This window comes from Rhinolophus ferrumequinum, chromosome 21 (genome assembly GCF_004115265.2).
Source record: "Rhinolophus ferrumequinum isolate MPI-CBG mRhiFer1 chromosome 21, mRhiFer1_v1.p, whole genome shotgun sequence".
Taxonomy (NCBI): Eukaryota; Metazoa; Chordata; class Mammalia; order Chiroptera; family Rhinolophidae; genus Rhinolophus; species Rhinolophus ferrumequinum.
Genome location: NC_046304.1, coordinates 46,413,905 through 46,485,993, shown reverse-complemented (window position 1 = coordinate 46,485,993; position 72,089 = coordinate 46,413,905). Strand labels below are relative to the sequence as shown.

General features: G+C 40.5%; 1 protein-coding gene across 9 annotated transcripts; it reads right to left on the bottom strand.

The window, feature by feature from the left end:
- Positions 1-25,721: 25,721 nt before the first annotated feature.
- Positions 25,722-67,656, bottom strand: KCNJ16 (potassium inwardly rectifying channel subfamily J member 16). Of its 9 annotated transcripts, none has more exons than XM_033091805.1 (4): positions 67,416-67,655; positions 28,834-28,907; positions 28,172-28,290; positions 25,722-27,650 (listed from the first exon to the last, which is right to left on the bottom strand). In XM_033091805.1, the coding sequence occupies exon 4, from the start codon at positions 27,564-27,566 to the stop codon at positions 26,307-26,309; it is 1,260 nt and encodes a 419-aa protein (XP_032947696.1). In that variant the 5' UTR covers positions 27,567-27,650; positions 28,172-28,290; positions 28,834-28,907; positions 67,416-67,655; the 3' UTR covers positions 25,722-26,306. The 9 variants fall into 9 exon arrangements, with proteins under 9 accessions (XP_032947696.1, XP_032947694.1, XP_032947698.1 ...); XM_033091803.1 differs by lacking the exon at positions 67,416-67,655 and adding an exon at positions 48,619-48,878; XM_033091807.1 differs by lacking the exon at positions 28,172-28,290.
- Between the last annotated feature and the right edge of the window lie 4,433 nt (positions 67,657-72,089).

Sequence of the window (72,089 nt, the reverse complement as noted above, 5' to 3'; positions counted from 1 at the left end):
GATTGAAATGGCTTTAACACTCTAGTCTAAATAAACTGAATACACCACAGGCCAAGATAGTTTCAAATGATAGGAAAATCTTAAAAGAAATGAACACCAAGTCATAAGGTTATGGTTGGTTGTATAAATTTAGTTATGGGAGGGGGCAAATAAATATATGTATATATTTATGTCTGTCTCAACAACATCATTCTCACCCCCCACCCAGACAGATATGCCCCAAGGCTTATTTCTTGAAGTAGAAAGCTAGAGAAAAGTTGATTATTTTAATAAGCAGCTTCCCAATCTGATTTAGAATTTTTACGTTACTTAGCTAAATAATGAAACACGAAAGATTACATTTTATAAGTAACTGAAACTTGGTAAATGCATGATAACATCAATTAACTCCATTGCTTCATGTTATAAAGGAAAATATATAAATGTGTATTTTAATAAGTGATTTTTCCCAATGTCCCTATCAGGAAAATTCTAGTGTTCCAATACAGTCAGTGCTTGGGTAAATATACGCTTTGGACGATGTGTGATATAGATTTAGATATAGAGTATACCTTTTTTGGCTGAATCATTCCTTATTTAGCAAAAATCCCCATTAGTTTTGAACACCAATGCCGTTGGGTGTTGCGATCCATCTGTGGATTAAATTTTTCCAAGGAAATGACAATTATGCTCTTACTGATTCCTTCCACGGTCACCACCTATAATATGAGAGCCAAATATTAGTCACGTCTAGATCTGCAGTCAGATTATGAATGGTTGTTCGACACAGAAGGTGATTGTTCCACTAAGGACACCAATCTTTCTTTTGTACTTATATAAAGATCTCTAGCAATTAGATATATTTTCAGACTTCTATTAACCATTGATGCTGTCCAATTTTCACAATGATAAGAGATGAAAACCTGCTGGCATTTGCATCTACTAGGTATTAAGAACCACTTACTAATCTTCACAGTAATAATTAACAGTAATCAATAATAAATAAATAAATGCCAGATTGACTTGAAATGTAGACAGGATGTTTGCAATCTGTTGCTACCATATGAGGACAAGCCATCTATGATGGTATTTTAAGGCACTGAATATATCCTTATCTATTAGAAAACAACTTTGGTAATTTCATTTACTGCATTGGTAAGATTTAATCTTCAAATTAAATTCAATAATTGTGTTTGTTGCAGAGCTATTTTGCACTTTAGCTTATATGCTAGGTTATGACAAGGGAGACATAGAGCCTTGGGAGGAACAGTTCTTATCTTATGATAATTCACAGTCTCTAATTGAGAAGGCAAACAACACACAAGTGAGATCAAATGACCAAATGACAAGATAAGGCAGCCTTTAATTAAGTGCTAAAATGGATCATGCAAAAAACAAAAAAAATTCTGGAGTGTTTCTGAGAAGTGGAATGAAATGGAGTAGAATTTATGGGGAAGTCTTAGAATGAAAGACTTGATATGTATGATATACTATCAAGTGTAGTTGTGTTAAGGGTTCTGAGAGCAGACTACTTACTAGAGGACAATCCTGTTTTTGTCCTAAAAATGCCTGTTATGCCTCCAGATTTGTCTATCTATATGCATGTGATCGTGTGTATACATTATAAGCTGCTTCTAAGAATGGCATGTTATTGTTGCATGCCACTGTCTACACAAACATGATTTCCTCTAAAGCAGTGGGATTTATTCCGTAAGCCTTATTTCCCATCTGTCACCGCTGTAACACACACTGGTTATGCCTTATTTATCTGGCGTGCCTGGAACTGTCCATATCACATAACAGCTTTTCTAAATCATTGAACTTTCTTTGGGTGGGAATTGTTTTCTCTGATCTATTATATGCATCCTCCGTCTCTCCCATTGATTGCCCTTCTTGCACTCTGTATGTGTTTCCAGTATACCATATTTCGTTCCTCTCATGCTATTATAAATATTTTTTGTCTCTATTTGTTTCCACCTACCAATAGTGAGCTTTTCAAAAGCCACTACGGTGTCTTTTTTTTTTTTTTATCTTCATATCCTCATTGCCTTGCACACGGCTGAGTAAAAAAAAGAAGTCCGTCTCAATAAATGTCAGTTGAATGACTAAATAAATGAAAGTAACAATCTTTTTAGTATAAAAATAACTTTAGAATAATGACTCAGAATCATTTTAATAAACATAAGCTGTTGCATTATTACGTGCAGTAGAGCAAGGTACTGCAGTAGAGCAAGGTATCAGGGTACAGTCGGAGCGGTGTCTCCTACATTCATTCAGCCTAGACTTAGCTTATTTAAATTAAGCCTTCTGTTTTTCCCTTCTTCTCTGTCAGTGGCCGCCTTCACTTCTCATTTTTGCTTCTGCCAATGTACCTTAACATTTATCAGGCTGTCACCATGCTGTCTAATTTGTTGATTCTAATGTGCACTGGGCTGAGAAATTATGTAACCAAAGTTGTTAAAAAATAATGTATATCAAGTAAAAGCTAATAGGCTCTAAGGGGCGTAAGGTGGATGTAGATTTTTGAAATCGAATGAGCAGATGCTAACTTTGGGAGTTACCTTGGTTTGTTCAGTTCTCTTTTGGGTTAAAAAGCTTCATGATATGGATTTATGTCATCTATTTTAGCTTCTCAGAATACTGAAATGCTTTAGTCCTCCTATTTGCTGTGTTATGAATAGTTGAGGAAGACCTCTGGGGAAGTGAGGTCCCTGTGTGTTTGCAGATACGCACATGTTTACGTGTATATGTGCAACTACATCAGAGTCATTTATCGAGACGCAATCGAGGGCTTGCTGTGCCCGTTATTATATTCGTCTTCCATCAAATGTGTTCAAACCAACAACAATAAGTGGATTGTTCTTTAAGGATCTCATACGCCCAGAGCAGCCAAGTTAGGATTTAATGAATTACTTTTTCATGCGCTGGAAGACTTCATTCATCTCATGTGGGTGAGACAGTTACACTCGGAAAACAAAGAGGTAATTAGAGGATTTTGGGGACATGTGATAGCTGTATCTGGATGTATAGGTTGGTGTTAGACAAAAGGAGGAAAGTAAAATGTTTTTTCCAGTCGATGATCAGTATTTGAATACATTGATGAAAGAAGGGATATTAGAATTGAACATGAAATGTGGGCCAGATTTTTGACCCCTAAGACAAGCGTGAGGAGTTGACACTGTTTTAGACAGGGAAGGGTCTCCAGAAGAGAGAGTAGAAGGGTAAGAGGTCTGAGTAGGACATTAATCTGACTTCATTTCTTCATTTGTTGCCTCTGGCTGCAGCCCTCACATGTGCTCTTTTCTTCGTTTTTTTTTTTTTTTCTTCCTATGATTTCCTAAATCCCAATTTTCATTTATAAGAAAACAGAGATATAGAAATTATGTTCCATGACAGCTCCTCAGGTGAGTGGAACCTGTAGATATGAATTCTAAGCCTGCTGATTTCAAAGCCAGTGTTTCTTCCTTCGCTTTCTGCAGGATATAACGTTTCATAGCTTCTGCTGCTTAGCCAAATCTAGAAATCATACAATGGAACCTATATTTTTCACAGCACTTACTAATTCCCCCCAAATTATTTCTACCCTGACTACAATACACAAAGCTTGGCTTTTTACTCTTTACACAGAACTTAATTCCAAATGTTTGGCTCAGTTTTCATGCTTCTCTGTGGAAGAGTTTCTTCCATTTTAAAAATAAACTTGATCGGGACCTCAGGATTTGATTGAACCTTTTCCTCCCTCACTGACCAGTTTGTGTTCTGCAGGCATATATCCTCAATGGATATTTAATTCTAGGCTTTTGATAAATTTATGCGTTAATATTCAAAGCCTTTGTATATCAGTTACAAAGAAATAAAATTTGTGTTACAGCTATGCAAATAAAACTCTGTTCTTACCGTCACTAATAACGTTAATGACTAATGATAACAGAACAAATAACATTCATAGCATTATATGATTATTAAAAGTAAACACAAGTTATATCATTACTCATTTCATAGGTGCTGAATTAGATATTTCATTGTACTCATTAGGATCAAATCCAGATATCTTTCCTCCTGCATTTGGATTTGAGCTGTCAGTCTATTTCAAATGTTAAAGAAATTCAAATGAATTAGCACTGTAAACAAGTGTTTTAGAAAGTTATTTCTATGGTTAGCAATAGAGAAACTCTGAATTTATAACAGACAAATTGTCACTCGTGTTTCAGCTTTTGATGACCTTATCAGCAAAGAAAATCTCATTTCAAAACTTACATTTATACCGAAATCTATTCTTTTATATGGTTTGCATAACTGAGCCACCAAGTTGTAGCAAGGCAGGAACTGACACTATAAATAATGCTTTTTGGTAACCTAATTGTCTTCTGCCTGTATGCAAACTGAAATACTGCACCTGTTAAGTCAACTTGGGGGGAAACAAATCAAATGGGAGCACTAGGTTCCTGTTTACTGAGATTAAACCTCTTATCCATGTTAATACATGGAATAGTGCTTTCCAAACAAAATTCTTGAAAAATATTGGTATATTTCTCACCTGGACAAGAGTTAAACGCCAGAGCTATTGCTTTGAATGTCTATTATTTTTATGTAAAAATGTAGTGCTTCCTTAGTACAGGATTAAGTAAAGGAAGCATTGTACTTAATAAATTAGTTAGCAGAAAGCAAATCAAAGTAGACACATGCATATACAAAGAGTTATATCTGTTGACTCAATGGTGACACACGTCTAAAAATCTCGTAAGAGGATAAAAAGGGCTAAATTTTGATTTATACTTACTTATTTGAGACAGAAGATCTGTCCTCAGCATTGAGATTCCCTTTCTCACTAACTTGCTTTCCTGACTCTGATTTTATGATGTTTAGAGTTCAGTTATATTTTACAGTTTGCAATTAAAAAAAAATCATCTACTCACCCATTGCACACACATCTCTTATGCATTAGAATATGCAACACTCAAAGTAGATAATAGCAACTCAGTATTTTCCAAAAGTAGAATAATCCATTAAGCTCTGAGGCTAAACGGCTTCAGTGTTTTGGTATAACACTAGCAACATACACATAACGTAAGCAGTTTCCTCAGAGTAGAAGGCAATGAGACCGTTATTTGTATTTCCTTGCCGAAGTGATCAGAACGTCTACTGAGCAAAACATCATTTAGAGCAGAAGACTTAGTCGCAATGCCAGTCCAGGCAGTATCATGGAAATGTATGCAAGTCTCCTTACTCCTGGACCCCCAATGAATCAGTGCTCTTTCCTAAGCGAGTAAAGCACAGACTTAGGTTACTCCTCCCTATGTTCTATCTTCTTTCCTCATGCATTGCTTGCCTTGGTTCACGTGTCCTGTCCATGGCCCATACATTATTTCAGATCCGACAAAAAAGGGATTAGGACCCAAGCACAGCCAATGATCCAGGCAGCAGGCTCAGAATTATATTAGTACCGTAATTTGGCATTTGGTTCATCTCCAGAAACAGCTCAGGAGCTGCCTGATTCCAGCTCCACAGGCTCTATTAAAAAGCATAGCCTAACAAAACAGCATGCCAGAAAAGCACCAAGCACATTTGATAGTATAAAACCAATCCGTACCCTGCAGGTGAGACTGCCCAGTCGGAGGAGGGAGGGGAAACTGAAATCATTTTTGAATGATTGTTCCATAAGGGAAAGTAATTACGAACTGACTTACAGGCCATGACATAAAACCCAAAACAGAAAGAAAGAGAAGGAAAAAAGACAGAGTCCTGGGCACTGACAGATGTTCTGTTCTTTCTCCTATCTCCTGAACCCTCTTTGGAGTCTCCATCTGAAGGCAGCCTGAATTGCAGACCATTTCAAGCAACATAGGAACAGGAGATCTTCCTATAAAAGGTTTCACCCCTATCTCCACGGCAAACCCCCTCAGACCAAGAAAACTTTTTTCTCACAGGAGAGCTTGAAAGAGTCTATGAGTTCATGTTCAAAGTGAATTTCATAATTTCCTCTCTGTGCAAATACCAGGGTATTTATTTCTCTTACGTAATTTCCAGGGAGTCCGTTACATGACCCGACTTCTATTCTGTCGGTCGACGAAAGGACCTTACCGTCAATCACCCTTGGTGAGAACAACCCAAGGACTGATATATGACTGCAAAGGAACTTAACAATTCCTGGAAGGAAAAGGGTTAAGAGAGCCAGTAAAAACAGCATAAATTTACACATGACCTAGTGTGATTACACTTTGATTCTCTTCCTTGCAAGAAACCACAACAATGGCAACCTCCATAACTAATGCTTCTGGTCTAAAACACCTTCTTCCTATAGGCCACATTTCACCCACTACAGATGGTCTCAGCAACCTTCTGCTTAGAAAAGATCTCTAGACAGAGAGATGTACTTACTGGTGAGCTTTCTTTCCAAAGGATCTGAATGGTTCATTACATCATGGAAAGATAATCGCAACTGTTGGGCCGCAAAGGGAACAGCCTTGTATGATTGGTGTGTGATGGTTTGCTTCTAACTGACAATTTCTAGAATTATAATTAATTTGTCCCAATCCTAACTCACTAGGAAAGGGGATGGCTTGAATAGCCAGAGGACTTGGCTTCAGGAAGAATTAAGAGCAGATAAAAGCGATTGCACTAGCTTAAAAGTTTGTTTTGTTTTGTTTTGTTTTGTTTTTTTAAAAAAAAGAGAGAGAGAACTGGCCCTGATATTATTGTTTTTCATCAAGCAAGCAAGCCTCATGTTCTACCTTCTTTCTACAAAATATAGGAAAAGGGTTGTCTAAGCAAGGGGAATGTCATGGGGGAAAAACAGAGGACACACATTTGTTTTCCTATACAGATGCCATCAAATGCTCCAAAGAGACGGATGCCTCTGTCCGAACCCTGCAATAGATACAACCTCCCCTAAATGAGCAAGCTAGTTGCAAACTGAGCTCTCAGGACGGGGTTCAGTTGGGCCAGTAGAAAGTGGGCAGAATGGGGCTGTAACCTCTCCTTCTCCCCCCTTCAAATCCCTTAACTGCCCTCAAATCCCCTTTCCTTCCCCCCCCCCCTTTTCCCTTTCTCCTCTAGGTATTTTCCATCAGTTGGAGAGCAAAGACATCAGTTATCACACTGATGGGAAAAGTTGCACTTCATCCCTTGGCCATGGATACAGTTGGGTGGCCATGGATTTGCCTGTAGATCCCACTACAGCTAGAGTGGCATTCAGCAGCTGCTCTGGCAATGTCCCACCCACGTGCTCTGTGCTCCTACATCCCTCTCCTTATTCTTTGTTGTCTGCTCACAAATTCTTGGCAATGGAGCTCAAATATCTAGATCAGTAGAAATCTAGAAGAGCTGGTCTTGGGGACTTTTGCAGACTACTGATTGTATTAAAAGTACTGACGAATTGCAGAACTGGAATGGAAAAGGCAGCAACCCAGAAAAAAATACAGAGACATTTAGAGATGGCATCATTGGGAGATTTTTGCTTAAAAATCAATTCTTCAAAAAACTCAATGTGGTTTTTGAGGGAAAAAAAATATATCTGTTTATATCAGTGTCTGTATCTGCCTCTCTTTTTATATTTGTTGTCAGTGCCAGGATTAGGATGTGATAAGTAAGGGTCTGCGCATCTCAAGGGTGAATTTAAGAGGCACACACACAACAAAACATAGCTATCAAGTAATAGTTCAGTGCACTATTTGTTTTAAATAAATAATGCAAAATGATCCATAATAACCTAAATAGGTCATTATTGATACATATATATGTACATATATATGTATATATATATATTCTATTATAAAATGATTCAATATAACAATGTATTAACCAACATAGACCTATTTCTCTCTCGTGTAAAAACATCTGGAGATAGGCACTCCACAGCTGCTATGGTGGTGGCCCCTGGTATTCTTGATGGGTCCCATTCCCATATCTCAGCTTTAATATCATATATAACATAATCTGTAATGTAATATATAGTATATAATTCGTATAATTCATATAAATGATATATTTATATATAAATATAATTGATATAATAATATAATATACTTGGGAAATCTTTCACTGAGTTTAATAGGAAAAAAAATAGAATGTATATTTTCACCATAATTCAGTGTGCACCTTTTACCGCTGTGCCTCACAGATCCTGCTAAATTTTCTCTAGGTACCAATGTACAAAATCGCCAAAGACTTGTTCTCATTAGAAATTTCTAAGGATTAATAGAAGATTGGTCTTTTCTCCCTAAGCTACATAAGATATGTCTATGAGCCTAATTTAACCCTAATTTAATTCTGTCAGAGTTAAATTGTTGGTTCATTTTTATATCAAAAACTCAGTATTAAATAAATAAGGCTTTCAGACTTCTGCTCATTTGCATACTTTTTTAAAAAAGGAAATCAGAGCCCATCCCATCAATAACTCCCTTGCTCCTGGTTTGTCATTGCACATGCTAAACCCACAGATAGATCCCGAAAACCAGATCTTAACATGGGAAAGTCTTCCTGAAAATGTTCATTTTGAATGAGCTTGTTTCTCATAGGTTTGTCACCTGACCTTCATTTTCCTTAATGCAATTAGATAGAAGCACAATGGCTGTGCTTCCATAGAAAACAATTAGCCATCCAAACCATGTGGTATATGTGGGTAAAATGTTTAAAATTGCCTCTAGGAGTCAATTAAATATAAACACAAAAGGGGGAGGAGGAGAAATCAAATATAAGGATGGATGGGATTCAAAAACATAAATGATTGCATTTTATAAGTTCTAGGAAGAAAATTCATCAAACATTAAAAAGAAATAAAGCCAACTCATTCATTTTGGTGGAATTTTGAGTTTCAGAATCCACGCTAATGAAATGGAAATGGTGATATTAATGACTTCAAATAACATAGGATTTCCCCAAATCCTTTCTATTTAGTATTGATTATTTTTTTATTTAAAGAGGGATTTTAGTAATCTTTAAAGTTAAATACAGAGGGTGCCAAAAAATGTACACACATTTTAAGAAAGGAAAAAAAAAAACTGTATTGAAATTGTAATAATATATACTGACAACAAAAGATGAATACAAGTCATGTGTATACGTTTTTTTGGCACCCCTAGTATTCAAAACTTCATGGACAGAGATCCAAATGGTGGAATAGATAAACACCGTGCCTGTGTCCTTCCACGAACAAATTAATATTACAACTGAAACATAGAACAGTCAACCTGGAGAACCATCTGAAGTCTAGCTGAACAGAAGTCCTATAACTAAAAATATAAAGATGAAGCCACATCGAGGCTGGTAGGAGGGGCAGAGACATGAAAGAGGTCGGCCCCAAACCTTAGCGTGGTCGTTGATAATCAGGAGGGATATCTCGGCCATGGGCCGTGGAGGTTCCCCCTGGAGGCGCGAGGGACTGCAGTCCTCCACACTGGGATCTCCAACCTGGAGTACTGGTGCCAACCATTCATTTGGGAAGGATGCAAAGCTACAGGAAACCCAGATGTCCTCTTAAACAGCCCACGCACAGACTCACTTGTTCGCAGGCACTCACCTTGGGCTTCAGCGGAGGGATGGTGACTCGGGGGGCCTCAGAGACATATGGATGACAGACTGAGGAGTGCAGGTTCAGGGGGAAACTGGAGGACAGTCGCATTTTTCTGGTGAGAGGTCTTCCTCCTGTGCAGCTGGCAGGCGGGCACCATCTTTCCTATGTTGAGCCCGCCCCCACAGGCCAAATCTGATTCTGATTGGCCTGATGAGCTCCATTGCTCTGCCCTGCTGACAGCTGGGACCTCGCCCCACCCAACTCAGGCACAACTGGAAGCACTTTCACCCTGAGCAGCCAGGCCTTTCCACATCGCACTCTTTCTTGGAAAACTATTAAAGTCCATGGGCCCCAGGTGGGTGGTGACTGGCCTCAGTGTGCTCTGAGACTTTTGCTGAGTAGTTCCAGGCTCAGTACTGACACCAAATCAGAGTCTACATTAACCTGGTGACCACAACTATTCCCACTTTAGTGACTCCCTGAGACCCTTCATCACCCAACTCACGTACTGCATGAGGCTTTATCAGTGGCTGAACCTTAGTGGAGCCAGCAAGTGGCAGCAGGTCTCCGGATGTTCTGGCTTTTTGCGGAGTTACCCCAGGACCTGTACTGGTGGCAGCCATCCTCAGTTAGTGGTGTGGCCTCTTCCACACGCCTCCAGGTTTAGCACAGGAAACAAACAACTGCAGATAGCTTTGTAGCTCCTACCAGGTAGCTCCCAACCAGTCACAGGCAGTGGCTGACCTGAGCCTGCACCAGTACCCCTCCCAAGAGGCCTGAGAATCAACATACTTGGAGGTTTGCTTCAGACCACAGCAGATCACCATCCAATCATTCCCAAAAGTGGCACACACAAAGGATGGTCTCAACAGGCATCAGAGCACACTGGGGTGAATCCCACTCAGTGGGGTAGGCCTTCTGCACTGCAGCCAATAAGCTGTGGATGTGGACACACTCCACAGCTGGTCAGCCTGAGGGCCAATCCTACTCACTGATGGGCCAATAGCAACCAAAGCTCAGCTAGAACAGGAGAGCACACAAAACCCACAAGGGATACTCCTGGAGCCCCTGACTCAGTTGACCATGGAGAATGTCCCAGAACCCCACAGGGCACCTACTACATAGGCCACCATCAGTGGAAGAATGGATAAAGCAGAGGTGGTACATATATACAACGGAATATTGCTCTGCCATGGAAGAGAATGGGTTCTTGCCATCTCCTATGGCATGGATGGACCTGGAGGGTGCTGTGCTGAGTGGAGTGTTAGATAGAGAAAGACAGGTACAATGTGATTTCGCTTACATGTGGAATCTAAGAACAAAATTAACAAAACAGAAACAAACTCATAGGCACCGAAAACATTTTGATGGTTTGCCAGATGGGAGGGGGGTTGGGAGTGTAGGTGAAAAAAGGGGAAAGAATTAAGTATAAATTGGTTGTTACAAAGTAGTTATGGGGTTGTAGGGTATAGAATAAGGAATATAGTCAATAATATTGTAATTATGTGATTACGTATGGTGTCTAGAGGGGTCCTAGATTTCTTGGGGTGATAGATGGGAGGGGTGTTGGGGGTAGGGTGAGAAAGGTGAAGGGATTAAAAAGCACAAATTGGTACTTACAAAATAGTCATTAAGATTTAAAGTAAAGCACACAGAATATAGTCAATAATATGATAATAACTATGTACAGTGCCAGGTGGCTACTAGACTAGTCAGGGGGATCACTTCTTAAATTATATAAATGTCTAACCACTATGCTGTACACCTGAAATTAATATAAAATAATATTAAATGTCAATTGTAATTGAAAAATTAAAATGGCAAGGAAAAGGTGAAGCGGAATAAGAGGTTCAAATTTCCAGGTATAAAACAAATAAATCATAGTGATGTAATATACTACATAGGGAATATAGTCAATAATATTGTGATAGCATGGTATGATATCAGATGGTTGCTGGACTTATCATGGTGATCACTCCTTTAGGTATATAAATGTTGAATAACTATCCCTGTAACTGATATAATATTGTATGTTAACTATATTTTTAATAAAAATCTTATTAAAAATTTAAAAAAAAAGCACTTCATGGACAAATTCTCTTTTTGGCCTTGTTTTTTATTTTACAAACATGGAAGACAGCAAGGTCTTCCTTAAGGTTCCATCCAGAGTTATTTTTCTGTGACCTCTTTGACTAAATTAAAACGGCAGAAATTTTACCTTTTATTTTTTTTTCTTTTTTTTTTTTTTTTTTTTGGTCTTCTTAACAATTTCATCCACTAGAAGTAAAATTGTTATAATCAATTTAAAAAACTTCTACATCAATGTAAGCCCTCTGGGTGTCATACAATTTAAATGCTTATGATATAAACAAAGTTTATTATGAGTTATTACCTTGGTTCTCCATGCCCTGCATGGTTTCCACATTATGGCATTCAACACGACAGCATTATGTTAGGTTGGTGCAAAAGTAATTGCAGTTTTGGCAATTATTTGAACCTTTTAAACTGCAGTTTTATGCACCAACTTAATATTACTTCTTCTGTTTGTTTTTGAAGAGTTACTTTAATCTGATGATCTCTGAAGGTTGGTCTAAAGATGGTGTTACTATTATCAGCCTTATTACCATTGTAGTTTTCAGTACAAAGGATGCAAAGCTAGAGACCATGACTTTCTTCATAGCCAGTAATTGCCTATAAGTTTGAAAACAATAATGTCCTGTCTGTTCAACACAATGTTCTTACAGGACTATCAATTTCCATCATTCCGCCTCCTGGAAAATTTAAGTATAGCACCAGTTATCATTGCAAATAATCAGGAAACAAGGTAGTGCATTTTAAATGTTCAAGAGTGTTTCCTTTGCAAATATTTGTAACTGTGTATACCAACAAGTTTTCCTGAGTCTGTCTCTTGCTTATGTTATGATGGTCAACAAAAATCAACAGTTTACTGTAGCTATCTGATAAGTAGCAAGTTTACTCTAAACTAAATATAAATACATTCCTCATTCAAATATTACTATTGAATCTGCAATGACAAACACAAGGTATACATTAAATTAGAGTTTGTTTGCATCATTATTCATTAGTCAATACAGGAATGCATGTCCTAATATGCACCCAAACACAGCTTTACAAATACTTTATTTATTCACTAAAAAATCATCATCAGACTTGAAATCATCTCTCTGTCTTTATAACATGGCCAATGAAAAGTGAACCTGTTTAGTCTCTAGGCTCTGATAAGTTGATTAAATGGCCCTATTTAACATTACTTAGCTATGTGCTCTGTAATAGTGCATTTTTTTAAGTACGAAAAATAAATTTAAAAAGACTTTGTTCTAAAAGGATATCAAAGAATATGTCCCAAACCAAGGCAGCACCAAATACATTAAGCTCTGTCCCCTCAAAAAAAGTGGATATAGAAAGGGTCCATTGCAGAGGAAATCAAAAGCAACAGAGGGTATATAGATGGAGGTAGGGTTGGCATTAACTGAAAATACTAGTTTTCACCTTATATGTCAATACAGAAAAAAAAAATCAAATCCATGAATGGAAAAAAAAGAAGTGAAACTCTCATGAGGACAAACGAATGTTTGGTCGACAAGTTCGTTTCTCAGTTGATTGCCATGTCGCTCCGGCATCCACCCACAGGAGCCAGATGGCCACTGTTCCAGAGCAGTTTCAGTGTAAAACAAACTCGTGGTTCTCCAGCTCATGGCACTCAGCACTTAGCCCCTTCTGCTGTGCTTTAATACGATATACTCAAAAGCTTGTAAAATAGTATACAGACCCAACAGATAGGATAGAGTCCCGACACACTTTACACATTTCCCTTCAACAGTTGGTTGTAACGTATGACCAAACAGAGAAAAATAGGGAGAGCCGGCATATTGCAAAAGAGTTAGAGGTTTGTTCTCTTTGGTGTACTTAGGTGGTAAGATGTGGTTTGTGAGCCAAAAATGGTGATTTGGCCACTTGTGTCTAGATCCTCACAATTAATGTTGCAGATAAAATTAGTTATCTTTTTCATAGAAAGCATGAGTGCATGTGCCGATTACCAAAATCAAACATGTTCATTTGGAAAGCTGGATGTTTTTGAACTGACAAGTTCTTGGGAGCTAAACTTTATGACAAATGCTATCGAGGCAGAAAAAGCACATAGCCATGCTGTCTCATGTTACATTAAATGTGTGGCCACAAACTTCCACGGGAGCTTGGAGACTGCCTGGCAGCCAGGTCAGTTACAATTCTTTAGTCTATTCACACTCGTAGTCTCTGAGTATTTGGACCTTTCCTATCTGCACTCAAATCTCTAATACCCTTCACTCCCTTGCTTCCCATTACACTGAAAAAATGAAAGCAGAAAGAACAGTCCCCTGTACCCCAAGATGAAATTCACCTCCACATCGCTACCTGTATATGGTGTTTTCCCTCCTGTATCTGCGGCTACAATGTCATCTCTCCCTCCACTTGTAGAATAGATGCCATCCCTTCCCAAATATTCAAGGACTCTAGTTCTTTAATTATCCCCTCTCTCCTACATTGTCTATTTTTTCCTCTGTATGGGATCATTCCCATCTGTTCATAAACATGCTGAACTACCTCCCACTTACAGAAAAAAAAAAAAAGAGGAAAATACAAAGAAATAAAATAAAAGGACCCTGTATCTCCCTCCCGCTGTTACTACATCACTGACCTTCTCCCCTTTATATGAAGACATTTGAAAAGTTGTCATGACTTTCTCACCTCTCATTCTCCCTCGAATCTCCTTGAATCAGGCATTTACCCGCCGGCATTCGCTCCAGAGTCTTCAATCTGAGTCCTATAGTCAAATCTGTTCTTTCACACGTGGCCTCTAAGTAGTGCTTGAGAGTCAATGATTTCTTGGATCACTTTCTGTACTTGGCTGTTAAGTAGCCACTCTCCTCTGCCTTTTCTTTTCTTTTCTTTTTTTTTTTTTTTTGGTATTTTTGTACCACCTCTTCTTTTTTTTTCTTTTTTATACCTCGCAGACTGCTTGCTCCTCATTCTCCTGTGATGAGTTTTCTTCGGTGTCAGCCTCACTAGACCACCCGGCTCTAGTACCATGTTCTCTTACCGCCATTCACCTGATGGCAGAGCTCAGGTAAGCCTACACCTTTAAAGGCATGTATATGGAGAGGGCTTCCAAACTGACATCCTAGGGTCTGACGTTCTTCCACAACTCCAGAGCACACAGACAACTTCCTATCGTTTTCTCCACTTGGGTAGCTAATAAGCATCTGAAACACACCGGGAAACACAACATGGAATTCCTCATCTTTGCTACCTCCCAAGACTCTCAAACTTCATTCTGCATCAGGGTCTCTGCACAGGCTTGGAACTCTATTTCACAGGTATCCATAGGATTTACTTTCTCTATTCTAGGTTTAGAATATTCTGTTCTAACAGGCTGAGCAAACGTCACCTCAGCTGAGGGGGCTTCCCTGACCACCCTATCTGAAATGGCACCCATCGCTCTTGGCACGGGCACATTCCTTATTTTGTTTTTCCATAGCGCTTAACTGTGCTTGGTATTAAATTATGTATTTGTTTCTTTCCTTGTTCTCTCTCCTCCTAGAATGTAAGTTCCAAAAGGGCAAGATCATTTTTCTGTTTTGCTCATTATTGCCTACACAATGTCTATGTAAGACTGGACACAAAGTAAATGCTGACTATATGAATGAATGAATGAATGAATGAATTTTAGAAAAATCAGATACTGTGACTTATTTCACTGATTGTGTTAATTCTAGTCTGACAAATAAAGAAACAATCAAATGGGAGGAAGGAAGGACTAGTCGGAAAAATAAAGTCATGGCTTAGAATGAGAATTATTGTTTATTTCAACAAACTGGGTGAGGATGTACAAGTAGAAATATGAATTCATGTATGGGTTCTGCGACTTAACTATGTGACTGTAGGCAAGATATTTCTGATTCTGAGCATTTCATTGATAAAGTGGTTAGAAGAGGCACGTGGGAGATTTTTCTGTTTGAAATCCTAGAGCTACGTCTCTAATTTGTAGTGACATCATACCTGTAAATGCGGCAACATTGGAGCATCTTACGATGACAGAGATTCGAATATTACGAATAGAGACCGTTTTAGACGGCCACCATGTATTGGCCATTTGCTTCTGTGCTAAGTATTATCTTAAGTACTTTCACATCCAATGTGTCACTTAATTGTCACAACAATGTATGAGGCAAGTGCCCCTATTTAACAGATAAGGAAACAGGTTTAGAAGTTGGAGTCACTTGCCCAAGGGTACACCACTAGTAATCCACAGAGCTAGGATTCAAATCCAAATCAGCTGACCTCCTAGATTTCAGTCTAAATTGAATTAGAGAAGTGTAATAAAGAGAGACACAAAGAGAAAGACAGGGAGACTAATATAGAGAGAATGAGAATAAGAGATAGAAAGAGACTGAGAGAGAAAGAGAGCGAGACAGAGAGAGAGACAGAGAGAGAGACAGAGAGAGAGACAGAGAGACAGAGAGAAATTGATAGCTATAAAGACAAAGAAACAGACCAAGAGACTGATGAAGAGACTTAAAACCTGGCAGTGCCTCTGTGAGAATTAATTAAAACTCTCTCTTTCTCTCTCTCTCTCTCATTCTCTCTCTCTACACACACACACACACAAAACACACTACATATAATGAAAGAATTGTTGGAACCTCATTTTTTTCTAATACCTTCATCCTTGATAAAAACTATATCCTTGATCAAACAAGCCCTGATAATATAAAACAGTGGCCATTAAATTCCTGAATTTGTTACAAAAGATATAATTTAGTCCCTAGCAGACAAGTACTCTGTGGGAAGACGGCCAATCCTGTCTTTCTCTGTTCTTCACATCTGGATGCTGACATAAGTGGAATTTAGAAAACAGAAAAATCCTTTAAACAAATATCACGACTCTTTGAAATGCATAAAAATTATGAGATTATAATGCCCATATTTACAAAGCAAATCTTTAGTCATCATTAAAATCGTGTTTATTAAGTTATTTCCATATATGCATTAACGTGATTATTCTAATACAGTATTAGTAATTGATACCTAAATTCTGGCTGCGTTTTCTTACTATAAAAAGATTGTTGGGTTATTTATTAGATTTCAGTGGACATGATCCAGACTTCCATGTCTCTATTTGTAGAATGGCAACCCAAATGAACTCCAATTTCATCTTCTAAATATATAATCCACATGGAGGTAGCAAAGGAAAAATCTCATCCTTGGAATCCCCATACTGAGACCAATACTATTGTTGCTTTTCAGGGCGGGTTATTTTTTGACTTGAGCGGCGCCCATTATATTTCTTTCAGAAGCCTTATTGGCAATGTAGTTGCCAAGTTACTCTTCCAAATATCATCCCATAGAAGTGGGAGGAGGGAGGGGCGGGGGATAAAAACGTGGATTCACTTCATGGAAAAAAAAACATGTGTTCCCTGGTGACCACAAGGTGGCACAATGGTGACCAAGAATACTCAACCTCCTAATAGAATTACCAGAGGCTTTTACGTAATTGCTACTATTAATAGTTGTTATTATTATCCTTATGGTATTTCAAAATACCAACGAATCACCCTAGCCTTTGGTGAAAAGATGAAGTGTTTCTATTTTTTTTTTATCTTCTTCTTTCTGCTGCAAAATCATTACTATTTTGCTTTCACTCAATCCCCAATCCCAGAAAGGACAAGTACGGATGCAGATCCTTCACTTTATTTATTGTCCAAAGCTTTTAAACAAAGAATAATAACTTGGGCAACACGTTATGTTTCCGGAAAAGGATAAACGAAACTTCATACTGTTTGATGGATCTGATGTTGTTCAAATCCATGATTTCATGACTATCCTCATAGTTATTTGTAATATAGAAATAATAAAGCCATTCTGAAAATTTTGGTTTACAGTAAAGGTTCAGATTTGTAATTTGCAAATTGTTATTTCCCTAGGTCCCACCGCAGCCATGAAACGATGATAATGGGAAGAGTGCCTAGAATATTCCAATGTGTTGTCCATTTATTTGTGATTATTTGGTGTTCATATTATAGACCATCTCTCTCATGCTCAGGGGACTAAGAGACCACTGGGGTCTGGACATCTAGGTGCTGCAGTCGTGGTCAGTTAGACATATTGGGAGGAGATTAAAAAGCAGACACATTTTCCCAACTCGAAACAAAACACTGCTTGGTCAGGTACAGTTGTTCAAGTCATTCACTGCACAGGTCACCAACCTGAAGATGCTGCTTTGAATAGTAACACAAAGGGTTAGTAGCACCCTTGGCTGAACATTTCCCCCCCAACTTTCATAGATTAAGTGTTCTGGCATTTCATAACATTTAACAGCATATTTGATGGCCTCTGTTAGATTTGTCATAAATTTAGGTTGCCCTCATCAGAATTTTAGTTACTGCATTTTTCATGCCACTACTTGCTTCCCGCCATTGCAATTACAAAAGCGATATTTCATCTTTAAAAAAAAAAAATCAGACTTGTGTCATTTTTAAATGCCTTAATTTATCCTGTTTAAAATAGGTCCAATTTTAGAAAAGGACAGTACTATCAGGTCTGAAAACTAAATTCAACAAATATTATTATTCTGAGTTCTTAATTTGTTATCGCAGGAAGTATATAAGTTAAAGAAGGGTTTTAAAAGAAGCAGATGATAGTATGAAAATAGAACTTTCCTGTTAAATTCAGAGAATACCATAATCACGAGAATAGAAAAGATTGCAGTAAATTACGTATGTTAGTAAATAAAGTATAAAAAGCCAATAAGAAACAAAAAAATCAGGACTAAAAGTACAGTGAGGGAAAATCATGTCTTGTGGCTGCAAGGAATCGTGAGGTAATTTCAATACCCATGCTGTAAGTGTTGGAAAACATTGGACCAGAGAGGTTGGGTAATCACCCCAAATCCCACAGCTCATTAGTGCCAGTGCTGACACTAGAATCAATTACTCTTGGGAGCAGAAGAGAATATACTTAGAAAGTTGACCTCAGACATCAGATAAAAGCATGGATATGTAGAAAAGAACTAACTTTGGGATAATTAGTAAAGCATTATTAGCCCACAGCTAATAATGCTTTGGCTTTCAAATTCCTTTGAATCATGCTACTATTAGTGATGTATAGAGAGAGGAGAAAAACAAGAAATATTCGTTTATAGGGCGACTCCTGTGTGACCATAGTTACGCATATGTATGTGTGTCTCTCTACACACATACACAGTCGGCCCTACACATTCCTGGGTTATACATTCTGGGGTTCAACCAACCACAGCTCTAAGATATTCAGGGAAAAAAGTTACATTTTTGCTGCTGTGTGCTATGTTGTTAAGCCTACCATGGTTGCGTCTGTACTGAACATGTACAGGATTTTTTTTCTTGTCATTATTTCCCATACAATATAGTATAATAGCTACTTACATAATATTTATATCATATTAGGTAGTATAATTAATCTAAAGATGATTTAAGTATACAGGATGATGTGCATAGGTTATATGCAAATTTTATGACATTTTATATAAGGGACTTTTGGATCCTCAGATTTTTGTATCCGCAGGGTCAGGGGGATGGGTCCTGGGATCAATCCCCCGTGGATACTAAGGGAGGACTATATACATATACATATATATGTATGCACGTGCATGTGTGTGTGGGGGGTATCCTGATATACTCTTTACAATTAGCCCACAAGGTAAATATTACCTCCATTTATATTGATGAAGAAATTGAAGCTCGGTGACAATTAAGATGTTGCCCAATTTCATACAGCTCTCAAGAGGCACACCTGGAATTTGAATCCACTTCTGACTGATTTGAAGTCCATGAAGCCCCTCCTGTCGCATGTCCTACATTAGAGAAGGAGAATTGTTCCTCCCTGTACCGATGAGTTCAGCACACTTCTTTGCTGGCCAGTGAGGTGTGGCCCTCAGGCTTCTGGGTGGTTTGCAGACCCACGGGCACGTCTGAGACCAGCAGGTTTTTCCAGGTTCAGTTAGTGGCAGCGTATTTGGGTTGTGATGGGTCATTTCTGGATAATGAGCCTGCTCCTCCCGGGACCCCTTTTAATTTACTGGAACATGTTGAGAAGTTTGCATACAGTGCATGGTATTGTTATATAAAATACTTCAACACTTTTTGAAACATCTTAAATTGAATGTCCAGTGGGGAGTTTACAGAGGGGGAGTATCCCATAGGACGTGCGGTCTGATTTCTCCTTGGTTTGGGCCAATTCGCTAAGCCTCTGTGTATCTTAGAGTCAAACTTTTATTCTCAAAGCACCATTTTACCGAATCCCGATGCCTCACAATGGAGAAAGTACGGTTTATGTCATCCAAAATGGTTTTGGTAAGATAGTACACAAAGCATTTACATTTGGCTGGCAATAATCTATATTCCTTCTACTGAATGATCACTCTTTTTCTCTCTGTCTCTCTCTCTCTATTTATTTCTTGGCTTAAGTCAATGTTAAAGGTTATGGACTGTAAATTAATGGACAAAACACTTAAAGAGATGAAGAGTTTGCAGCGGGCGGTAATAACAACACCTTGTACTTTATCAGCACTCATCGTGTGCCAGGTACTCTTCCAAGCACTTTGCAAATATTGTCTCACTTAATCCTCACAACAACTGTGAGGTGGGTACTCTTATTTTTCCTTACGTCACAGTTGAGAAAGCTGGGGCACAGAGAGGTTAGTTAGGTAAAGTGCCCAAAGTCGCACAGAAAGGAAATAGTAGAAATAAGATCCAAACCTAGGCAGTCTGATTTTTAAGCCTGCTCTCAGAATCGCAGCATCATACAGCAAGGCAAACCATAGATAAGGGGACTGAGAAGCAGAACACCGGCTAAGTTGCTCTTTGCTGTGCAATCACTAAGACGAGCACCCATGGTCAGTCGAGGTTTTTGTGACGCTCTCAGGTTGGGCTCCTTTCCTCACAGATCCTGCCTCAACAACGGACCGTGTCCATTTAACGGAGGAAAAGCCCCACCACTCATGGTGTTTAAGGCTGGCCGTGCCCCAGGACCAAACGTTCCTGCTCCCAAAGCGAGAGGCATGGTGATAGGGCACCACTACACAGAGGTGGGTCCCCCCGTGCCTGAGCCTTCCCCTGAGAAAAGGTGAGTCTTTTTCTTTTAAATTCTGTAATCTTTGTTTACATGTCGGATGAGATTATTCTTATCCATCATTGCTCTTACCGGATGCTTCCCACATTTTTTTGTCCCCTTACCCATACTCCACCCTCTCTAAATAGTTGATGAGTAGTTAACTTCTAGAAAAGAACAGGCTTTTATTTCACAAAGGGTCTTGAAATGATGGCTTTTCCCACTGAATGATTACAGAGTAAAAAATGTCTCAATTTCTGGCAGCATCAGGGCTGCTTAGCACCTGTGGTGATTCAAAGAGCTTTGGGTTGGTCTTTGGTAGCTTGTGTTTCTTTCGTCTGCTGTCCCTCCTTTGGTGGCTGTGTTTCTGGGGTCACATAGCTCCTCTAAGCGGGAGGGCTCCTCGTATGTAAAATGGAATCTGATTAAATGAACTAATGTTCGAAAAAATCTTTGGTTCTGGAATTGGCAGCTGGCAGAGGCTAGCTCTGTCCAACCCAACCCAATGGCTCGCCTCCCCTCCCCTGGCAAAGTGGTATCAGATACAATCAACAGGCAGCACAATAAATAATTGATTTACAACATGTGCTTCTAATTCAAAGAAAGAGCCCCAGTGCATAGTGCATGCGACTCAAGTATTTTATGTGGAAGTTTGAAGGTTTCTGATAACTTTCTGTAAAGAAGTTTCCACAGGGGCTAAACCTCTTGGGGCTCTTTCTGTTTCAAGTTCAAGTTACTTAGATAGTGATTAAGGATGTTTTATGGGCCCTGTGGTAAATGATAGCACAGGGGGAAAAGCATTCTTTGGCTATGTAATTTAGCAAGACTTAATCTGTTTGGGTTTTCATCCTCCCGGCTTGCTGAAAACTTGAAATGATTAACCTGTGTCTCTGTAGCCTGCCGAGGGTCCCAACTTTCCATCAAGGACCTGACTTCAGTGACTACCCAGCTCAGGTTACCTTACTGACTTAGAAGACCCTCAATCTCAGTCCAGCTGTGTTTTCTAGGGGTGACAGATAGACTCAAGATCCAGTATGCTTTTTCCTTTGCAGTGTTTATGAAACAGCATCCATCAATGAGACCAAACAGCAAAAGGCCATCGTTTATTTATTTTTAAATTTTCCCTGCTAGGTACTCAGTAATGAAGACTCTATTGAGCCATGTGGATTTAGTCTCCAGCCTGCACAACAGATCCCCAACCACAGGCATGGATATCCCGAGGAAAGGAGCACAGGGTGACAAGATGAGGCAAGAGGCTGCCTGTCCCCAGCCAGATCTCATGACCCAACCACACAGTGGGAAGAGGACTGTGTGAAATTGCTGAAGCAATCCAAAGTGAAAGAAAAACGTGAGAACTCGCCCGGACATAAGGTTTTACTGACTGAAGAAAAGCTGCAAAGCCACACAGGCCCGTGATGTTTTCCCGGCAGCACCGTGATTCTCTCTCTCCAGGAAAAGGCCCCTGTAGGAGGCCTTGCTTGCTCTCTGCCCAGTGATTTATCTGAACTGAATCTCAGTTACTAGCTCTCGTTTTCAAAGACCTCAGATCCAGAAGAGTCTTTGCAGACCATTTGCCAAGGGCCTCCCGGCTGCTTCCCCTGTGTCTGTGTTATTCCCACTTGCGTTATGTGTGTGGGGCCCAAAATTATTTTTTCCAGCAGATGGGTCATACTGCTCCTTTAAAAATGAAAGTGAGAGAGAGAGAGAGACTACACCAAATCTAGAATTAAGGCAGGGTCTCGTGATTTACAGAGTACCAGGGTGTGTAGGGGTGGTTTCTACAACTCCATAGGCAAAACTTACCTTTATAAAAACACAGTGGCTTATACACACCCTTGCGAAACACTCAGAGCAGAAGAGTCAATGCTTCTAATGAGTGGAGCTAATAGAATATTTTAATTTGGTTCCCAATCTTTTACATAGGAGCTTCCCAAAGTATCTACTTTGCACATATCCTGGCCAACCCAGAAGTAACCAAATACAAACATTTAATGTAAGGATGAAGGTTCCTTGGTCTATATTTAGAGTCTGCTTGAAAAGTTGATGCCGCTTGGTCTCCCTGGGGGTCTGAAGCCCTGCCCAAGATGTACAGTGCTTGCTTGCCGAAATCTCACTGGATTTCAGGTCCCCAACCCCAGTGACAGTCCCATCAAAACACGAATGTCATTCTGTGGGAGGGAAGGAAAAAGGTAAAGGGCAGTGGGACAGTAGGCTGGTCAATCATCTTATCAAGGTTACTCAGACGTCAGTGTCTCTGAGGGATTTCCAGGCCAAAAGGAATTCTTTTGTGTTTGTTTTACAATAATAGTGGCATTTCCTCATCTCCCCAGAAAACATGTGGTTTCCAAAGAGACCAACTGCATCGAATGCCGTGTACGAGCTGGACCTAATGGGTATATCGTTTTTTTCCTTACCAGCCTTTTGTTCCCTGCATAATTGCCTTTGGAGAGATCACTCACTGTGTCAGTTAGAAATCATATTTCTTTTCATTCTTGCAGAAGAAGTCTGGAGATATGCAATCGCGGGTTGCACTCTTTCCTCTCCTATGCTTCCTTTGGAAGGGGTGTCCTTGATTTTCATTCTCAGAAGACGGCTGCAGGGACTTCAACTACCAAGTATGAGGTCTAGGTCAGGAGAAGGATGTATGCAGGGAGCAAAAGGGCATGTGCCAGCTCGGTCAGACCCAGTAAAAGAGCTTTCTGAGAGGCCACACCCAGAGTTCTGATGACATCTCACGGTCCAGAACCATGCCACTTAAGCACACTCCCCCTGCCCCCAGGCACACGGGAGACCCAAAAGCATCACCGTAATTTTTTTTAAACCTGGGCACATTGTTGTTCCAGTTGGGACTCTGTCAGCCAGGAAGAAACAAAGAATGAGATATTTGATGACATGGAAATTTAAAATATCCACCTCACTGTTTTGGTGTCGGGATTAAGTGTATCTGTGCAAAGTACCTCATAAAGCTTGATGAACTGGTGGTCCACGAAAATGGCATTTCCGTCTCTCCCTGTGCTCCCTCACCCTGCAAGGGACTGCTCACAGGTGACAGCACACAGTGGGGCCATGCCTTGATGTCACAATTTCTTTTTCCATCTAATTAAGTTCACCGAATAATGTCATCTTCAGGGAGAAATAGATGCCATCGGAAAAAAATATTTGACTGACTTCTCATCCCGGACCGAGCATTCAAAACTAGAAATGCCATTTTGCACAGAGCCTACAAGTTGCAAAGCTAACAGAAGCACTTAATTGTTAATTCGGATACAGCTGTTCTACAAGCTGTTCTAAACCCATAAAAATGGGTTATAATTGTGCCAACATCCTAATTCTATGATGCAGCAACCTCATTTTACATCCTCAGAGTTTATGCTACTTGGAATATACACCTTTGGCATTATTGAAAGATCTTTATTACCAAATAACTCATTGGGGTGTCCGGGTATGTTATAAACCTAAACAAAAAGTTAGAGATAAATAGTACATGGGAATGCTGAGTTTACATTCCATCCTGGGGTAGATGATTTGACAACAGAATGTATGTATTGAATATTGCTGCCTCTATTCTGATATTCACGAAGCAAGATCATAGGTAGACAGAGTCCAGGAAGCAAAGAAAAGTGAAAAGAAACTAGATGTGTGTGAAACAAGCTAAGGATGGGGGTGCATGTTTGTTTGTGGTAGTGGGTGTTTTCTATATAGTAGGTGGTAGTACTTATTCTGCTGAGTAATTTCCACTACAAAATCTAAATCTACAGTGCAAGTGTAATTTAAACATGGATTTTGCATTCCTGAAGCAAATCAGAAAAAAAAGGCATTATTTATATCTGGTGTTAAGCTCCAGACAGTTTTGCAACTTGTAACCTGAACAAAACTCTGATCCAGAAAACAACAGGAATAAAAGATTTGCACACGAACATTTAAAAATGCTTTGTTACTCATAGGCAAAAGGAAGAAAGAAGGAAAGAAATAAGAAAAAAAAAGGGAGAGAGGGAAGGAAGAAGAGGGAAAGGAGGAAGGAAAAAGCGGGGGGAAGGATGAAAAACAAAAGAAAAACACTTTACATACCTACATATTAATATTTTACTTTTATTGCTAACCTTGAACTATGTGATTCAGGTCAATTTACTTGTATGCTTTAATTTAAATGGAAAAAGAGATAAAGATATTTTCAAGAAAAAGCAAAAACTATGTGTGTGTATATATTTAAACAAATTGAAAACTGTAGCATATATAATTATTGCCAACTCAGCAACAATGTTAAAAAAACACACAGGTAATTCTGAATGTAGCTAGTAACTTCAATTTATAAAGCTTAAAGTGACTCTTCATTCACAGGTGATCGAATTTGTGCTTAAAGTAATCATAATTAACATCGTCTAACATGGAAATAGATATACTGGATTGCAGTTCCTCAGGTGTAAGTAACTCTATAACCCTTAGTTTCTCCATTTAATAATATGCATTAAAATCTCCTTCATTATATTTCACAAAATCTTCAATTTAAACGATTGTTCCAAGTTCAGTGGAAGAGTTTCTTAAAATCCACAATTCAAGTCATTTATGTTTTATAAAATGACCAAGACAGGTAGCATACATAACTGCGTCTGGGTACAAATAAACACCTTTCCCCTCGCCCACCCCCCCCCCGGCCGAACCCCGCTTCCCCACCCCCCCAAATGCCCCTAGAAAAGTTTCCATCCCTATGCAGCCAGCCAGAGCTTGCAGGACACGTGGACATGTTTTCTCCCATAGAGTATGAGAGTGTTTATCACGGCTATCCATTCCGTCACCCCGTCTCTATGACCCCCTTCCTTCATCTTGTCTTTGGAGAAGCTGGAAGGTGGGCATCAAAAGCCCTCCCGTCAGAGAAACTACAAAGGTCAGGGTTGCCTCATTTCTGCTCTTCCATATAAAGCCATTTGCTGGCGCCAACTAGGGCACTTAAGAGAGAAACACTGCTCTGAATAATAATATAACTTTTCTCCTGCCTTATGGTTTAGAGAGAAAATAGCTTCTAGCACTCATTGATTATGACCGGGCAAGTGGCTGTGGAAGAACTGTCGGAATTGGTGGCATTGTCTATTTCTTACAGCCACTAACTCTTGCCTGCTGATACCAAGACACTATGAGGGGCAAACATAGTGACACAAATAGGCCAGTTGATGTCACAGTTCATTATTTCAACATTCAATTTACTGAATGCATGCCTTGCATATCTTGGTTAGGTGATATGATGTTTTTATGAGAAACCACTCCTTATACTATCAATTCTGATACACTAAAATGTTTATTATTCATGCTGGTTGCCTCTCCTATTTTTATTTATTCTAGTATCCTACCTTGTTCCCCCATTATTGAATATTACACCTCCAATTAAAGATACAAGTATACAGAATAATAAAAGCAGATGAAATTTATGTTAATCAATTAGGCTCTCAATAGCATCCCTAACACAAAAATTGCTAGCAAAAAAAAAAAAAAGTTTAAACAATTGGATACTATGTGATTTTTAGATTATCTCTGATCAAGTTTAACCTGCTCTTCTTACTCCCATCAGCGTCAAACATAGCTATCACATTCTTTTAAAGCCCTGTTTACAACTACTTGCCTTAAGGTGATTGGCTCCATAGTAAAATGATTGAGTGGTAGCCCTTGTAATTGCACTTTGGGACTACATTTGGGATTCTACAGAGATTCTATTTAAAGTCAGGAGAGCTTTCTGATAAGATGTTTCCTTACACTCGTCCATGGCAGAAGTGGTGGTCTCCTCCGGGCTTTCACAGCTGCTGACAATGGCAACTGCACTGAATGACCTTCTCCTGACCTTGGTGTCTGCCATGCAGGCTCCTCGGCCTGGCGGGGCTTTTTCCATGCTGTGGAGCTGCTGGTCTTTCCAATCCAGTTGTTTGGCACTGCAGAAGGGAGCATACACTTCGACACTTCCCTCAAACTCTAAGCAGTTCACTTTGTAGTACTTTCTCTTCACTTCCAAGACATCATTAAACCTGTGACCCCAGAGAATTTCTCGGGGAATATAGGAACTTCTGGACTGGTGGGAAGTCCCCGTGGAATCACCGGTATAGATAAATGTCACCAAAATCTCAAAGTTATCTTTGGCCACTGCTTTCCGGTCAAGGGCATACAGAGGGCTCTCGTGATCAATCTCATGAACAATGGTTACTGGCGTGACGAGGATAATCTGGTCATTGACCAACTTGAGGTCTTTAAAGGCCATGGTCATGCGCCCTTCGCTGTCTTCCGTGTAGCGGAGGAGCTGGGCTCGCACTGTGCCCTCGACCACGTGGTTTGGCCGGAAGTCCCCGACGCGCCACATGAGGCACAGCTTCCCATCGCGCATGCCTATGAGCGCAAAATAGCTGAAGCGGATGGTTTGCGCTCTCTTTCGAGCGGTGGCCATTTTGGCCAGGGCGGCGCCGATGATGAACGTATTGATGATGCAGCTTAAGATGGACTGAAGGATCACGGTGAGCACGGCCACCGAGCATTCTTCCGTGACACAGCGGTAGCCGTAGCCGATGGTGGTCTGCGTCTCCAGGGAGAAGAGAAACGCGCCGGTGAAAGAATGGACGTTGTCCACGCAAGGCGTGATGTCTGGGTTATTTAACAGGTCTCCGTGATGAAAGGCTATCAGCCAAAAGATAGAGCCGAAGATCAACCAGGAGAGGATGTAAGACAGAGAGAAGATCACAAACATGTGGCGCCACTTGGTGTCTACGAGGGTGGTGAAAATGTCCACCACGTAGCTCCCCCACTCCCCAAAGATGTGCTTGAAGTACACGTTGCAACTGCCATCTTTGTGGAGCAGGCGTCTCCTGGCTCTTCTCTTCTCGGACACGATGTGCTCGGGCGGGTAGCCTGGGTATTTGGCGTCCACGTTCACAATCGGATAGCTGCTGCCGTAATAGCTCATTCTTTCCTACGCCCTGGGCATCCAGGTGAGTCGTGTAGTTCTGGGTGCGTGGCCTTGTGGTGGTCTGGGGTTGTCGGTTGAAACCTGAGAGAAAGAAAAGGAAACCCACTTTAGCTGTTATTTTCCACCTTTACAGCTGTTTGCCAAATTTGAAGCAATGTTATGCCGTCTGAAATAGCTAAGACTTCATTTGACCCATAGAGACTCAATATCGATGACTCATTTCAGGTTAGAATGCAACTCCGTCATTATAGGAACGCAATATGCAAGTAGAGAAGACAACGTTTTTATAAATGCATAAGGCTTGAGTAAACACTGTGCTTATCCCAAATGAAGCCTCACTACCGTTTCTGAACTGACATTAGAAATAAAATAAAATAAAATTGTCTTATTTTTGGCGACTCTCCCAGCATGAGGGCATTTAGAAAACCAAATAATCAATCATGTAACAAGGCAAAATATAAGTCAGATATTTGTCTAGCAGTCTTATAAGCTTTCTGTTTAAAGCAGATGGTCTTCCTTAAAAGAAGGAGGCAATGAAGAGTTTCTACCTTCATGTTAAAATGTAATTTCCAGACTGGTTGCTATCATAGGCCGTCCCTCACCTTCCGCACCCGTAGCTTCCTCTCTCTTCCACGGAGGTTCTTCTTCCTTGTATACTTCCCAGGACCAAACAGAACTGATAGGGACACTATTTCAGATTCAGCTCCTTTACCCTAGCTCTCTTCAGTGGAGAGAGGGGAAAAAAATCTTTCTTAACCCCAGAGGAGTTAAAACCACTCCCAGTTCAGCTTTCAATAAGGTATAAAATTGCTTGTGCCTTTGTCTCATAACATCCATCCTTTTTTTTTTTTTTTTTTGGCACTGGAAGCTCTTCTCTTTCCCTCTGAATAGAAGCAGACAATTTGCCAAAGTTGCTAATCTTATTTCCCTCTTAAAGGGAGCATATTCCAATGGACCCTCCACCCCGCCTCCAGCTCTTTAGTATCCCTGATGCTTTCACAGCCATGCCAAGGAAAAGTCATTTTTCTTCCTCCCAATTCAGTCTTTAAAAAAAAAAAAAAAATTAAGGCAGCACACACAGGTCTTATCATGTGTAGCATTCATGGTACACAGGCCAATGGGTTTCCCAGCTCAAGCCTGAAAGTACATTTTAAAAATCCAATGTTAAGTGGTGTTTAGTTATTTCTATGCTACATTAAGAAGTCACTGCAGCCCAATTTTAATGGTTTGGTAAATCTTAGAATATGTTTTCCACATAGTTTACCTGTGCTAGATAGGGGAAGCGAGTGTAAGAAGAAGGGACCGCTTCAGACTGGAGGATCCTGCCACTCTGTTGCACTGAAAAATAGAGTAGGTGTTATTACTGTTCCTGACATCGAGACCCATCCCCTCTTGAAACCAACCAAGGAAATTGATCACTAAGTACTTATTTAGTGCCTTTCCCTGGCTGCTAAAGGGAGGAAAGAGTTAATTTCCCTCCAGTCAAAAGGAATCATTTTTCTTACTCTCCGGGGATCAGGCCCACTTTACAATAAACACTTTGTTTGGTGGACCACTGTGAAGACGGACACGCTGCTTACGGCCAGAAAATCCTGCAAGGCCTGTGTGAGTTTCTCTCTGTCCATCCCCCGGACCCTCCCCCACCCTGGCCACTTCACCCTCCCTCCACCCCATCTACTTTGAATAGTTACATCCTCTCCTTTGTCAGCACTTCAACCATGTTTGCGGGGAGACAGTTGTATAATTTCAGGGTGTGACCCAGGGCTGAGAAAACGCTCATTGGAATGTCAAATGTAAAATCTTTCCACAAATTTTGTCCACAACATACATCATTCCTCAGAGGTTCCAGTCTGATTTGTCACCGAATGGTAGTTGCTCAGGACTGAGAATGCCACTCTTTCACCTGATCACTCAAGGCATGAGAATTGGACCAGTTATAATCAAAGGCCCATATGATTTCTAATTAAAAAGCAGATTTGGAGATAGGCTTGTTTTCTTGTTAAACTCTTCCAACCCAGTTCCTTAAAGGGAACTGCACACATCATGGGAGTCTGAGAATAAGAAAGCACAGTTCATAAATCAAGAGCTACTGTGTGACTCTGCTCTTTTCTGCTGCCAAAAGAAAAAAGATTTTTATTTGAAATGGCATTCCGTTGGCATCGTTTTAAATTCCAGTAGTGCCAACAACTTTTATAAACAAGCCATTTTTAAGACACCTTCAGCAGTATGCTAATTGGTGTATGACATTTCAATTAATACAAGCAACAAGTGAGCAAATTTGAATGTGTGGAAAATCTATTTCTGAGTAATGGAACCATTTTAGGGATACAAGTTACAGCTGTGAGAATTCTGCCACAAACCCACCATACCCTTGGCTGCGGTTCATTCTTGCGATCATTTCAGTGTTTCCAGAAAAAAGCTTTCAGATTCTGTACAGGTACATACACTTTGTTCATCTAGTCTTTGATTCTCCAACCATGTTAAGGATGCATTTTCTAAAAGGAGACTGTTTCTCAGCTAAATGATAGATTATAACCAAACTCATTTTATTTAGTCTTACCCATTTCTTGGGCTCCACAAGGAGCAAAGACATTTATGGAGGCCCTTGTCAAAAATGACGAGGCAAAATAAATATTTATAAATCTCCTGTTTCATATATTGTGTTAATTGGAGCACTTTTCCAGTTGTTTGCCATTAAATAGTAGAGGATCACGCTTGTGGATTGACTGGACAGTCTCTATTTAACATTTGTGTTTGTCAGGATTCAAACCCAGTTTTAAAAAGTGCCTTAAAGCTTTCAAAATCGTCTTGTCACCATCAATTCCATCAAGAAAAAGCATTTCAACTGTCCCTACTTCTGTATTTTCCTTTTGCATGTTGTGCTCCTTGCTCTCCAGAAACTGACAGTGGCCATTTCATTGATTGCAAAGTTTTTTGTTTTTTTTTAATTAAAAACGGAAATTTGATCATGGTAATTACAACACAGTGGAGTATAAAGTTCAGAAGTAAAAGCTGAAGCGGGTAAAGTCCCCCTGCTGCACCAGCTCCAAATTGTTTCACCAGGTGATTAATGGCAGAGGTGGGAAGAGGACTGCAGTTTCTTTGCCATGACATTGAGTTCTTTTATAAGGGGTTGGAGTAAGAGGCAGGGCATGGCCGGGATGCTGGCTGTTCCCTGGGAATGCCACGAAAGCCCATTATAATGCGCAGACCCTTAGGAGAGCACTGCCCAGACGACCCAGTTCATGCCATCCCACAGAGGTACCTGAGCGAGAGATACCCAGAGGGCTCAGCAGACCCAGTCCTGACAACGACTTTTTCTCAGACCTTCCTCCTGGTATTAAGTTCAGACAATTCAAAAACATTCCTTAAGCTACTTCGACCAGTGAGATCTGCTTTTCGTCCTCAGTTTTCTAGATCTTTGTATGAATTCCAGGAGAACTCTTTACTGATTCATCTTATTTCGAACGGGTGATACACATCCCGGGGAATGTTTCCAAGAAAACAGACAATGTCCTGCGTGTCTGTCTCCATTTCTCGATTTGCAAAAGTGCCTCAGTCAGACTCAACAGTGTCCAAGCCATTTCTCTGCCACTTTGCCATAGCCTGTCAAATTCAGCTGTTTACCAAGCAGACTGCTCTTGTACATCAAGCTTAAGCGTTTCATTAGCATGTTGAGGATACAACACAACGGTTAAGTCTTTGTAATCCTGTCACTTTGATAATAAAATCAGGTCTTGTCTCTATATCTACTTAGTACCAATATAGTAATAATAACCACAAATAAATGGTCTAAAATATCTGGTAAAATTCATTTATTAATGCCCATGGCCTTTCAGATTAACAGGTCCCTTTTTTTATCATGTAAATGACTTAGATGAACTTGTCAGTAATCAAGTTACTTTCCTGGCAACTATTAGATAAGATAAATTTTAGTGGAAACTTGAGAGCTGGTGGGGTAGAAAGTAGAAAAGGTGGCCTAAATTCCAAGTACAGGTCATTGTTTTTGAAGACAGGCTTGGGTGACGTGTGGGGAGGGGGCCGGGAGGGTCAGTGAGAGGAGGTATAGTCAGATGGCACATGGGGGGTGGGATCTGGTTGCCAGGGAGGAAAGGAAGAGGGGTTTCATGAGTTAGCACAGAACCCAAACAAGTTAGGTTATTTTGCTCAAAATTCATCCTACAGCTGGTTGCCTGGGAATTATGCCTGAGGGGTATCATGCCTGGAAGCCTCCTAAGACCTTGGGACACACTTAGGTGGAGTTCTTCCTGGAGCCAATGAAGACCTGCTTCAGCCACACCTGCTACGTACTGTCCGGACTTCTCCGAATACTCCCTGTCTCCCCCATTTCAAGCAGTTTGTCCTGTGTTGACAAATCATGGCCGTGTCATGTTTCCTTCTCAGCTGCTATCATCATCCCCAGAGCAGGCCGTGGCTTCACTTACAGCTTTTGTCCCCTCTGCGTCCTCTTCTCCCTCCCAACCCTGGTCTAACTTCTCAAAAACCATTGGCTTTACTTTTCGTGATACAACCCGACAATGTCTCCTTCTGAATCAATTTTTTAAAAAAGTTGTGTGTCAGTGATGATAGGAAAGGAGTTATATATACTGTGTTATGGGAAAACAGCTAAGCTGAAAGCTGGTGCTAGGAAGGAGAAGCTGACATCTCAAGTTGCTGGAACTTTTCTCTGGAGCTTTTCTTTCTAGCCCACCTTTTCTTAAGTCATAGCTACACCCTAATTGTAAACCCTGCCTCACCCAAAATGATGCTGTGTTTTAAAAGTAGAAGAAACCTGGCGCAAGGGGTTATGTTTCTTCATTTTCTGGATGTCAAGCTAGTACCAAAATAACACAGATTATAATCCCAAATTATTCAGGTTTAAAAATCAAATTACCTCAATAAGAAACAGTCTGCAATAAAATGGGTTTTCTTTTCTTTTTTTTTGGATATTGTACAGAACCCATGAATTGGGAAGCAGACTCCAGTTCTGGGTCTGTCCTGAATGTCCTGAGTGGCTTGTGTAAGTATCTTGTCCATGAACCTCTGTGTCCCATCCACGATATGGGAGTAATACCTATGTCACCGAGTTACTGTGGTTTGAATGGGATCATTAAAGGGAAGCCATCTTTCACTCTGCCGCACTCATAGCAGCTGTTGAATAATTATTACTCAAATCTGAATCCCATGAGGACTCAGTTTCCCCCTGTAAAATATCAGAGCATCCGTTTTAACCCCCTCAGAAGGCTTACCACTGCATGACATCAGGGCAGACAATATGTGGTTCCCAGTAGATATTTTAAGTTCACGGACGGTGCTACTCACGGTTTCCTACCACTGAGCCACCTGCGCTACTCCTCTGTTCTTCCTCCAACCCCCATGGCCTGGGTCACGTTCCTTTCCTTTTCACAACTGTTAACAAATGGGAGATCCCCTAGTCCTTGTTTTCAACACACACACGCACACATACACTTCTACTTTAAGAATTGTATTGCAATTGACTCTGAGCGACCAACCTAAAGGGAACAAGGCTGACAAGCTTGGAGCATTTAACAAGTTAAAGAAATTCACAAGGTAACTACGGGTGGAGGGAAAAAGGGGTCCTGTGAAAAGTAACCTCACAGGGCGATCTGATCATGAATGTCTAACTGAGCAGGTCATGGTGGGTATCACTCCCCAGTCAAATAACTTCTTTGCTAAAAAAGCTTCTCTTTGCCTCAAGCAGCCCTGTCCTGTTTCTGAGCATCTAGGTAAACACACCTCTGAAATACCAGAAGTAAAACCCTTCAAAGGGAGTCTTAACCCTCAAGAGAGCACACAGTCTTGTTAACTATCCTGTAATCCAGGCCCCCTAGGGCTTTCTCCAACTTTCCTTCCATCCCCTCCTTCATTTCAAATGCATAAAAGAAGCTGCAAAACTTACTCTCTGGAGCATCTGAGATCTTGTTCCCTGGCATATGTCGTCAGTTTGGCTCAACTCTTATAAAAATTCTCTACAGGTTTGGACGTTTCTGACTTCAACGTTATGATGCTTATTCTTTGTCCAAAGTGGTAGGTATACGTTTTACGAAGGTGGCTCTGAAGCTTTCTCTGGTTCTTATCTTGACAATCAGCCTGCCCATCCTACTCTGGCTGGCACGCCAGCTCCAGCCGAGAGTTTACCTGGAGCTGAAAGTGGGTTGCTGCACAAATTGGATTTCATGAGATCTTATGTCCCTTTGAGAAACCAGCTCAGTGTCCCCTTATTGTGCCAGGAAAGTGTTTCCTCCAGTGGTCTCTAAAATTCTCCGATGGAGAATTTGTTACTGATGGTTTATATTCTTGTTTAGTTTTTATTCCTTTTTTAAAAAAATTTTAATTGAGCTCCTATTGTGTGCCAGACCCACCCGGTTTTAGGAGTTAGTGAACAGAGTGCCACCTGTGTGGAATTTGCATTTGCAAGGTGGGCATGGATAAACATGAAAACAATAAAATTAGATAAGCGCTGAGAGGAGTAAGTACCAAGGAGGAAGGCGAATGAAGTACTAATAGGGAAAACGGAGGGTGCCATTTAACAAAGGTGGGGAAAGTTTAATCCAGGACCTGACGTTCAGGCTGAGAGCACCTCCTTACTTTTCCCGGCTCTAGCCTTAGCTAAAATGTTATCAACTCAGGGGCCTTGTTCTCCATCCTATTTTTGTTTGCTTGAGGCACCTCACTATCTGGTTGTTAGGGTGCTCACTATTTATAGGTGTAATTTGGCTGCTGCATCCTTTATTCTAATTTTAAGGCCTGGTTCTCACGAGGACTTATCATTACAGGAACTCATCTGCATTTTATCACTGAATTCAGGCTCTCCTGATCTGGTAAAAAAAAACAGGTTTGACCCGGTTTATGTAACAGCCTTCTAACTCTTCTCTTGCCACTTTTATCCAGAGTGGTTATTCTAACCTGAAATGCAAACATCCCTTCTCCTGCTACCTTAGGCTACAGTCCACACTCCATCTGGTCCAACGGTTTCACTGTTAAAGGGCAGGACTATGGAGATCAGAGACTTGGACAGGATTCTAGTTATGCTTCCACCACATTTTAGATGTATGCGAATGATATCAGCATCTGACGAATACAGAGGGTGCCAAAAAATGTATACACATGTTAAGAAAGGAAAACTGTATTAAAATTATAATACTTGATGTATACCGATAACAAAAGATAAATACAAGTCACATTTGACTTCTGCAATTATAAGAGGTGCTCAAAGTGGTTACCATCAGCGTCCAGACACTTCTGATCACAGCGAACTACTGCTTGAGCAACATTGACCAAAGTGTCCACTTGTATATATATTTTTTGGCACCCCTAGTATTTTTAGGCTTCTTTGTGTTTAGTTAAAACATAGGGACAATAGTTGACATCTCAAAAGGCTTTGTAAGGAATAAATGACAACATAAAAAGAGTACAACGGCTAGCGCCTTGAAAGTTCTCCTTTAACCCCTACTTTGAGCAAATATTTCTCCTCTGTTTCTTGCAATAGCTTATACTACTGGGTTCTTATGTAGTCTGAGAGGGATGGATATCTGAGCTACAGTCTGTAAGGTGAATACCAGTTAGTTAAATAAGAAAAAAGAAAAAGACTTTTCCAGGCAGAGGAATAGCATTTCTGAAGGCTCTGTGCTTCGAACATGCGCAGGACGCCCTTTCCAAAGAAGTGAAACTGAGGCAGAGGGCGGACAGGTTGGGGAGTTGATCCCAGATAGAGAGACAGAGGCACAACATAAATGACCTAGTGGGTAGAACTATAGACTTGGGTCTTTCTCCCAAGAGTAGTGAACGCAAATGAAGTACCGTAACCAAGGGCACAGCCTAATGAGGTTGCATTTTTAAAAGATCACTGTAACTGTCCAGTGGAAAACTGGTTGGAGAAATTGTAAAAGCAGACGTGGGGAGATAAGCCAGGAAGGTATTTCAATGACCAGGTAAGAGATGATGGTGTCTGGGGCTAGGATGATGCCAGTGGAGGTGGCAGAGCCACCTCTCACTAGTGTTTCTTCACCCTGCACCTGGCATAAGGTCACGTGACCTTGGTGTGGCCAATCAGAGGTCCAGGAACAAGACTCTGAATCTTGAGGAAGCAACACAAGGGTGCCTAATCCTATTATTCCAGGCAAGTAAAAGGAGTCAAGAGGGCAGGGTGTGATGGTGCATCTAGGTCCCCGCCTTCCCCAGGACACAAGTCACAGCTTCTAGAGAGACTGCCCTGAGATAAGATTTCCATTTTGCTTTGCCTCGTTTCTGCTCAAATCAGGTTCTCTCTCTTCATAGTACGTCCTTTGATACTGACTGTAAGCTACCTGATATCTTTTCAATAATATTTTCTTTTGCTTGTTCTAACCAGGAATAGTTTTTGTTGCTTGAAATAGAAAAAAATTCAGTTACAAGAAAGTTTAATTTACATTTTTAAAATATCTCCAATATGCAAGACTATGACCTAATCACGCTCCTTTAACTTCCATCCTGTAAACTGTAGCAAGTCCTGTTGGTTCGACTTCCAAGGAGATCTGAGAGCTAATCATGTTTCATCGTAGTCAAAACCCCCATGTCTTCAAAGGACCACAGCAGCTTCATAAGAGATCTTCTCTTTCTGCCCTCCCTGTACTTTAATCTACTCCTTTTAAAAAGAAAATCAAAACATGTCACTCCCCTGCTTCAAACCCTCCAGTATCTTTCCATTGCAATTAGAGTAAATTGCATAATCTGTATTTTATGCAGATGGTCTACGTCTGACCTCGGCCCATCTCTGCTAAGTACCTCCTATATTCTCCTTCTCACTGTTCACTGTCTAGCATCCCTGCATCTGCCTTTTTCACTAACACAGGGGTCAGAAAACTACAGCCTAAAGGGCAGTCTGGTTCACTGTTTGCTTTTGTTTGCTTAAATAAATCGTTTTATTTAAACACATTCAGACTGTTTATATAGTGTCCGTGGCTCCTTACTCTCACACTATCTATCACTGCAGACTCAGTACTTACAACAGAGACCACACATGGTTCACAAAGCCAAAAATATTTACTATGTGGCTCTTTAAAGGAAAAGTTTGCCAAATTCCACTCTGACACACAAGGGTGTGCCTGCCCCAGGGCCTTTGCACTTCCTTTCCTACCTGCAGGGCCTCTTATCAGCCCTGAAATCTTACCTTTAATGTCACCTTTTTAAAAGAGGCCAAAGGAGGTTTGGGAACACAGCTTTGTATTGCTCAGGAATACACAGACATGGCACTGAGTTCAGATGCTTGCTTGCTCACTAGGAAGACTAACTGCACTTCTGCCTAAGTTACTCAACTTCTTTGAGCCTCCAATTGTTCATCGCAGAGGATATATTAACTAAAACCCTCCCCCACACCATTGTTTTCTGTCTCATTAACATGATTTATTCATTTTAAAATACCGCTACTGATTGAATTCCTTGTTTGTTGGCTGGCTTGCCCCATGGAATAGATCGTAAGCTCCAGGAGAAAAGGTTTGTCTTACTAGCACTGTATCCCCAGCAGCTAGAGCAGTACGTGGCATGTAAGCACTCATTAATTGTATTTTGAAGGAATGAATTAATAAATCATTGAACAATACCAACGGAGCAATACAATCTTCTCAAGGAGATTTCAGTCCTAGTAAGAGAATCAGCATTGTGAGAACTGTAAAAACATCAATGCTGGCAGTTCTCCAAACACCAGCTCCCAGTTCCTTCCATTTACCTTGCCTCTCCCCTGTCCGAGCTGCCAGTTCATACATAGTTGTTTTTTTTTTTTTTTTTAAAGTAATACTTACTACTTTTGCTTATAAGCTTTCCTAGAACTGTAGAGTTCAGTATGATGACTGCATGTAACTACGCTGGAGAACTCTGGAAATCTGGAGTTGAAAAAAAAAGTGGGCTTGGCACTAAAAAGTATTTAATAAAATTTGTTAATGATTGAATTATTAGCAATGTGGTTCTCCTTACACTGATGCATGTCATTACATTGTCATTTTGGAAATATATTCAAATATAATGTATATAGATTTAATTTGAACAATTTCTGGAGATATATTGGCTCTATGTGACAATCATCTATAAATTTGGCACAGCCTCCAATCCAGCAGTTCCACTTGTAGCAATTTACCCTACAGAAAGGATCACGGATGAGCATAGAGACATAGTTAATTTGTAGGACTATTTCTAGTAGCAAATGTTGGCTATGGCCTGGCCAGCTAATAAATGTGGGATTGTTTTATAGGTAATGGTACACTCATTACTTTTAATGTAGCCAGTAAAAGCGATGAAGTAAAAGAATGACAGGAAAAATGAAAACATATTGTTTCATGGAAAAAAATAAAACAGCTTGTACGATATTATTTTTTTAAGTTTCACTAAATATAAGCATGGAGAAAAGACAGAATGACGTACAACAAAATATTAATTGTGGCCTCCTCTGTTTGTTATGATTTTTTTTCCTCTTCCTTTTTCTTCAGTTTCGCTTATTCATATTTTCTAAAATTTTACAGTGAACATGCATTAGTTTTGCAAAAAAAAGGAAACAGGTATTTTCAGCCAGTACTGTTGGAGTGGACCAATTCTAAGGCTGCATCAAGGGAAAGCAAACCCATAGCAATTTAAAAGCATTTATTAGCGTGTTTAAAAGGCAACTATAAATAGCCTAGAGAGGCAGACAGTCTTACAGACGTTTAAAGTCAGACATTGATGCTGTAATTTTTGCTGGAACAATTCACAGAAACAAATATAGTGACATTTAATTCATCTAAGTAAAACCAGATCTCTTTAAAACAAGGAAGCGGGGTGGGGTGGGGGAGAGGGAGTAGGGTCTGATTTGGCCACTGGAGACCAATTGGAGAAATCATGAAAGCGGTTGGGAACAAATCAGGGGTACATAAAGCAGAGTTAAAATTAAACAGGCATCAAATACAATTCTCCCCTCTCAGTGCCCCCCTTCCTCCCTCGCCCATTCCAAAACCTATTAAAGTGCTAATACCTTCATTTCTTGGCTTGGTATACCAAAGTCTGTCTTAGGAATCTTTCTTTTATCTTACTATTTTCAATAACTTTGGAAAGAAAAATGTTAAAAACTGTGCTATTTTGCAACTTTAAGGTCTATGTTAATAGACGTTTGAGACCAGAGGAAATGGTCCTTTGAAATGGATGCTTTTGAGGAGGGCAATTAGATATTCATGATGCCGATCTGCCCTAGCCAGTTCTTAATAATTCATATCGATGAACTCCAAAACCTCATTCAGGTACCCCTACAAGCAGTGTCCTACGTTAGCACTGTTCAAAGGGTAGCCTACTAACAACCTGCTTCCGAAATCTTAGGGGAGCACGTTGCACCTACACACAGACCCTTGGATTTCACCCCAACCACTCCGATTTCCTTGCCCCCAGTTGATTATTTTTAATTGAAGTTTATTGGGGTGACAATTGTTAGTAAAGTTACATAGATTTCAGGTGTACAACTCTGTATTCCATCATCTATAAATCCCATGGTGTGTTCACCACCCAGAGTCAGTTCTCCTTCCATCACCATATATTTGATCCCCCTTACCCTCATCTCCCACCCCCCCAACCCCCGTACCCTCTGGTAACCACTAAACTAGTGTCTGTGTTGATTCTTATACATCCTGAAGATGGAAATCTACTCTCTCACAGTTTCAAGAATTGAGACACTGGGTTCTCGCAGACGTGGCACTGAGTTCAGATGCTTGCTTGCTCACTAGGAAGACTAACAGCACTTCTGCCTAAGTTACTCAACTTCTCTGAGCCTCCGATTGTTCATCGGAAACTGCAGGGAGGGTTAAAGAAAGCTGTGTTCCCAAACCTCCTTTTGGAGAACCAGTATTTAATACATATGTACTTGCAATGCTTACAGCTATGACTACAGTTCATTCAAATATGGATCCAAATTGGGGGTGGGGGGGGAGAAAGAGAATCTGCCTTTTTTTTTTCCCACCATACATTATTAGATTGCCAATTTCCCAGACTTGTTTAAAAGTTCCCTTCTGGCACCTCCTTGCCTTGACAGCACCTTCAGGGAGATACGACAGAGCTGCATAGAAAAAGCACACGTATCATTACGAACAGAAGTCATTTTGTACCAGTCCCCCACTTTGCTTTCTAAATGCCAGTTTACCTGTGAGCGACCTTTAATAGCTCCCATACAGTCTGGTTTGGGAGCTGTTTTGGTTGAATCTAACTAACCGTTCATTCCGAAATAAATGTAATTTATGGAAAGCACATGTGCCGTGGCTCTTGACCTTCTCCAAGTTTGGTATTCCAAGAGAAAACCAAATCCTATCTCTCTGTTGCCATTTTCCCATTTTGTGAGAACTGCCTGCAAATTGTCCTCTTTGGCAATTTACAGGGCATCTATTTGTTAGACTATTCAATCTGCAGAGAATCATTGAAGTCATAAATGTGATTTGCTAGTAGATAGGGACCTCCTGGATAGGTCTACGGCTTCTTTGATCTTTAAATGATTGAGTTTCTGCATTAAGCTGTCAAAATGAAAACTCAGGACAGCTTTTATTGGGGAGGAAATAAAGCAACGGTATTGGCTGATAGCTCAGTTCCCATTTTCCCTTATGGATACAGAGAAATTGAGAAGGCCTTCAAATACGAAAGATCACCCTAGGAAGATGCAGCTAGCCTGCTGAGACGACACCTGAGGCTGCCCATCACATGACATTGGCTTCCTATTAACCTGCACCAGCTCTCAAGGGCACTTGGCAAAAAAGCATCGCCACTTAACACAGATAACAGAAAATTTAGATAGCTGACAGAAGTGAGTGTATTAGATAGACTTGTGAATTTCCATGCATTTCATTTTCGCTACTTTCTCTCCCACTATATCTCTGAGTCCTACACAAGAAATGAATCATCCTGCCTGAGTTGGAAGGTTTGAGTCCATGAGTTATGAGAGTTGGTAACGGTTCTCTTCCAATGAGAAGTGATACGGTTCCCAGCATTTCTTAGGTTGGACTATTCCTTGGGATGGACAGTGGGGAGTTGAGGGTGGGAGAGAAGGGGGCCCTTTTCTCTTAAACCTCATGGTAAAATGTTTCAACCTTCACAGAAGGAGACTCTTCTCATTTAGCTCAGTATACCAACGCATGTGATGAGCTGGAAAAGATCATGGAAACAGCCTCTGTGTATTCTTCAATTCAATCAACACTTAAATATATCTGAGCCATTGTGAGGATGCTCCCACCCTTGAGAGCTCAAGCTTGCAATGCCAAGTACAACACACACATTCTGTCAAGACAGCCTGCTGAGGGCACACGCTCTATGGCAGGAGAACATCAACGTGTCATGGCGTAGGTCCAAAATAAAGGTGGTTAAGTGTGAGATGTTTTCCCAGCATGTAAAGGTGCTTCCCCAGCATTCTGCTTTTAATTCTCGATTTTCTAGGCTAATGAAGGAAGATGGTGCCCTAGATAAGCCACAGGAGGAAAGTGGGGAGAAAACTGATTTGTATTGGCTTGGGATAATCATTTGCTTTGGAAAGAAAGTCCCTTTTCTGTACATTTGCTGGCCATTAAAGTGATTTTCTGTTCCCTGAATTCAAGCTGTCAGACAGGCAGGATGTAATCAAAGGGATCCTTGTGGATAGTGGAGCAAAAGGCAGTTTAGGAGTTGTTATTTTTAATTCCTTGGGCTAATTCATCCAGCAGATAATCTGCCTATGGAAATTTGAGTGGTGCTTTGCTTGAACAAAAGATTGCATACATCCAAATCAAAATTCATTCTTAGCCAAGAACGTAGCACTATGGAGAAAGATTTCCAATATATTTTGAAAATTCAACAATCTTTAGCTACTGATTTTATGAAAAATTATTCATAATTGTAACTGTAGCCAGCATGGCCTCGCTTTTTATTTGAGGCTGACTAGAGGAGAGGATGGAGAGAAATGTTTTCTCTGGTAATAAAATTACCTTTTTCCCCCCAACTTAATCAAAATGCCACTTTGCACCCATGTAGGGCAGATAACATGAAGAATTCATTCAACAGAGAGCCTTGGCAGTACTACAGAAGTTAAAAATCTTAATGGAAAGAATATGCTATGAACTAAAATAGCTTTTTCCATTCATAGAGCTCAGGACTAGAGGAAGAAGTATTGGCTTTTAGCTGAAAAATGTAAACATCATTGGCATCTGAACTCCCAAATCTCATGGAACCTCTCTGTAGAAAGATAGATGGGATGCCCTCATGGAAAAACAGGAGAAACCCATCCTCAATGAGATTTTCAACAATTCGTGAATATCTCATGCCAGCTTCTATATCCACAAACATCTAAGAGAAGAGACATAATAGGCTAAGAGAATATTTGGCTTGTTAGTCACTCAGATTTGGCTAAATGGCACCAAAATCTTGTGCAAATCAAAGTATAAGCCTCCGCTCCTTCCTTCCCTGCACCTCCAACCCAGCGTTTCCACTTGGTTCTTGAGTTCTTGGTCCCAGGGTTGCCTAAGTGTGAAAATACAATATATGTCTGTGCCATTAAGCAAAGCAGGTCTCCACTTCCTGCCCCCCGCTGGGCTGTTCATGGCCTCTATTCTTGTCATTTGAAGCAAACGATGCTCTTTGAGTGGAAGCAACACAGTGGGCTTCGTGACCTCGCCCCTCTGTGGGCATATTTCCCCAGTCCTTTTCCCCAAGGAGATTTGACTGTCAGTTCAATAGAACAGCACTGATTAGAATCTCAACTATTTAAATAGTGATGGCCAGGAAGTCGGAAAGAATCACCACGTGGTTCAGTGTGGTACAACCTGGAGGTCCAACTCATAGGAAATTTGTGACGCTCATCAAGGTTCCTCTATGTGCTCCCACCTTCCACCTTTAGTGACATCTGCCCCTCTGTCCAGCTGGACCTCTTCTTTCAAGGCCACAGAGCTATGTCCTCTCCCTTAACCCTCACAATAATCCTGAAAAGGAGGCTTTATTACATCGTGTACGTCTTGCAAATTCACAAGCTAAGTCTTAGAGAAATGAAATCTTCACTGTATGTCACAAAGTTGGAAAGTGAAAGAAGTGGGACTGGAATGCAGGTTTCTGGAACTGGATTATACATGGTGCATAAGGATTACTGTCATGCTCTTGTATGTGCATATCTTTTGTATATAAAGCTCCCACCCAATTTTCTAGAATTAAGATTATATGCTATTCCTGTGACTCTAAACACCAGTTGCAGGGAGATATTTTGGCACCTGTGGTTGGTTTCAAGCTTTCTCAAGATGTGTCTACCCAGTCTACTGATAAGATCAGCTCCCGAAGGGCTTATCAGTATACAAAAGCACAAGTGACTGTCATCCAGCAAAAGCCCACGTGATCGAAACATTAAGAATCTAAAGAAGTGTCAGCATGGAAAGAGGCCAAAGGAAACATCCAATGAGAGCTAATTGGGTGATGCATTTTCACGGAGAAGAAGACTTCCTATTGTGAGATTATGCAGCCAATGGGTGGACTGAAGGGAGGCTCGTTGCCTTCAGATGCCCTTTGGAATTAAGCCAAAGTGTCAAACACAAAAAGAAAAGCGATGGAGCGTGGTTGATGTCACAGAGCATCCTGAAGATAAAGCTTCTGACTACTTGGATCCAAAGAACGCAGACGTTTTGGCTTTAATTCCTTCTGCAGCCAGAAGCTTGACTCTTATGGAAGGATTAGTCCTAAACATAAAGTCTCAGTGCTGAAAAGGAAGGTGTGTGTGTGTGTGTGTGTGTGTGTGTGTGTGTGTGTGTGTGCGCGCGCGCGCGCGCGTGCATGTGCATGCGTGTATGTGCGTGTGAGTGTGTAAGTGTGGTTCCTGACATGGGAATCAGAGAATCAGCATCCCCGCCTCCTCCACGGGTGCTCTAGGTTGTTTATGAAATCACTGTAATGAGGCAAAGGCCATCTTCACCGAGGTAGACAGAAATCTGGCTTGCTCTCCTCAGGACACTCTAGCTGTGATCAGAAATCAGCCTTTTCCTATAATAATAATGGTGATTCTGGTCTGCTCTGGCTGCAGAGAGACTGCCCGATTTTATTCTAAGAGGGCTGAATCTTAGAGACAACAAAGGACCAGCCTGGAGCACGCTTTTGATACATTAACTAATCCGGAGCCATACCTTCTCCATTTTGCCTGTACACCCAAGGAGGCCATATTCTTCTGTCTTAATCATTCCAGAGCAACTAGGGACCACACTTCTAGCCCAAAGTCCACCCCAAGTATTCAAACCAGCCAATCCTATGCTATACACCCTGCCTTGCCTTTCCTTTCCTGTGCAAATACTGACAGAGGCTGGGCCTCAGCCTTCCCCTCACTTCTGTCTTCTGCCTCCTGTCTACACTGGTGTCTTTCCCACATGGTCTCATGTGGCATCCTGTCTCGAGGACCTATGTGTATAATAAACTATGTTCCTGAGCCCTGACACCGTCTCCTCTTGTGGCTGTATCTGACCCTCTCATAAAAGAATACAAAACAAGCTAAGGTTCGGGTGGAGAGAAACACATTTCCATCTTCATTTGAGAAGAAACTGCACGTGGGGAAAGAATGTATGATCATTAGAGTTGAGATTTTGTTAGGCGGGAGTAGGGCCTTGCACTCTGGAGAGGTACCTGGTAACACTGCAGACAGAGGATAGCCAGTATAGAGTCCTTCTGCCTTGGGAGGTCATTGCTAAGGCCCCTCTTGCAGCTGGCTATGGAATACAGCTTCTTGCCCTGCAGCATGTGGGCCCGGCGAGTTGCGAGGGTCACCCCAATGTCTGGGAGCACTGATTTAGCAAGAAGGTATATGTGGATTCATATGCAATGTTATGATGAAACTCCTAAAGTCAAAAGCCAAGGATTTAGAATTGACCTGGAGTTGGGCATTTGCTGTGCTTTGGATGCAGGTCTAGCTATGGCTGTGGAAGGATGGGAGTTCAATTAAGCTGCTGGAGGACAGAGCAGAGGAAAAGAGTGATGGGTTCTAACGAATCAGCTTACCAGCTACTCAGTGAGAGGCCAAGGGACAAGAAGGAAGGGGAACACAGAGCTGGGAGCTTAGGAGAAGGGAGAGCAGATAACGTGTTCAGGCAGCCAGGCCTTGCACATCAAAGACATATGGCCAAAAGTAACTGGACCTAGGAATGCAGGTGTGAATCAGGACCTGGACTCCAGACTAAGTGAGGAGAAGGGTCGGATGCAATCATCAGCCTGACAAGAACACTTCTCAAGTGCCAGGCTCTTGACACCCATGAGTGTGTTTAATTTCTCTCCAAATCCTGAAAACCAGGTATCAATATTATCCCCATTTTAAGGATGAAGAATTGAAGCTTAACTAGTTTGGTAGATTTATCCAGGGTAACAATAGGTAGTAAATGTTCGGGGGAAAAAGGACAACAAGAAATTCATCTCATTCCATAACTAAAGTTTTAAGCCTTAATGAGAAGAGCTGTTGCGCAGAATCAGGATAAGGTGGGTCTTGAGACCTGGTCTCAGGAGAAAAGAGGAAACCCAGTCCCTGGGACTGAGATGTGTTTTAGAGCCACTTCAGTGTTGTACGGATTGACCCAACCAGGAGCCAAAGGGGCTTCCATGTGGGGTCAAATGCCCTTAGCTTTACGGTCCAGAGAAACTCACAGCAGGGAAACTGAGGCAACTGATTCACTATAAACTGCTCAGTCTCAAGCCCAGAAGGGCAGCAAAGATGCGCAGCCATGCGAAAGGGAGGAGTAGCAAGTGAACTTAAGAATGGATCTTTCCCAGACCATCAAGGAAAAGATTCAACACAAGGAGTTTCTTATCCACACAGAGTTTCGAGGGAAAGTGGTAAAAGTTAATTTAATTGGAGATATTGTCTATCGAAAGTGTAATGTTCTTGCTTTCTAAGAGAAGTCACGACAACGGTGAGAAAGTGGAGCTGAAGACAGAACAGGACGAAGAAAATAGTAAAGGAAATATACACTCAGGTATTCAAAACTCAGTATAGTTCAACTGTATTTCCCGTACCATGATCGGGACGTGCTGAGATGGTTAAAACATGCTGTTGCTCCTCGTATGTCACACCCCTGAGTGCAAAGATGGGACACGTACGCCTGTATGTTTCATGCAGTGGAAAAGGGGCCCAGCTGTGCGATGTTACAGAGGCTGCACTCAGGCTGTGCGTGGGACTTACAGAGAGGTAGATTGAGTATCTGTATCCAGAAGAATGTTTTCATCGTCAGTATGACTACCAATCCAGTGTGTGTGTGTGTGTGTGCGCGCGCGTGCATGTGCATGCGTGTATGTGCGTGTGAGTGTGTAAGTGTGGTTCCTGACATGGGAATCAGAGAATCAGCATCCCCGCCTCCTCCACGGGTGCTCTAGGTTGTTTATGAAATCACTGTAATGAGGCAAAGGCCATCTTCACCGAGGTAGACAGAAATCTGGCAGTCTTCACTCAGAACCTGGATGATGAACTTGACCATTACATGGAAGCGTTTCCTGAGTATTTGGGTGGCTGAACTACACAATTCTGAAGGTCTCTTTGTAAAGGTTTTAGATGATGTTATTTTTCATTAACCAATAAATAGCACTTACTCCAATTTTATGAGATGAACAGTGGTGAAAGACTGTCCAAGAGGATTACAAATAAACAACGTCCAAAAGACCTCATCTTCTCATTAAAACACTTGAGACTTCTATTTTTTTTAAAAAAATTGTGAGCCATGTTGTCATGCCAATAGGAAAGATCATACTGACCCATGTTTTTGTATCTGTGCCTTTGTTCAATTTTAGCTGATCTGTTTTCATTTTAATCTTGCATTTCTGTGTATGCCCAAAACTTAAAAAAAAAAAAAACCCTCACACAGGATTATGAATTTTCTCCATGAGAAATTAGGAGAAACCCAAGCTAATGGCTGACAGGGAGTTCTCAAAGGCAGGAGACACTTCTAGATCAGTTACTCTTGTGTTCCAGGGTGCCCCTGCAACCCACTGTGAGGTTGGACATACCACCTTTTGAAGGTTTTGATGACCTTAGTCCCAGGAGGGGCCTATCAGGTTCTTATCACAACCCATCATTCCAGAGATATTACTTACGTAATGCAAACAAAATGGGCCTTTAATCACTTAGATTTGACTTTTGAAGTCAGACAGATGTCCCTTTGAATCTCATCTTTACCACCTACCCAAGTGAATTCAGACCAGTCATTTGACCTCTTTGATCCGCATCCCCTTGAGAAGGGTGATGATGAGATCAAATCAGATAACACTGTGACATAGCCCTGGGCATGTCAGTAGTTGCCACCTGAAGCTTACCACTCGGACAAAACAGGAACGGTGCCTTAGCTGATCTGAAGCAGCCACTTATGATAATGACAGAGGCAGCTGGTGGGCTTTTAAAAGATCACGGCGTGAAATGACTGCTGTGTCTTTATTAAACTATGGATACACAAAAGAATGTCCCTGGCTCTAACTCTCTTCTTGAACCTCAGTATCCCTCGGGCAAGCCCCATCCCAACATGTCTACCCTGACTTCAGCAGCATCCTGGCCTGCAGAGATTGGGCTCATCAGAGGGGCGAGGCCCAGGGATGGGAGGTGGGTGTCTGAAAGCTGAACACTGCTGCTCAGAAAACCGTTACCAGAAGCAGATCAGAGCTGGTATATAAATTGCCAGAACTACCTCTGATATTGTGACAGTATTCCACCTTCCTCATTACAAAACTGCAATTGGCTTGTATTTTCTCAAACCTGAGGACAAGAGGTGTATTCCTTGGAGTTAGGCATTGGAGACATTATTCTGAGCTTCGCTCTTAACCCATGTCACTTTCTAAATCAGAGTTTCCCTCCTCTCTCAAATGGAGTGAATAACAATTGTCTCCATTTCGGTTCTATGCTCCGGGTACTATAGAACTGGAGCATAGTTCTATATACATAGTACTACAGAAATGGAGCATAGAACTCCATTTCGGTTCTATGCTCCGGGTACTATATCGAATGAGATTAGATAATATCTGAGGGGCAGGTATTAGTAAAGGCTTAGGAAAAAAAGGCAGAGAGGAGCTAAGTAACTTGGGAAGGTTATCTGGCTAATAAGTAGCCAGTTGGGGTTCTAGCATCGGGATTATGGGCTTTCAGAACCTCTGGGTATATTGCCTCCTAGCTCCCTCTGAATTCTCAGAATTATTTCAAGGTTCATAGGAAAATAAAAGAAGGGGGGGGCTTTTTTCATATAAAGAAAAGCTTAAAGAGTTTATAAATAAGGCGTAGTTCTGGTTAAGCCCTGGTCATGCAGTTCTGGAACTTCCCAGCAGACAGGCTGCATTATCTCAGCCTCTGCTCCTTCCATGAGTGACATGGAAACCTGAAGGCTTGGGCTGTAACAGATGTTATTTACTCCATAGCAACAGTTCAGATTGCAAATCGAAAGGCAGCAATCAGTAGAAGAAAAACATTAAAAATCAGAAAGCACAGTGCTTTTATGACTAATCAGACTTCAATGCTTGAGGAGCTTATTATTTATTGAAGTTACCTTTCAGCAGCTTTTTTCCCCCCTCATGGGGCATCACAGTATTTCTGTCTAGAGTTTTAGTTGTAAAGACATAATTGATTATAAATCAAGGTCAGCACATTTTATCGCACAGTTTCAAACTCTCAGTGCCACTTTGTTGTCATTTTGGAACAGTGGCAGAGTGACAAAGACACACAAAAAGACGGTATCCTGAATGGTTGCTTCCACAGGAAATTAAAGACTCATCCTTTCCCACATTGTCCCATGTCAGTAAGTCATGTTCGGCTGGCCACGTCATCGTGCTTTTTGTCTCTTTCTCTCTAAATGTTACTTCCCTTAAGTGATCTATAAATGGCATGCACATTCTTCATCTGTTTGGTTCAGCACTCCCCAGAGACTATGGGAGAGAAAGAAGGACTATTCCCAGCCACACAGCAATAAAGCATGACTACCGAGCGAGAGGAAGGACCGTAAAGGTGTCTATTAGTAGCATACACACGAAAAAGAATGAACTTACGGCTGCAGGAGAGCGATGAGCTCAGGCTTAATTCACTTTGTCAACCACCAACCGGTCTTACCTTAGTTACGGGACATGAAGTTCAGCTCCGAACCCCGTGTCCTTTTCATCTCATGTCCTTTTCAACTCCGAGCCGGACACCTCGGAGTTCTTTTCTCTCTGCCCCTCCGTGCTTTCTCTCAAGCTGTCAGCACCTACCGCCATGGAGATGGGAAACCCCACGGGAGCATCTCGCCCTTCTTTGACTTTCCGGACACATTCAGCACACACAAAGGCTACTGCGTTCTCGGCTTCATGCTAGTGAATCAACACTTTCTCTAACTGGTTCCCATGCCTACAAGGAGTAGACAGTCTTGCCAATGGTGGCTTACAGGAAACAAGAATCAAGAAGAAATAGCCTTCTTCCCTGCCCATCTACATATCCGTCTTTCCATCAAACCTTTGGGAGCTGATTCAATAACAAGGAGCTCCCCAAATTACGAAACGGCCAACAATTGCCCCTGAATTTCTTCCAGTCCCAGAAGGTTGGATTTCCTCTCACTGACAACTTCAGGACTCATACAACTCCTTCCAAGTGTGTCCTTCTTAAATGTAGGTGCTCTATCAGCATTATAGAGATTTTTCTGTGTAAATACACACCCTGACTATGTAATCCCTACGCCTAAGGCAAACAGCTTCTTGCCCAAAATCATTTCATTTGCGTTCTGAGGAAGAGTGTACTACTAGACCACTGGCAACCTCAGTAGTGGCTCCGATGACAAAGACGTTTCTCTGAGCAATTGGTTTTGTTTTGTGGCTTGTTTCTTTGCCTCTTCTAAGCGTGGGATAAGGGAGGGCATAAGTTTCTTACTCAATGTCCATTTTTCACCTATAAGGAAGTTTTATAATTTGGATGAGCTAGTCACGAAAAGGTGGACATTTATGAGAAATTGAGTGAATGCTGGTGTCATTTACTGAGATGATGGAACTTGAAGTGGGGGACTCAATGGCTGAGGGTTTGTGGTGGTAACTGATAGACTCTCTGACATCTAAATGAAGTGTCAGGTAGATAATACGATTTTCTGCAGTTGAAAGGGGAGGTCCAGAATGGAGGTACAGGATTGGAAGTTATCAGCATATATGTGGTGTTTAAAACTATGAACATGGATGAGACCACACAAGAAGAGAGGTTAGTTAGAAAAGAGATCTGTTCCAATGACTAACTTCTGGGACAACCCAATCTGAGATTGGGAAGATGAGGAGGACACAACAAAGGAGATGGAGGAGAACTGCTGGAAATAGAAGGAAGACCATGATGTGTGGTGTAAAGAAAGTGTAACAAGATGAAGAGAGTGATCATCTGTCAGAGATTAATGACAGGTAAAATGCGGACTGAGAATTAACCATAGGATGAGGCAATGTGACGTCACTGGTGACTTTGATGAAAGAGGTCTCAATAGAGTTTTGGAGACTAGGAACAAGTGGGAACGGTGAGGGGAAGTGAAGACAACATCCACCCCAGTTGTAAGCAGTTCTGCTGTCTAATGGAGTAGAAAGAGGTGAGGATGGATGGGAAGGGCTGGAGGTGTCAAGAGAGTTTTTTGCTTTGTTTTTTTCAGGAAGAGAGTTTTTATTTTGTCTTGTTTTAATGTGGGAGATGTTACACTTGGTCACATAAGATGTTGCTAAATTATTCATTTTTAATTAAGTAAATATCCAATTACTCTGGTGTGTCATTGCTATTAAGAATAAATATTTTGGGTAGACTTGCAGAAGGTGTCCTGTTTGGTCTCATGGTTTCACTACAAAATCCACATGATAACCAAACTGATGAATTTAGGAAAGTAATTTGAAATAGAGAAAAACAGTCTTTTATGTGGGATAAGGTAGGCACTAGGTAATAGACAGAATTGTTTACTTAATCTGATTTTCCATACCCGATGAAATATTTCAAGTTGTTTCATACAGCCTCAGCTGCAGCTGAAACGATGCCTTCAGATAGACCTAAGCAAACTTCACGGATACCATTGCTGGCCAGAGGGTTTCCTGTTACCCTAACTGCCTGGCTACCATAGGATACGGAGGAAGCATATGAAATCCTCACTACTGAACAGCGTGTTCCTGTTCCACCTACGATTCTAAAGTTACTTGATACTCACTGACTTATTTTCTTCTCTTTGGCCAAACTGTGCTAAAGTGAAATTGATTATCCGAACAGATTTCCAAATCCGGAATCAGAAATAAATCAGTAGTAAGTTAGCATGTACTTCCTCTCAAATTAGTGATAATTATATTAATTTTAAAATTGAACCAGGATAATCAGTAAGAGTTTCTGTTTGGGTCACTCTTTGTCTGAATTTGAACGAATTGTTTTTCTGGCTGGTTGTTATGCCAACTCCCAAACACACACATCACCAAGCAAAGACCCTGTGAGAACTGCCAAGACGTCTGAGTCAGGTATTATCAGAGGAGGATTCAACTCAAAATATGAATCTTCAGAAGGGCATTAACACAACAAGAGTTCATTGCCTGAGCTCCTGTACAATATCGCCTCAAGTTGGTCCCCAGTCTCTGCCTGAACATGTTCATTGACAAGAAACTCCCCAACCTCCTGTCTCCCCAGGCGTTTGTTCCTATTTGATGATTATTCAACTCTACAGATGAGGAAGTCCTTCTCAGATAAAAATGTGTCACCTTTGAGCTTTCCTAAGACTTTCCTGTCCTCATGCTGTCCCTTTGCAAAACATGCGTTGTACTACTTCCAACAGCCTGTTCTGCAGACAAAAGAGAAAAAGATAAGAATCTTATAGTTGCTTCTTACCATCTAACTCAATCCTCACTTCTTCCAGTGAAAAAAAATCTACAAAGCATCCTATTATTCCTGATATGCATATTGATTATTTGTCACTTTTGAAGGTGAAAAGAATAGGGACGAATGCTAAAAGGATGACAACATGAAGACAACAGGTGTCAACCAGGGCTGCCAGGACATTTGGTCAACTTAACTTACAGGCAGTGGTGTGCTGGCAAATTGTAATAGCGGGCTCTCTGGGGGAAAAAAAGGGCTGATTGGTAAAGTTTGCCAATGTCTGTGGTGTAAATACTCCCACCATAGCCGATTTCATGTTACTGATGTGATGTGTCAAAATGTGGAATTGCCAAGAGGCGCTCAACTGGCTCCTGTGAGCTGATACGAGTTGGCTCCAGAGCAGCGCTGTGTGATAAGCTTTGGTTTAGGGATTGCTCAACGTGCTGGTTGTTCTCCTCTGATTCTCTTTTAACAGTCCAGTCCAGAATCAGTCTAGATTCCACTTCAAAGGTCCAATTCCATCAAAATTCAAGTTCAAAGCATCTATGAATGAGGAGAGGATCCCCATTCACAGTCACAGAGAAAGCCTCTAGCTTCTAATATTTGGGTCAGGAAAAAAAATTTGGTCTTTAGCGTCTGTATTGGAAATAAAATTGGGCAAAGTTGATATATTAGGGTACATTCTCATTAAATTATATATTCCACTAAGCAATTATTATATACCACTAAGCCTTAATTAAAGTTGTCATTTGTTTAATGGAATGGAAAAGAAACTGGGTTTAAAACCACCGGCTTATTAAGAAGGATACTGCAAAAAAATGATTTAGAGTTTTAAATGTTTCTATATAATTCAGTAAGCACTTATTAAGTCCTTATCATGCATTAAGGAAACTACAAATAGTCAATTTAAAATTCTACTAATGAATAATCTTGTTTTCATGTTGAGCCTTTTTCGCTCTTGGATAGGCTCCCACTTTCATAAAAACCATGGATGTGTTTGTTTTTGTTCTTCAGTGAATCCATTCTGCAGTAGTTACTTCTGAGTCACATTTCCCAAAGGGTGTAATTTATACCCTTACTCTAGTCATACTGAATGCAACTGGTTAAGACAAACTGTGTTAGCACTGACTAGGAGTTAGCAGGAAAAATAAAAATGTTTATTTGGCTTGATCATAGGATCTGGGATGGTGAAAAGTATGAGACAGAGAGAGTTGGAGTGGTGAGCAGCATGGTAAGTCAGGTTAAAGAATTTGGATGATTCTAAGGCAGGATTAAAAGCCTCTGACCATGGGAGGAGACACTCTGGTTAGCATGTAAGAGAATATATTCTGGTAGTGGTGGTGAGAATGGATTGGCCAGACACCAGATACGGACGGCAGTAAGGAAGACACTGCAAAACCTAGAGGAAGAAAGCAAAGGGAACGGATTCGGGAGATGTTTGAAAGTGTGAATCCACAATGATCAGAAATCCATCAGGAAAGGATCGGGGAAGGGAAAGGAGAAAGGAAGAAAGAGATTCAAGGATAGTTCCACGGAAAGAATGTATACAGCTGTAATCAAGTCTATACGTTGGGTGAAAATAGGTCGGTGATTGTACTTCCCTGTTAAGTAATGGGGTGGTGGGTAGTGGAGACAGGAACAGAGATTGAAAGAGAATGGAAAACCTTTGAAACCGTCCTCGTAGGGAAGCTGAGGAACGTGTTAGGTTGGGGATGCAGGGAGGGCCTATTCTTCATAACATTTCCTCAGCTATCTAATTGCATTTGTGTACATGGAAATAGTATTCCAGGTGCTCCTGAAAGGTCTGCCCACTTCGCTGGAAAGACCTGTTCCTCCCATTTCTAATGACACCCACCAAACAAAACAAACACGTTTTCATTTTCTAATTTTAACAAGGTAACTCGTTCCATTCTTGGTTTCCAGATTGACCACGAAATGGCTTTTGCGACAAAAACAATGAAATGCCACAAAATATTTGTTCCAAAAACATTTGCTGGAGACCCCCTCCTCACCCCTATCCACCACCAAACAAATCCCTGACATCAGCGAGGAGACGGGAACCCACAAACAGTGCCATTGATGCTGTTCTGTGTGCAACTCCGAAATTTAGTCAAGGAACAAACCTCAGTGAGGTCATGTCTCGTTTGGGACTAAATAGCTAACTCCTATTCTGTGATCACATGAGGAAAAATGCACATAAAATGCCCAGGAATTTTTCCTTTGTTTGATTCAGAAATTAAACTTGCACACGTCACGTCTGCAAAATGAGCATTTCACCATGTCAGATGCTTTCTTTGACGGCAATGGGATGTAAAAGAGACAAGAGGACATGCTATCTTCTTCAGCTGGCTGTGTCATGTACCTTACAGCATCTCTGGAGTTACGGATTCTAAGGACAGATTTGTCTATACTCTAAAGAGTCAAGTTAATATCCCAAAACTTTAACCAAGTTACTAGCTGTAACTTGCTCTGCCAATTGAGGCCCTAGAGAGGACTGAGGTTAAGACACATTCCTGCTGGCCTTGAGAGGACTGAGGTTAAGATCATTCCTGTTCTGAGAGGCCTAGTTTCCAGTACAGCACAAGGCGTACTCCTGAATTATGAAGGTAAATGCCTTCATTCTCCACACGATGTAATGCACATATTGTCTTAGATAGCAGAGCTTCTCTGGTAACTAATACAATCTGAAAAACTAGCAAGTTCCCAGCAGTTTCCAAATTTTGGCTCCAAATGTTCCATGTTGTCACGTCAGAGATAAAAAGGTTGTTGACTTGGAAATACAAGCACCTATTTTGATGTCATAATCATAGTTACTACTTATTCAATACATATTACATTTCAGGACTTTGGTAACTGTTTTACAGAAATTACCTGTTTTAATTCTTAAGCGATCCATACGATAGGTACTATTGTTACTAGCAATTTGTAAATACGATTTAAATATGCTGACAGATTCTCCCAAAGTCTCGTTACGAATAAAAGTAATCGGCAGGATTAGAATTGAAACTTGCCAATATCAAAGCCCACACAATTCTCAGTGAATAACGGTAAAACAGACCTCCTTAAAGAAATAGAGCCCATTTGAGCTAATCACGGGTGACTGTCCCATTACTCTGAGTAGTTCCACAGAGAAAAGCACCCCCAAACCGGGACGTGTGCAGGAGACTCACAGGCAGCGAGACCTTGGCTGCGATGATTTGTAAAGAGAACTGAGTAACACAAGCACCAAATCATCACGGATCTGAGCTAGGTCAAAGGAATCCTGATCCAAGTTTGAACCAGTTCCAATAATGTTTCTAGCTGTCAAAGACGATTGGCACTACCCTTCCTATCCAGTGGCCCCAAGGGACTTCTCACCTTTGGCAGGCTCATCTTGCCATGTAAAGGTTGCTATATACAAATTATAATACTGTAGAAATAAACACAGACCACCCCAATGAAAACAAGCAGGGGCTCTCCCTCAGTTTGCCATAGCAAAGGGAGTCAGCCATCATTGCTGGTGTTTAGCAGAGGCGCAAAAAGAGACAGAGATGGGGAAAGCTTCCAAGTGAGAAACAGGAAGGCTTCAGGTCTGCTCTGATCTGTGGCTGCTGGCAGGAGACGCTGGAATCAGGTTAACTGAAAGTGGGGCATCGATTGGTTTGTGATGCACATTTTGCTTTCTTTGGTAGATGCAACTTAGGGGGACAAATTAGGGAAGGTGGCAGTCAATGGCCAGGCCTTGACCATTTGGGGCTCATGGCCACAAAGGATGTGGTTTGTCTTCCAGGCTGTCTGTGATAGAGGTTGTGGGTCAGAGTTGTATTGTCCAATGTTGTCTTGGCCATTGTTCGTTTGTATATTCAGCCTCTCAAAATAAACAACATGATATGGTAGTAAATGAAAGGTGGGACAGCAACCTCACAGGAATACACTTCTTGATCCCGTAGCATCTATACCAATACTTATAAATGGAATCATTTGTGAATAAAGCCCTCCAAATCAATGATTCATATTTTTCTATGATCTGAGTCAAAAAAAGCATTTCTCTCTCTCTCTCTCTCTCTCTCTCTCTCTCCCAGGGCAGCTTGGTTTTCTTAGAAATCTAATTATCTATTAGCCAACATATTAAAGCTGGACTGAATTCACTGTAATTGAATCTTTCTGATCTTCATGAAGACTAATATAACAAACTCTCAGTGATAACTGTTCTTCTGTGGAGAACTGCACGCCCTTGCTGTGTAGGATCTTGAGAACAATAGTCCCTGCCATCTCTCAGGACTGGTAAACTGTAGCAAGTTGGATGCCCCGTGTTCTTGGAAACATGGCATCGTGCCCATTTTGCATTTACTTTCAAGTGTGACTCTATTTGACCAGTCCAAAATTATTTTAAACCTAGGGGGTGACAGTGTATAATAAATTTCAGCTTTGTCAAATCTACCAATTTGCAGCTGTTTTAGTGACAAAAAGTAAGGTGAATGTATTTTTACCATTCCCCCCACCCCCACCACCACCTTCCCTGCTGGCTATATTTCTCTGGCTTATTACCTCCTTGGCTAATAAAGCACAGTGGATGGATGTGGTCATTTCAATATTTTGCCAGCCCATGCTTTCAACCTAGATGGTGTCTGTGTGTGCGATACACACTTTCACTAATTGTTAGCAGCTCAAGTTCTTTTAGCTTTTGTAACTTTCTGAAACTCACAAAGGCAACACTGACTAGTTAGTAGTCTTTCCACCGGGGAGATGTTTTCATTCACATACAGATTCATATGATAGCCACACCGTTCCACCCACCTCCCCCCTGCTTGAAAATACTGCTATCACTGCCATGAAAATAAGGACCAAACGACAGCCTTGGCCAAAATAGTTGAGTCAGTTATTCCATGCAGACACTCCTTGAAGGTTACTATTATTTTCACTTTGATTTTTTTTCAAGCCTTAAGTAAATGCAAATGTTACTATTGTTATTTCTCTTTAGGCTAGGAAGTCTGGAAAATATAGCGGAAGCTTCGGAACACAGAGCTGTCTGGGGTACAAGAGAAGTTATGGAAGAAAATCTGAGTCAGACCCAAATCTCTATTTTCTTCGTGTTTATAGGATAACTATTTCTGAAAATACTTCATGTCTTTCACTTTTCCTCAATCAACAGTGCACTGTTCCTTTTATTTTCCCTTTTGATTTGACCTTTCCCTTCCACATTGTGAAACAGGTTCTTCTGTTTTGTTTATTATCAGCACTAAAGTTACCTGCTCACTGACAGCTAATCAAATTCCAATAGTTATGGCGATTTAGAGAGGAACGAGTCAGACCATGCCTCTTCAAAGGGATGAAAGATTCAAAACAATAAGTAGAAAAATGTTTCCATCTAATATTATCTTATGATTCCATCATAGCCATGTAAAAGCACAACCCTAGAGGAATTATTAAGAAAAGGAAAGTCAAGGGACTTTTCATTTCATGGTGTTTCTCTCTTCTTTCCCAAGGAAGGTATGGAGTCTCTCATTTCTTTGCCATTATCATCTGTTATGGGTTGAACGGTGCCCTCCCCAAAGAAGCCCTGACCTCTGGTACCTGTGAACGTGACCTTATTTGGAAATAGGGTCTTTGCAGAGGTCATCAAGTTGAGATGAGGTCATCAGGGTGGGCCCTAATCCAATGTGACTGGTGTCCTTACAAGAAGAAAGGAGGGTTGGGGAATGCCTTGTGAAGAAGGAGGCAGAGATGGGAGTGACCCGCCACAAGCTAAGAATGCCTGGGGCTACCAGAAGAAAAGCAAGAGAGGTGCCTCCTCCAAAGGCTCTGGAGGGAGAGTGGCCATGGTTTCAGACTTCCAGCCTCCTGAACTGGGAGAGAACACATTTCTGTTGTTTTAAGCTACCCCGTTCTGGAAACCTCAGGAAACTAAATACGACATCCTTGCTTGCCTTTGAAAGGTTATTTCATATCTTTTAAAAATTTCTTCTCTCTATTCCTTCCTCTCTGAGGACTCTTTTACTACCTTTCAACCTTTGCAAATTTATGGACTACTAAATAGCTCAATTATTTCCAACTATAAAACTAGCTGCCTGATAAAAGTCAGGTTCTCTTTGTTTTCCCAAAATGCCATTCTAGATGTTAAGCTTACTCTTAGATTGTAACATTTCACATTATCCAGAGGTGATGGAAATCTTAAAAAGTGGCTCTTCAACTGTACATGGTACCTAAAGATCACCAGATGGATATTTCTGGGGGTTTAAATCTGCTTACATAGTTTATTCCATTATTCTGAATGTACCGGCTAAAGGAAACAAACACATATGTGGGAGATGCTGTTTAGTTATTCTGATCCTATATATCAACAAAAGTGAAAGAAAAACAATTAAAAGCCTGCTATGGGTTCACCCAAATGTGTTTGTTAACAGATATTTTAGGATTCTCTTATTTATGGTGCAGATCAAATTTTAGACTTGTCAGTGTTGTCTAACACCTGTTTTCCTGACCTATGAATGAAGCTCTGCTCAAACTGTGCACGTCACCACCCTTGCCACCCACCTTAAATGAACCCCCCAACCCCCAGGACATCATAGCATATTCCACGTATTGGCGTTATTTCGCTGTGTAGGTTGATGCACCCAAGAATATCAAATTAAATGTAAATATTATATGTGAGAGTAAAATAAGTTAGAAGTGACTCTTCCTGGAGTAGGAGATCAGGATGATTCGAGAATATAGGTTGACATCAAATGAAGTGTCCCCTAAGGGTCTCATAAAGGTCTCCCTGTGTAATAGCAGGAAACTGAAGACTTACTTACCCAGGGCCACGCAAAGAATGAGGCCTGCAACCAAGAGACTATATAAAGTGAAAGCATCAGAAGGAACATCTGACTGTGCTAAATACACCCAATGAACAGGCAAGTCAGTCTGTAAGTAGGGCTGTGGGGCTGACGTACGTCCCTAATTCAGCCCAGAAAAGTACCTGGGAAAATAAAGTCAGAGTGTTTCCATCGACCTCAATTACCCAAATCATGTGTGCAATTTTATCCAGCCAGAGAGTAACAAAGATGATCTGTTTTCAACTAGCTAAAGGTTTGTGAGAAGGCACACAGTGTTTTCAGGTAGACTTTTCCCCTTATCTTACAGTTTTCAAGCCTGCAGAATTTTCTTTCAAGGCAAAAACAAAAAACCCGGAACAATTGCCTCATTCAATTATAAAGTCACGGCCATCAGCCTTTCTACCCCTGCTTGTGGACAGAAGCAGAAACAACAGGTTCTGCCTAGATCGAGTTGCCCTGTTTAACCAGCACAAATACTTTCACAGGAAGATAAGTCAGTGATTAGATCTGAGGTGGAGCCTAAGAAAATACATGCTTGAGCAAATCGTTGACCAGCTTTTTTGCGGTGGGGTGAGACAGGACAGAAGTGGACCCCATCAACTCCCATCAGTTAAGATGCTTGCCTAGAGCAGCAATGCAGGAGGGTTAGGCCCAGGGTTATGAAGTCTTAGTGGATCATATTCTGCCTTTATCTTGAGTGTCAGGGAACAAGAGATTCTAAACAGAGTTAATCAGAGCTCTGTGTTCTATGTAAATACTGGAGTAACTAGCTTTTAATTTTTTTATCTACATGTAAATTTGGTAAACAGAGACAGGGTAACCTTTTGAAAATATGTTACATGAGCTGTAAGTCTAGTTTATAGATAAATATTCCCCCCTCTTCCTAGTGAGTTAAGGTGATTTATTAGAGTGCCCTCTGGTTATAGACAAACACAATTATAAAAACCCTGTCATTTTACACCTTAGTAACATTAGGGATTGTTTTTTTTCTCACTGACTCCGCCAAATCAGGAATCGTACCTTTTGGGAACTATTGAAACAAATAACAACAGCAAAAAACATGGCTTTGGGTGGTTATTTCTCTTCAGACTTCAGGAAATGAGGCACAGTGAGAGTTTAATGAAAGCAGGTATAACACCGCTCTCTTTCCTGGTAGTTAAAACTCATGTACAGATTATGCAAGACTCTTATTTCAATCTAGAAACAAAACCTTAGGTAGCTCACTGGTGTGGTTTAAATCCCCCCAATTCCTGTTACAAAACACCTCCCACCCTCCCAATAAAAATAAAAAAAATGAGGATAGGGCAACCAGAAACATACAGCATAATGCCTGGCACATGGTAGATATTTAACACATGTTCTCTACTTTTGTAGGTCCAAGAAGAGAACAAACGGAATCAGAAGCAGAAACTGGCATGATTTTCCTGTTCATAAGCCTATATACTACATGATCCTTACTTAGTATTTTCAGCTCGATAATAAGAATCCTACTGCGGCTACTCTCACTTGTCTCACAGAGTTGTTTGAAGATAAAATGTGATAATTGCTGTAAAAGAATTTTCTAAGCTTTGAAGTGATGCCACAAATGTTGTTTGTCATTTTCATTAGGAATCAAATCAGAAAAGAGTAAAGATGAACAAAACAAGAAAAACAAAAATATGTCAGAGAATGATCTGGACTTTAGTTTAAAAGCTGGGACTACGTAAAAGGAAATGCCAGACACAGCAAGCAAAGAAGTTTATTAGAACTTTCAGGAGTTCAGTCACCTCTCAGATGAATGCACTAACAATTTTCAGGGTAGGGCAACTGTCAAATTTTTTCCAACAGTTCTTTTTTTTTTTTAACTTAAAAAGCAAACATCCTATGTCTTTCTTCTAGAGACATTCTTTTAATAAATATTGAACAAGTGATTAATAAACTTATTTTGATGTAATTATTTTCTAAATAGTAAAAATTTGAATAGCAAAACAAAAATTGTAAAAACTAAGGCTTCTTCATGAAAATTTTCATTGTAAATATTTGCATATCAAGAGCAGTAATTTCTAACTAAGTTTGTATTCACTGGCACAAAGAAAAGGGGCTATTTTATATTGGATTAATTAAGAAGAAACTTCTCACTAAACGAAGAAATCTGTCAAGGCCCACTGGGCTCTCCTTGTATCTACAAATGGCTTATTTGGTATTAGTTCAATATTTAGTATTAATGCCAACAGACTTCCATATGTGCTTGGGACCATAAGGAATGATTGCATGTTCCCCCATCAATGATATATTACTTTCCTTTGATTGGATATTATACTTGCTCAGTGAAGTGAAATCCATAGTGATTTACATTTTTAAAGTTCTGCTTGTGTTTATTAGATTTTGACAAACCTCTGTGCTCGCACAGCTGGGGCTCTGCCCATTAATCGAGTGCATACATCTTTTGTTTCTGATTTGCTTGTTCTTATTCTTCAAACGCCTTGATAGAGAAGGTACAAGGTAATCCTTGGCACGCAAAATAGAATACTTCAAATAATCAGAGATCCAAGAGCCGGTTCAGGTAGTAGGGTTTGATTCTATTTTATCATTTCAATGCCTGAGCATTTCTCAGGCTTTCACTTTGAGTGTGTGTGCAAAGGTTTCTTGACTAGTGGGTATATAATTCAAAGCATGTGTTAATACAATTTAGGATCCCAGTAATCACACAGATATGAATTTATGGGGAATTGAAGTTCTTTAGAGGGCACAGATGAGTGGTTAGAAACACATAATATAGAGAGAGATTGCCTGGTCCAAAATCGGCTATGCCATTTTCTAGCTCTGTGACCTTGGGGATAGTACATGGCCTCTCTGTGCCCCTGCTTCCTTTTCTGTAAAAATAAAGTTCATCATGGGGATGAAAATATTTGTAAGCACTTAAAATGATGCATGGCATGTAGTTAGCATCCTGTGTTTGTTAAACAAAGATCAATCAGTAAATTGAAAATATGTCTGCTGTGAAAAGAGACATGTTCCTTTGCCTTTGGTAGATGAAAGTTTTTTATAACTTTCTCCATACAGTCTCATTCACGAAAGATTTAGCAAAAACAGCTTCTTTTCATGACTTTGGTAACAGAACACTTGGGATGTGAAAACAAATTCTTCAAAGAAAAAGTGAAACCACCTATAATCTGACACTATCTTTGTGATACACAGAAAACATGAAGTCTTTGAAATATACCAAATCTACTCTACTACAGAGCATCAAAGGAACAGAAACTGAGACAGAAGATTAAGGTGAAAGAGTTAGTCACACATAATCTAATAAAGAAATAGTAGGGAAAATCTATATAAGACCATGCTGAAAAGCAAGTAGTTTTCATGTAACATTTTGAGGCTACTTCCTATCTTCGATGCTTTCCTTTTAATAGTGGACAAGGAATTTTGCTACTATTTCTTAATCAACCTCTTACTTTTCTTAGCTTAAAAGAGGGGTAAGTTATATTTAAGCAGGATAAACATTGTGCCTGGAAAAAATGGTTGGTGACAAACACGCAGGCGTGATTACATGAGCAAAAGGCTCTGGATTAGCGTGGGGATTTGGTTGCTATCCGTTCAGCACCACCACTCTCCCAAGTGAAGTAAGACAAAGACCAAGGGATCTTAGGGAACCTCAACTTATTAAAAATATCTAGAATGAATTTATTTCCCAGTGTTTCTTTTAAAAATAGAGGTGATCTAATATCAAATAACCCAAATGAGACTCTGAAAAACCATTAAAAAAGTAACACTTCTGAAGCTTGTTCAAGTGCATTAATCTCACTTTATGCTTGTAAAAGAGGCAAAGCAGTTCTAGTAGTAGAATGCATATCAGGGTGAATTAAGACTCTCTCCTGCCACATAGTTGCCTATTTGGAGGCAGGAACTATGTCTCAATCATTTGTTTTATATGCTGAATGGCAGGTGGCAGATTTGGATTGTATTAGTTTCACTAAACTAGGACTACATGTCCCAGAATTCCATTCCCTTCTTAGTTCCAAGTTATCTTGGGCCATGGCAGACATTTTGCATGACATCTGTAAGGCAAAGGTGAAACTATAGCCATATTCTCTTTATATCAGAAGGCTGGGGAAGGGCATGAGGTACTGTGGCAACTCACACAGGTTGTCACTGTTCCTGCAGTTCCCTCTGGGTCTCCACCTCCAGCGTTTATGGCTCCTGGGTTACATGAGACAGGCCACCATTTTCCCCTATGGGGCACCCCCATTACCTAATTGAAGGCTCAAAGAGATGGACATGGGCTCCATTTCATCCCGGTGGCTTCCAGCCAATATTCACTGGTTTCCATTTGTTGTATTGCTCCAATTCACATCCATCTCTTCTTCTGACTACCTGCCTCACAGCTTCAGGCTCCAGCGCCAGAACCAGCTTCACAAAGACTGTGCGACCCATTACATAAGGTCAAATCTTATCATACTCTTATGAAAAGAAATATTTAATAGGCTCAGTCATCAGAGCTGGATTAGAGGAGCAGAACCACTAGGGAAATTCATGTTTATTTTATAGACGAGGAAACTGACTATGGAGAATTACTTACTGTCAAATAATAATAAATGTATAATAACAGTAAGACTGAAGCTGAGTCTTACTTCTGGCACTGAGAGCAATGTTCTTTCCACTGCACCATGATGCTTCTTTTAGTCTATTTAGCCATTCCTTGGTGAGAAACTGAGCCTTTGTAGGTGAATTCCTAAAACCATCTTAAGCACTCCATTCAGGTGTGAATAATATTCTGAGCACCTACTCCATAAATAGAGTGGAATCAAGTTAACACTAATGCAGTTTAGGACAATAAAACACAGGGGATGGACCACTTCAGAAGAAAACAGAGTCCTGATACATAATGATCAAGTTCTCTGTGTCAAAGATAGTTTCACTTACTGGAAAACCCACTTTGCATTGGAACCAAAATGTCCTCTATAAAGTAGAAAAATATCACTAATTTGCTTCGTCTACCTCTTCCGTGCTCTCCACATTTCCCTTTAAGCCCTCCTCCTTTCTCAGAATCAGTCCCGGGTTACGGGGAACTAGCTCAGTTTTAGAACTATAGACTGAGTGATTTGGTGGAGAGGGATGAACATCGTAAGCATCCTTCCACGTAAGCTACGACGTAGGTCATACCCTCTTCTTTATTCCACTTGTTGCTCCTCTGCCTCCATCCTCACACCAAGAACCCTACACACGAACCACATGAAACTGTGCACATTTCCCTAAATACATCAGGTTCTTTATAAATCTGGCAGATAGCTCTTCGTTCTTCAAGCTAAAACACAAATATCACATCCACTGTAAGCCTCCCTTCAATCCCCCAGGCTCAGTGGCTTCTCCGCTTGTGTCCTCCTTTGCCAGGCCTTGACTTTCCCAATGCTGTGGAATGGATGGATTTCTCTTATATACCTAGTGCCCAATGCAATGAGCAGTACACACCTACTTAGAAGAAAGGAGCTGCCATTTGTTCAATCCATGAAACCAAAGTGTAAAAGATGACACTATTCTGTTTACTGCATGGCTACGGGGTTACTGAATGCTATTATTCTGATGCCTAAAATAACCAGGTCCACGGTAAGGTAATAATGGTATAGTGATTACCATGGTATTGCTTTGTGCATAACTAATACAGTCACTTGTGCTCCACGCACAAAAACCATGGTGACTGGAAACAGCTAGTGTCTACAGGGCACAAGATGGACTTCTCATCTCCTGGCTCTGCTCTCTCGGTACTGCTGTGCTTCTGTTGTACAAGCTGTCCCAACAGATCACACATGTCACGCACACCTGGAGAAAAGGTGTCCACTCTTTCCACCAGCAAATTACAGGAAGAAGGTAACAATGTCCTGATTTCTGTTGTACTAAATTCCTGTGGGTTAAAAGCACAGCACGTTTTGCTTCTGTTTGGTTTTGTTTGGGTCTGCTCGTTTGTGATCTTGCTTTGTTCAGTTTTATTTCTCTGAATGTTTCTCGAGCTTTGAAACTCCTGATGAAAATGGTGTAATCTTATCTTCAGCTCAATATTGTTATCTAATACAGTTAACTAAAATTTTAGTCATAAGGAAATGAACCTTCTATTCCCACAAAGCCTAAATTTAACAATGTCTATCGCGTTAAGTCTTAGATAATTTGCTCAAGTTAGCCACACGACTTTCTCCTTGAGTGTTCTCTAACCACCACAAGTTGGCTCAATTCTGACCTAAACAAAAGGCAAGCTAAACATGCAAAAGGAGCAGGCTCTTGATGTGACAATCCTGGTGTATAGTTCACAGTCTCTAATACTCTGGCACCTTCTCAAATTTTAGTTGCAAGTCCAGGGAGGGATGTTATTGTGCCATCTATGAATAGAACTCAGTACATTCTGAGAACACTAAAAGGTCAGTTAATAACAGCTCATCACGGATGGTTGAGCGTGACTTTCAGGTAAGTGCTAGTGGTGAGAGCTGTGAAGATCTCGTTCGGCCGACTCAGTGTGCTGGCTTCTGTCCAGGAGAACCTTGAACCAGAGATCTACCAAACAATTCCTGTGGTCCAGCCACTATGCCAGGTGCCTTGTTTTGTGAAGTTACTTTGGAATTATTTTCCCAAACTAGACACAGAATGTCCTGAATTACCATGGCTTGGAACAATCTCACGTGTAATGAGAAGAGTATGGAGTTGTGAAAAGACTGGCCGTGTTTGTGAGTGAGTAGATATTTTCTGGGGCAGGGCCAACTAACTAATCAAGTAAGTAACCTAACCCAAGAATTTAGTCTCACAAAAATCATTCTTTAATAGCGCTTCTGCAAATTTTCCATCCAAAACAACAACAAAACAACCTGAGAAAACAGAAGAGAAATGAGCCCATTACACTTATTCCTAACGCAAAACCCTTGGGGATCAAGGATATAACACAAAGGACGGGGTCCAAGCTCAACCTATTCTAGTCTATGATTTTCCTTTACAATATATGTTGGTTTTGAAGTCTGGTATATCAGCATACCTGCATTATAAAAATAATTATTTAAACTGCTTATCAGTTAAATTATTTCATTCCTCTTACTCTCCATGAAAATTGTTGAGTTGAATTAATGCCTCTAAAAAGTACACCACATGTATCTTGTGGCTTCCCATAGTTCCCAGCACATTGCTACTACTCAGATACAAAAACAAACAAACAAACAAAAAACAATAAACAAAAAAAACCTATATAAAAATATACAAGAGAATACATAAAATATGTGGTACAGAAAGCAAAGTTCACACAAGAGGAGACAATGCCATCAGGACTGGCCTGTGGGAGTCTTTTAACAATAACTTATCCTTTGTTTCAATTGTAAGAAACCACTTCCTCTTTGACCAAACTCCACTTTCCAATTTAGACAAGACTGAGTTTGAATCTTTGAGTCAAAGGAGTTACATGACTTTCCTAAGATGAAACAGCCAGAAAGTGGAAACTCTAAGCTTCATCTATAAAATGAACGCGATAGCTCCTTTCACATGAGATGACCCAGTGATATAGTATTGAAGCTCCCAGAACACAATAAACACTAAAATGCTTATTTTTCCACCTTACCATAGAAATATTTATAGTCTATGTGATACCTGGAATAATGAAAGTGTCCATCCACCTACTTCTAAAGCTAGGTTTGAGGCCAGGTTTCCCAGAACAAGGAAGTAACATTGACTACTCAAGGATAAATACATATGGGACAAAAGCTGAACAGTTTGTTCAAATGATGGGTTTTACAAATTCAAAAAAGACGACGTTCAACTAAATATATGGGTTATTGTGATACCAAATACTCACTCTAAATATCCTTTATACATCTATCATTTTCCAGAGAACTATACTTTTTTTTTTTTGACAATTCCTAATTTTCAACTAATTTATATCCAAGTCTTAACTTGGACTCATCACTAACTCGTATAATGGAAGAAACATATTTTTTTTCTATGTCCTTGAAAACTCTTGTTCTCTTGCAAGTCCAAAAATACTTATTTAGGAAAATGCATTAAAATAGCATATCGATGTCCCTCCCACTCTAGTATTTCTTCCAGTTCCAAATGTTGTCAGGGTCTTGTTTTGTATGAGACTCATGTCTTGGATTTACCACAATTCTCACATTCTAAAAGTAAACTTAAGCAGCAATTATATCTGTCAGTTACTTTAGTTCTTTCACTGTCTGTCTCTTTCTCTGTCTCTCTCTCTTTTTCGCTTTCTGCTGATTTGAATTGAATTCAACCCTGGACTCTCTTCACTCTTGAACTTCTTTTTGGCTTAATTTCAGAACTGCTTAAATGGTTTAGATGCTTCATGTCACTTTATTGGTTAAAATCTGAGAGAGAGAGTGGCTGCCTCACATTTCCCAAAGTAAAGTGGCACACATACATAAATACGTTCTTTCTTCGTAAGAGTCTGGCTCTTGTAGCTGTAAGGGTAATATTCAGCAGAAATAATCCAGTTCAGTTTTCCTAAATACCTTTCAGCTCAGATGACTCTGTAAGAGTGCAAAGACTACACATGCTCAAAAATCCGGTTTATAGAAAAGCTCGTTTACCACATACACCCACTGACAAGGGAAACAATTCAATTACATATGTTACAAAATTCATGGTAGCCAGACAGAAAGGTTCTGACAGATCTACACTTTTCTGAATACATACTCAAAGACAAAAATTCTAAGATTTTACTGAGTAAGAAAAAAAGCTTGAGAGAGATTAAGGTGAACCAACAGGAGAAAATTATTGACTTCTAATATATGTTAAAATCAGTCTAGAAAATGCATGTTTTTATTCTTTCTCACATCATATACAATTCTCAGAAAAAGATAGCCTTTTTTTCTTGAAATTTTTTTAAGAGGGTATGTAAATACATATTTCAATGCTTGAAGCTATATGTTCACAAAAGTGTACATATACACAGGATGCAATAATTTGCTTTTGAAAGAAATTACAGAATATTCCATCTGGTATTGAATATGGAATATGATGAAGTCACTTTTAGATATCTACATATATACTGGCAAGTAAGAGCTGTTTAATAAATCCTGCAAAGACCAAATTTGAAAACTTTGACCAAATCTTCAATAGAACTCAAGGAACGTGACGCATTGGCTCCTACTTAAAGCACTTGGATAGGAAATTAAATTATCTTTATTGCATTTAATTCAACATTGTTATTTACATGGCTGGATACAAGCGTGGCTGCTCTCTAAACAGAATCCAGCATGAGCAAATCATAGGCTGAATGTCCTTGTATAATAATAAAAACAGAGCAAAACTTACCTTATTCACTCTCCCCATGGAAGATCAATGAACTCAGTGCTCACAGCTGAGCAATGGTAAAAAATTCTTTGGTTAATAATAAAGGAAAGAAAAGCTCCAGACACCAAGAACCTGGGTTAACCATTGACATTAGTTGTTCCTACAATTCCACCCTGGGAATCTACATAGGTAGCCCTTGGCATCTGGTAAAGCAGGCGACAGCCAGTCAGCTGAGACGAAGGTTACCTCACTGCCTCTGCCTCTGGATAAGGTACAGAGTGAAGGTCATTCAAGCACACCCTGCCTAAGTTTTCACTCGGTCACGGATACAAAGGAGGAAGATTTCCTGGGCCAGAAATATGCTCAACACAATGCCTGAAAGTGACTCAAATATTTACAAACAGGGTTGTTGGGAGCTGACCTATGGAAATCCTCCTGCCTGTTTTCAGGCTTTGTCTGAGCAATTCAAAGAAACACTTTTTACCAGAACTCTTTGTCTACATCTTAACAGGTGAGGGTTGAGAGTGCATGCCAATGAAAACTGAGACAAGACAACGAGAAATAGCTAAGCATCCATTCATACCTTTATGCAACAAGCCTGTAATGATTATTTACTGACTACAGCCCAGATCCAGAGACCTGGCATCCACAGTTGAATACACCCTGATAAATAGAACACGGCGATTAAGGCTGGAGGGCCCTCCCTCCACCAGCCCCAAGAATCAGAGCTGAAGACAGAGAGGATAAATAAATACGGCTGTGGGCCTGAACCAGAACGTACAGTCTGCGTACAGAGGTCACTCCACCCCAGCAACAGATCCTAAGGGGTGCGAGGAATGGCTGAGGTGGTCCTGTGGGCAAGCTGGCTGACCGGAAGTCAGAACATTGAATGATAAGTGAAGAGGTGGCTTTAACATGGTAGTGCCAAGAGAAAAGTCCAGAAAATGTGAAAGGCAGCCACAAGAAACTAAGTGATGACCCCAAGCAATTCAGACCCTGGTGGGCCTGTATGCAGGAGAGCTCAAAAGGAGGATTGTGCTGGCAAGGAATCAGTATTTTTCTTTATTCCAAAGAGGATTGGTCGCCGGGGCCACCATCCAGTTTGGTTAACCTTCCAAATTGAAGGCGCCATTTCTAGGTTCTGATGATAGTTGTTGTTTGGTTTTTGTTTTCATTTTTAAAAGCATGAACACTTGAGGAAGCTAGGTTGGATTTCAATGCTGGTGTTGTTGCTTATTAGCTTTGTGACATTAGGAGCTGCATGCCAGTTTTCCTCATCTGTAAAATGGGGATAATAACAACATCAAAAACAACACAAAAACACCTACCTCGGGGAGCTACTTAGTGTTCCAAACCTGTTAGCTATCATTCAGGTTTTAACATTCTGATGGGAGAACATGATTTGCAACCTGTTACACAGTAACAAGTACGAGAGTTTGAACTCTCCAAGGGACCTATCATTTTCTATCACCCATAAAAGTCAGGGAAGCAGTGAACCTAGAGGTTAACTTTTTTGCAAAGAAATGTGAAGACTCAAGAAAAGTCTGCATTTCCATACTAATCGAGGTGACATTCATTGTGGTTTATCTATGGATAAGCCTGCCTTGCTTATTCAGTGAGTATTATCAATTATTCGGCTTAGTTACTGGCTTGTTAGAAAGCTGAGCTCCCTTTATTAGTGTTCTGTCTGAAAGGACTTTTTAAAAAGAACAAAGCACACATAACTCCCTCTGCTCTGCTCAGGGACGGTGGCTTTGTTTGGATTAGTATTTGGGTTGATCTGAGAGGATGAGGCATCTTAACTGCACAGCATTAAAAAAAAAAAAAAAAAAAAAAAAAGACCACAGAGAAGGGCAGGACAGGAGGCAAGATGGGGAAACTGGATGGTTTCCCAACTCCAACTGAGTCAGACCATCTCAGCGTGGCTTCATTCCTTTGTTTGAAGTAAATTCCCAGACCATCAGACACACCCATACTCACATGTAAGTAGAAAAACACTTTTTAAAGCCAAATAAAAATGATTATCTGGGTTGGCTTTTCTGTTGAATGTCTAGGCCTCCCAAATCTACCTTAAGTGAAAATGAACTGTAGTGAAGTTCAACTGCATTGAACTGTAATTACCTCCCCCTCCCCTACACAGGGAGAAACTGAGGCACATTGAAGGGGAATGTTGGTTTGAAGATTTGCCCAATGCCAAGATGATGCAAGAATTCATTAATTGAATGTAGAACCTTGAAGTGAAACCTCATTCTCTTTTTCAAGAATCTGTCCTTTATTGCTGTACAGCGATTTTAGTAATGGTTTAAAAAGAAGTCGGGCTACACAAAGGGACTGCCTATGACATAGAACTGAGGCATGATTACTCCAGCGCTGCTATCTGCAGACTGTTTTTGTTTGTTCGGCTTGGTTCCTGTGTTTGTAAGACCATGAGCTAAGAAGTTGTTACATTTTTAAATGATGAAGAAAAATTTAAAGAAGAATATTTTGTGATGTGAAAATAACATGAAATTCACATTTCAGTCTATTACAGTTTTACTGGGACACAGCCATGCTTCTTCATTCATTTACATATTGTTGATGACTGTTTTCAACTGGTAACAGTGACCTTCAGGGTCTTGAACAGGGACCACGAGGCCCTCAAAGCCTAAAATATTCAGTATCTGACCCATTACAGAAAAATGCTTTCCAGTCCCTAAGCTGGCGAAACCACACAATTCACTGTTCTCCAAAGATGGTGTTCCTCTCTTTGGATTACTGATTAACACGTAATTAACTTTAAGTCAACTGAATTTCTATAACATGAAATCTCATCTTTCTACAGATGATCCAGCAATCGTGCTCCTTGGTCTTTACTCAAAAAGTTTTTAACGTATGTCCACACAAAAACCTGCACACGGGTATTTACAGCAGCTTTACCCATAATTGCCCAAACGGGAGACACCCTTCAGTAGGTGAATAAACTGTGGTCCATCCAGACAATGGACTATCCATTCAGTGCTAAAAAAGGAAATGAGCTAGCCAGCCATGAAAAGACATGAAAAAATATATGTTACTATGTGACGTTCTGGAAAACTATGGCGACCAGAAGAAAATCAGGGGTTGGCAGAAGGCAGATGGAGATGAGGGAGCAGAGCTCCGAGGATTTTTTGGGCAGGAGAATTAGTCTCTATGGTATTAAAACGATGCATATGAGTCGTTATACATTTGTCCAAACCCACTGAATGCACATCAAGAGTGAAGCCTAATGGAAACTATGGGTTTTGGGTGATTGTCATTTGTCCCCATGTAGGTTCATCCTGGGTAAAAAATGTACCATTGTGGTGAATGGTGTTGGTAATGGGGGAGGCTATGTGTGTCTGGGGGCAGGCGGTACATGGGGAATCTGTGTACCTCCCCTCAAATTTACTGTAAATCTAAAACTGCTCTAAAAACATAGCCTTTTTTAAAAAAAAAAAAACCCTATCTTTCCTTCAAGGTTCCTTTCACTAATTCCTTCCTTGCCTGCTATACACATCAACTTATAGTTATTTTTTAAATATTTTTTTAAATGAACAAACTTTTTAAAGTTACTCTCTCTTTCGATCTCTACGTTATGGTTCTTTGTTGCATGCATCATTTCTTTCAAATTTTAAATCCCACTGGGTAAGGAGTGACGGAATCTTATCCATCTTTGAATCCAATAAAGTGTCTAGCAGGAAACGAATACAGTAGATGCTAAGAAATAAATGCTTTTCTTAATGAAGCAAGCATACCATGTTTGGAGAGCAAAACGTTATTTTCTGTTATTTTCCTCTCCTTGAGCCTTTTCTTCCGTTCACTGTCTTAAAGAGCTTCCTCTCATCCCGTGGCCACTTCCCGCCTCTCCTGGTGTCCCAAAACCCCTTGCTGCCCAGAGACACCACCTAACATCGTAACTACTAGATGGTGCCTGCTTTGTTTCTCTTCATCACCCCAGCTCTCCAAAATTTCCTTCACTGTGTCTCATTTCCACTTGAAGGAATCTGTGTGTTTTAGAATTTTCCAAGCCCTCTAGAATATACATGATAAGAGGCAAAGGAAAAAAGAAAAAAAAAAAAAAGAGTTAACTTGAAATTGCTTCCTCAAGGAGCAATCCAGTCCGGGCTCTTATTAGCTGGTGCGTGATATTTCAGCAAAGGACTTAAATCAAAATTATAAAACTGATTGTATGATTTGAAAGAGCTTCATACGTTGACTGAACCACGCTAACAAGTTAAAAGCTGCATTATACTCCCCAACAGTGGAAAAAAAATGGGAAGAATACTTTAAAAATCTCTCTTGGATGTAAAGGTTGTATATGTTTATTGTAGAGAATATGAGTAAGAGTAGAAAGAAGGCAGTACAAATCAATGATAAGCCTCAGTTTCCTTTGGCAAAGTTATTTCCAGTCTTTTTCCTTACTGCATTAAGATAAAATCGAGATGCAATTATGTTTGCAATTTTGAATCTTGCTTTAATCTCTGTCAAGGAGCTGTCGTCTTAATGCAAAAGAATGCATTTAGTAGCCATGGAATTCCCAACATCCGGGATGGGCGAGTCCAGCAGACCCTTTGAAGAGGGGGTGTTGGCTCCCCAGGGCTCCCCGTCATGTCCCCATTGACTGATAAGGTTCACACTGCGCTGTGGCCGTGAACTGAAACCCGGCCTTGGGAGAGCTTCATGAAGCGGCAGGTGTGC

Coding starts and splice junctions, on each gene's coding strand:
- KCNJ16 (XM_033091810.1), bottom strand. CDS start 27,566: ATGAGCTATTACGGCAGCAGCTATCCGATTGTGAACGTGGACGCCAAA.